Source organism: Lycium ferocissimum, unplaced genomic scaffold (assembly GCF_029784015.1).
Source record: "Lycium ferocissimum isolate CSIRO_LF1 unplaced genomic scaffold, AGI_CSIRO_Lferr_CH_V1 ctg7483, whole genome shotgun sequence".
In the NCBI taxonomy this organism is placed as follows: Eukaryota; Viridiplantae; Streptophyta; class Magnoliopsida; order Solanales; family Solanaceae; genus Lycium; species Lycium ferocissimum.
In genome coordinates this window covers 1-62,125 of record NW_026726801.1, presented here as the reverse complement: position 1 = coordinate 62,125, position 62,125 = coordinate 1, and the positions used below count along the sequence as shown (strand labels likewise).

Below are 62,125 nucleotides of genomic sequence, written 5' to 3'. Positions count from 1 at the left end.
AATCATCGAGTCATGATCGACCCTCCACCTATCATTTTATCTACTAATACTATTATTGTATACGGTAAAAACCGGGTCAACGCATGACCGATGAGGCCGGAGCCAAAGACAGGTCCAGATGGGTACGATCACGTTCAATCATTGCTCCACACTAGGGATGTTGTACCGGACACAGCTAACCCGAACTAAAATAAGCGTGTCCGTTGGTCCGGATAACCAGTTGTGAGGTTACCACGCGTCATAAAACTGTTCCGCCATTTGCGCTGACAACCGTACGGGTGTCAAACCGTACGGATCAGCCTTATCCTTTTTAGGGCTTATTCATAAAGGCTTTTTGTATTGTACTAAGGGCCCATAAGGAAAACTTATAAATAGAGGGCAACCCTCCCCTTTTTTAGGTTAGCTTTTTTCTCAAAACATATCATTGTAACCATCTGAAGTATAAAAGCTCTCTTCAAAGTATTTTGGTCCGGATTCGTATTGTTCATCAACAACTGGTCTAATCCATCTTCATCGTTTAGGCATATTTGGCTCGTATCATCTACTAATATATTTTTTATACACATATATATAAATATAATCATATACACATCCATAGAAGTTTCATACCAACATAAAGGATTAAAGTTCATCCACATATCCTATTTCACCACATACAAATCTAATTGTTACCCGTAATTCGGGGTAAACAGTTTGGCGCCCACCGTGGGGCCTAGGATAATAGTGGTGGTTTAATCTTTGCTATTTCTTTTTTCACCTGCTGATCGAAGAATTGGCGGATTTACACAAAAAACATATGAAATGGCAAGCAGCGGTCACTCCGGTATGTGAACAACAACGAGATAGTAGCTGAAAACGAGAAGAACAGCGGATTACGAAACCCACCTGCATATCCCACGACCCAAATGCTGTCGACTCGAGAGAAGGCCTCAACCGGCAGAATACCGTTAATCAGGAGAATGCCGCCCTTCCGGCCACCAATCCTTTGAATACTCATAACTCAATTACTTTGTCTTGGGCTTAAGGCCGAAAAACAACGAACACTCCGAATGAGATTAACTTACGTGTAATATTTGAAATGTTGCAGGAACAAGGGACTGCCATAGCCGAACAAGGGATTGCCATAGTTCAGCTTTAGAGCAAAGGTGATAAGGTAGAGCCGGCAAGGCCAAAAGGGGTTATCGAACCAAGGCGGGAGGAAGCACGGTTAGTCGAGAGCAACGGATTCAGAGCCGGTTCGTCTACCGAGGTTTTGAAGATGCTCGAGATTTTGGCAAAACGGGTGGATTCAACGGAGAAGAGGGTGGAAACATATAACTCTCGGGTGGACCAGATTCCGGGGGCTCCACCGATTTTGAAAGGGCCGAATTCAAAGAGATATATTCAAAGGCCTTTCTCTTTGAGCGCGGCACCAAAGCTAATCCCGAAGAGGTTTAAGATGCCGGATATTCTAAAATACGATGGTATAATGGACCCGCAGGAACACGTGACTTCGTACACTTGTGCCATAAAAGGCAACGATGTTGAAGAAGATGAAATTGAGTCGGTATTGTTGAAAAAGTTCAGAGAAACACTCTCGAAAGGGGCGTTAACTTGGTATGACCACCTGCCCGAGCATTCTATCACTTCTTTCGAAATGCTCGCAGATGCATTTATTAAAGCTCATGCCGGAGCCAAAAAAGTGCAGGCCAGGAAGGCGGATATCTTTAGAATCGCTCAAAGAGATGATGAACTACTACGTGAGTTTGTGAACTGCTTCCAAAGGGAACGAATAGAACTGGCCCCAGTTTCGGAGGAATGGGCAGCGCAAGCTTTCACCAAGGGACTCAATCCCCGAAGCTCGACTGCCTCATTTAAATTGAAGGAGAACTTGTTGGAGTACGAGGCTGTAACCTGGGCAGATGTCCATAACAGGTACGAATCTAAGATTCGGGTAGAGGATGATCAGCTCGAACTTCCCCCGGGACCCATAAATATGAGCAAAAACTCTGAGAGATCGAGAAAAAATTATGAACCGGAGACAAGACCATCGAGGGAAAGGTACCGACCATATTCTCAATCAGAAAAGCCTAGCTTCAGCTCAGATAAATCGAGAAGTGGCCCCAAGCACTTCTTTAGTAGGGGCGATAAACGAGCTGAGCGCCCGTCAAACAGTCGAGACCTGTTATTTAGAATTGATGCAGGCAGTTCGGCTAGCAATAAAGACATACCGAGGATATCGGAGTACAACTTCAACATCAATACCTCGGACCTTGTCTCAGCTATCAGCCGTATCACGGAGGCTAGGTGGCTAAGGCTATTAAGATCCAAACCGGGTCAATGGGACCCGAACGTGATGTGTGAGTATCATGAGACCCATGGGCACAGAACTGAAGATTGTCATCAATTAAGGGAGGAGGTGGCTCGTTTATTGAACACCTTCGAAAATTTCTGAGTGAACGAGCCAAAAGCCATTACAAAGAAAGGGAGAGTCACAAATGAGCCGAGCCGGTGGAACCTCAACATGTGATCAATATGATAATAGGGAAAACGGATGCACCATGAGGACCGGTGATGAAAAGAACAAAGGTCTCAATTGTGCGAGAAAAATGGACTCGGGACTACGTACCCGAGGGCTCCATCTCCCTCAGTAACGAGGATGCAGAAGGCATCATTCAATCGCACAATGATGCATTGGTAATTTCTATCCTTATTTTTAAATCACAGGTTAAACGTATTTTGATTGACCCAGGTAGTTTAGCTAATATTATCCGATGAAGAGTGGTGGAGCAATTGAAGTTACTGGATCAGATTATCCCGGTAGCTCGGGTACTCAGCGGGTTCAATATGGCAAGTGAGACTACGAAGGGAGAAATTTCTTTACCGGTCAACATAGATGGCACCATACAGCAGACAGTGTTCTACGTCATCGAGGGAGATATGAAGTATAATGCTTTACTCGGTAGACCATGGATTCATAGCATGAGAGCAGTACCATCGACACTACATCAGTTGCTGAAGTTCCCAACCCCGAAAGGGATAAAAACTATCCGAGGCGAACAACCCGCAGCAAGGGAAATGTTCGCGGTCAAGAAAGCACCCCTCTTTCTAAAGAAACTGGATCAAAGAGACGATGAATCAATCAAAGGCAAGGACACCAAATAACAATTAAAGAATACGGGTTCGAAAGTGGAGCAGAAGAAAACGGACTCGGCTGGTAAAGAGGAAAATTTCGGCATGCCTAGATCGTTTGTATTACCGGATGACTCGGATGCAACAAAATATACCGTGGAGGAGCTAGAGCAAATCATTTTGTTCGTACATCTACCAGATGGAAAGGTATACATGGGCACGGGGTTAACCTCGGAGCTCAAGAACAAGTTAATTAAATTTCTTTAAGCTAATTCCGATTGTTTTGCGTGGTCCCATATAGACATGACAGGTGTACCACCAGAAGTAACAACTCATAAGCTCAGCCTCAATAGGAAATTCACCCCGGTGAAGCAAAAAAGGAGACCAATGGCCGAGTCAAAACATGCCTTCGTAAAAGAAGAAGTAACAAAGCTTTTAAAAATAGGCTCTATCCATGAGGTAAAATACCTGGATTGGCTAGCTAACGTAGTTGTAGTGCCAAAGAAAGGTAATAAATTAGAATGTGTGTTGATTATAAAGACCTAAACAAAGCATTCCCGAAGGATTCATTTCTCATGCCTCACATTAATTGAATGATTGATGCGACGGCCGGGCATGAGATGTTGAGTTTCCTCGATGCCTATTCCGGATACAACCAGATCTGGATGAACCCGGAGGACCACGAGAAAACTTCTTTTATTACCCGGTATGGGACTTATTGTTACAATGTCATGCTATTTAGGTTGAAAAATGCTGGAGCAACTTACCAACGCCTAGTTAACGGAATGTTCGAAGAACGAATAGGAAAACAATGGAAGTTTATATTGATGACATGCTAGTCAAGTCCCTGAAAACAGAGGACCATTTAAAACATTTGCAGGATACCTTTGATGTACTTCGCAAACACAACATGAAGCTGAACCCGGAGAAGTGTGCCTTCGGTGTTCGATTGGATAAATTCTTGGGCTTCATAGTGTCGAACCGGGGAATTGAAATCAACCCGGACAAGATCAAATCCATTGAGGATATTGAAGTGGTGAACAATGTCAAGGCAGTACAGAGGCTCACCGGAAGGATAGCAGCTCTGAGCTGTTTCATTTCGAGGTCTTCGAAAAAAAGTCACCGTTTCTTCTCATTACTGAGAAAGAAAAATGAATCTGTCTGGACACCGGAATGCCAAAGGGCTTTACAGGAATTAAAGAGGTACTTATCGAGCCCGCCCCTGCTACACACACTGAAGGCAGACAACAGCTATTTCTACCTTACCGTATCCGAGGTAGCGGTAAGCGGTGTTTTGGTCCGAGAAGAAGTAGGTACGTAATTTTCAATCTATTATGTGAGTAGGACCTTAGGAGATACGGAGACCCGTTATCTGCACCTCGAAAATTTAGCTTTGGCAGTGGTAAGTGCTTCGAGAAAGCTAAAACCTTACTTTCAATGCCATCCCATATGTGTAGTAACTACTTATCCGCTAAAAAATGTTATGCATAAACCGGAGTTATCAGGTAGACTGACCAAATGGGCCGTAGAGATTAGCGGGTATGATATCGAGTATAAGCCTAGAACAACTATTAAATCTCAAATCTTAGCCAATTTTGTGGAAGACTTTACCCCCGCCATGATTCCCGAGGTAGAGAAAGAGCTTTTGTTAACCTCGGAAAAGGCTTCGGGTATTTGGTCTCTACATACAGACGGGGCATCGAACCTGAAAGGTTTCGGGTTGGGCATTGTTCTTAAGGCCCCCGCCAAAGGACATCATTAGACAATCAAACAGAACTATAAAATTGACTAACAATGAAGCCGAGTATGAGGCTATGATTGTAGGTTTGGAATTGTCTCAGAGTCTAGGAGCCGAAGTAATCGAAGCAAAATGCAACTCTCTCTTGGTCGTCAACCGGGTGAATGGCGTTTTAGAGGTCAAGGATGAGCGAATACAAAAATACTTAGAGAAAACTCAGGTGATATTACACCGGTTCAAAGAATGGACCATACAATATGTACCCAGGGAGTAGAACAATAAAGCCGATGCATTGGCCAATTTGGGCTCTTCGGTCGAAGCAGAGGAATTCAACCCCGGTACCGTAGTCCAATTGATGAACTCAGCAGTAGAAAACGGGAAGGCCGAGATAAACACAATGGGTCTAACTTGGGATTGGCGCAGCAGATAAATCGACTACTTGCAAGATGGGAAGCTCCCGAGCGATCTAAAAGAATCACTATCACTCCGGACCAAAGCAGCTCGGTTCTGCTTGGTAGACGACCAATTGTATCGCCAGTCTTTCTTCGGACCTCTGGCCAAATGTTTGGATTCCGGAGAAACAGATTATGTGATGAGAGAAATCCACGAGGGTACCTGCGGCAATCACTCTAGAGCGGAAGCCTTGGTTCGGAAAATCATCAGAGCAGGTTATTACTGGAACCGAATCGAGGAAGATGCAAAAACTTTTGTCCGAAAATGCGATGGTTGCCAAAGGCACGCACCAATGATTCATCAACCCGGAGAGTTGCTGCACCCGGTGCTATCTCCGTGGCCGTTTATGAAATGGGGAATGGATATAGTCGATCCCCTGCCATGGGCCCCAGGTAAGGCTCGTTTCATTTTGTTTATGACTGACTATTTCTCGAAATGGGTTGAAGCGCAGGCTTTTGAAAAGATTAGAGAAAAGGAGGTTATTGATTTCATATGGGACCATATCATTTGCCGTTTTGGCATCTCTGCAGAAATAACCTATGATAATGGCCCTCAGTTCATTGGCAACAAGGTCAATAACTTCCTCGAGGGGTTAAAGATCTAGAAGATTGTGTCTACTCTGTATCACCCGAGTGCAAATGGATAGGCGGAATCCACGAACAAAACCATAATTCAAAATCTGAGGAAACGACTTGAAATGTCAAAACATAAATGGAGGGAAGTGCTACCGGAGGTATTATGGGCTTACAGAACAACGTCAAAATCAAGCACCGGGGAGACACCATTTTCGTTAGTCTACGGGGCTGAAGCTCTAATCTACGTAGAAGTTGGCGAGCCGAGCCTACAATCCCAATACGCCACCGACGGCTTAAACGGGGAAGCTATAGCCATAAAACTTGACCTAACGGACGAACTATGCGAAAATGCGCTGGTCCGTCTAGCGGCTCAAAAACAACGAATGGAAAGATACTACAACCGGAGGGCCAATCTTCGACATTTTCAAGTAGGGGACTTGGTACTTCGAAAAGTTACCTTGAATACCAAGAACCTCGATGATGGGAAATTGGGTCCGAATTGGGAAGGACCATACAAGATAACCGGAGTAACGGGCAAAGGGTCGTACCAACTAGAAACCATAGACGAGCAACAACTACGTAACAACTGGAATGTGGCTCATTTGAAGAAATACTACTGCTAAAAATTAATATCGGGACAGATCCCGAGGCATTAGATTTAGGTCTGAAGACACGTGTTGCACTCTTTTCCTTAGTTCGGTTTTGTCCCAAAAATGGGTTTTCCGATAAGGTTTTTAACGAGGCAATAAGTACAACGTGTTACTTTATCAAAACAGGGCAGAGTGTCCGAAAGCCGAAGGCCTATCATTCACTGGGGACTAAATAGTATTTTCCCGTTCATACTTCACGGATAAACACTAGGGGACTATCATACCCACATCGAGGCTAGAAAAAGAGTTCAGCTCACCGAAGCAAATGAAGAAACGAAGAAACAAAGTCTACTTCGAAATGGTCTTCGAAATTTGTGCTTCCTATTTTTGTGTAAACCCGAACCTTCTGTATTAGGCTTCAATATAAGGACCAAACGATCAAACGAATCGTGTCCGGCTAGTATTTGCTACGGCAAGAACAAAAGGAGTCGGATGAAATCCTGCAATTGTGTATAGACACTTGCAATATGAAGAAATGTTATGAAAAAATACGTCTTGAATATGTCTTTTCATTAGCTACCCTATACCAGGGACTATTGTCGAAATTCAGCATAGGCAAAGAGGTCACATTGAACCGAGCCCAAAATCTTTTAACACCCTCGAATAGGGACTGCCATCATAAGATTGACAAAAGGGCAGGGATTCAAGTGTCCGAACCTAATCTACAAACGGTTGGAAAAGGTTCAAATAACTGAAAGACCTCGACCCAAAATGCCCAAAGTGATTCGGAGACGTCTGAATTCACAAAGCATAAATAAGCCCCGTGGGTGAATCATTCGATAAAATCCTCGGTTAAAAACAAACCGAACGAAATAAAGCCAAATAACCAATGAGTTAAGATAGGATCGATTTTTTTTATTTAAAAAAAAAAAAACTTTTAAGGCAAGTATCGAAAAATATACTCGGATGAAGAAAACAACGGCCAAAAAGGAAATATGCATTTCATAGATAAACCAAAGCTTTACACTTAGATTTTTGCATGATCAAAATCAAAAACAAAATGAAGGCCCGTACAGGCCCAATCTACCCAGTATGATTGGAGCCAGAATCCTCAGAAACAGTCTTCTCGGAGTCGTCGTCGGAGCTGGCATTGAGGGCTTTCTTAGCCTTATCTTCAATAGCTTTGGCTTCAAGTGTCTTCCAAACCCCTTTCTACTTGCTCGAGGGGAACTCGCCGGGATTTCCAACATTCATACTCGATCGAAAGCGTAGTGTGAGCCTCGGCAGCCTCCATATCTTTGAGAGATTCTTCTATATCGGCCTTAGTTTTTTTCAGGTTCTTTTCCAATTCGAACTTGGCCTCAAGTAGAGTGATTCGAACCTGGTTGACGGATTCAAGCTCAGTCTGAAGAAGATCATTGGCCACAGTAGCCTCCTCGAGCTTGCCCTTAAGTTCATCAACGGCGCGAGCCCGAGTCTCGGCTTTCTCCTCTAATACCCTCAGCTTCTCTCTCTCGGTTTCGAGGTTGTGAAATTTTTCTACCGCCTTCTCGGCATCGGCCTTGATCGAGTTAAACTCACCTCGAAGCTGGGCGATAGTTACCTCAAATTCGCCGAGCCTCATAGCAAAATTGGCATTATCTCGGCCAAGGTTTATGTTATCCTGTTCCAGGAGCCGGTTCTTTTCAACCGCATCATCAAGTTCAGCCTTTAAACAGAGGTTATCAGCTTTAGCTGCCTCAAGCTCGGATTGAAGGTTCGGAGGAGGGACTGCCGGACTCAGCTCGTCTTTTTTTTTTCTACAAAAGCAGCTTAAACTTCTCAGTTTCCTGGCTCTAAGCATCGAGCTGACCCTTCAAGTCCTCTACTTCGCGTTGGGCTCAGATAAAGCCCTCATTTATAAGCACAACACTCTGCAAAAGAAAAAGGAGTGAAGTTATATAATTGACTAGCAAAAACGGAGAATCGCACATCAATGCTGTAGAAATGCATAAGAACACTTACCCGATTACCCACACGTATGCCCTCGTTTATAAGACATTACCATGAGAGTCCCTCCATCTTTTCCTTGTCTGAATCTAAAATAAGAGGTCTTAGGTAACTTGCAACCCCCACGAGACGCGATAAAAATCTGCAGTCCTCTGGGATGGTGACTACAGCCGACCTGGTCCTCCTCGGTTCTACGCTCGGGGCTGGGAAAATGATAATAAGTTTTGACCGCGCACCTATTTCAAAGGGATCGTTTAGCAACCCTCGTAGCTCGAGTAATATAAAGATGACCAAAACCCGAGGCATCGGCCGTGGCAGGAGGAGTACCGGCAAGCATATCATCAAGGTTATCCGGTCTCGATGAAGAAGCTTGAGGAGAAGCCGGAACAGCTCTAGCAGTGTCAGCAGTTGGAAGTACCTCAGTCGCAGTGGCTGGGTCGGCACTAGACACCGGGTCGGTTGCCGTGGTAACTTTAACTTCTGGGATCGTTTCAACCTTTTGGGAAGGCTCGGTTTCTAAGGTTGTTTGGGACTTTCTAGGCCTCTTCACCGAAGGTGCCACCTCGTGTGTAACATTACCTGAAATGTCAATAAATTTAATTAACCTTAGAGGAATCTCCGCTTGGACATACTCGGTAACCGGTGGAAAAGGAACTTCATCCTCCACACCTGTAGTCGAGGGTGGAATAGTAGTTTCTTCCTTGGGAACAGAGGCGACGAAGGGATCCACACCAACTCTTCGAAGAATAATGTCGGGCTCGGATTCGTCCCTCAGGGTCCGGATATCGCTCCTCGACCTTTTCTTTTGCTTCTGCCCCTCGGTCGAGGGTTTTCTTTGTCTCTTTTCGGCTGCGGCAATAATCCGAGATGATCCCGCCGTATCAAAGTTAGAAACTGGTATGGCGGGCTCAGCAATTGGTGCGGTTCGTGGCTCCACAGATCCCTTGGGCAAGCCTAAATATCAAAAGAGTTATAAAAAGAAAAGGCAAAACGGGAGGACGTGATGAGTACCGAATCAAGGGGAAGATTACCATGGTTCTGTGCAACCCACCAGCCACGGGACAAGTTTGCCTATGTCCGATCATCGTGAAGGTGTTGGCTAATGATTGCCTCAACCCACTCGGGGAAGTTCTGGACAGCGGTAGGAATCCATGCCTCAGCTAAAATATTGTACAAAGTCAAAAAAAATAAAGAAAGAGGTAAGCGTGAACACATGCGAAGGAAACACGTTTGAGGAACTTACGTCTATTATTCCACTTTTTCGGAAAGGGCATATTTTCGGCCGGAATGATGTCTGCGGTCCTTACCCGAACATAATGTTCCAGCCACCTCGATCTCTATCCTTATTGAGGTTGGAGAGGATTGGGTTTCGGCCTCGTTTTGCGACCTTTATCACGCCTCCCCGAAAAATCCTGGGATAATACAATCGGATAATGTGTGCCAGTGTGCGTGAACTCTTTTTTAGCATTATTTGCTAGTAGACGGAGGCAGGCCACGATCCTCCAGATAATCGGCCCAATTTGGGCTAAGCACACATTGTAGGTCCGACACATTTCGAGAATAACCGGATCGATTGGGGGTTCGAGCTTGAGTGTGAACGGGTATGTATAAATGTACAGAAACCTTTCCTTGTAATCAGGAATAGATTCGTCAGCACCGGGGGAAAATACTTGAACCGGGCGTTTGTCCCATCCGTAGTCGGCTCGAACCCGAGGAAGAAGATCCTATGTAATTGACGAGGGATACCGTCTCACGTCAAAACCCCTATCCGCAATTTGTACTGCCTTCTCAACGGAAAATTCATGGTTATAATTGGGTTTGGCCGGTATTATATCCATGGCGGTTGGCTCCACAAGGGTTTTACCTTTGGGTTTAGAAATAGGCTCGGCACCCGGAGATGAAACCGAGGGTACTTCCTGGGAAGCAGAGTCGGTGTTGGCTGACATTTTTAGTCAATTATGAATTTATGAAGAAGTTGGTATGAAGATTTGAAGGTTTGAAGAAGATTTGAAGATCGAGATGAAGATTTGAAGGCGAAGATGAAGGAATGAGCTTGAAGGTTTGGAGGATTGAAATTTCGGGTTGAAGATATGAAGGTTACGGTTCAAAATAAGATGAAGATTCGAAGAACAAGCAAGTTGAATTTTAACCAAGGAGTTGAAAATTTAGAGAAGTCAAAAGTGACAAGTGAAAGGTAAAAATGCAACTGTAGCTCTTATATAGACAGTTCACCGAGGCAGTTACTGAAGACGACCAATCGAGAGGCGATACGTGTTCGAGAATTAATGAGACGTGACTTGAAGCGACGTGGGTTGAGGCGATTTTCGAGGTTGGCCATTCGGAATTTGACACGTGGCCGAAGTCAGAAGGACTTGACGTTACGATTCCCGCCTATTTTGAAGGTAAGAATGAACTTATGAGACCACCGGTTTGAAACTCTTCCACTTCCTGTCACTCCGGTGAAACTCTAATTCGTAAAGTGCAGGGACTATCTGTATAGGGTAAAAATCGGGTCAACGCATGACCGATGAGGCCGGAGCCAAAGACAGGTCCAAATAGGTACGAGCACGTTCAATCTTTGCTCCACACCGGGGATGTTGTACCCGACACAGCTGGCCTGAACCAAAATAAGCGTGTCTGTTGGTCTGAATTGTCTTAGCTCAGATGAGAGTGTCTGTCGGTCCGGATAACCAGTTGTTAGGTTACCACGCGTCATAAAACTGTTTCGCCATTTGCACTGACAATCGTACAGCTGTCAGACCGTACGAATTAGCCTTATCTTTTTTAGGGTTTATTCATAAAGGCTTTTTGTATTGTACTAAGGGCCCATAAGGAAAACCTATAAATAGAGGGAAAACCTCCCCTTTTTTAGGTTAGGTTTTTTCTCGTAACATATCATTGTAACTACCTGAAGTATAAAAGCTCTCTTCAAAGTATTTTGGTTCGGATTCGTATTGTTCATCAACAACTGGTCTAATTCATCTTCATCGTTTAGGCATATTTGGCTTGTATCATCTATTGATATATTATTTATACACACACACACACACACACACACACACACACACATATATATATATATATATATATATATATATATATATATATATATAAATATAATCATATACACATCCATAGACGTTTCATACCAACTTAAAATATTAAAGTTCATCCATATATCCTATGTCACCACATACAAATCTAATTGTTACTCGTAATTCGGGGTAAATAACTATATGTATCAGATTTCGTCATGCATATCACAGTCCCACACAGCTAGCGCATACTATCACCTTTCTGAAAAAATCAACAATCAAATATAAAGGACACACCTTTCCATCTCTAATTATCCCTCCACCTTTATATATAGCATAACTTTCCAATGTTGGCAAGCGCATAGTCACACCTGTGAGACCTAAGTCTCCAAGTTAGTCCTTATCCTTCTTCCCTGAAAGCCTAATACTAATGCTCCCTCATTGAAAGACTCAAATATCTAGGGTTTCCAATTCCCACAAGCTCTCCAAATTAATCACCAATGATCTATTTTATTTTTATTTTGCACCTGCCGTCCGATATCAAAATTGGAGCCCAACTTTATCCAGATTTGCGCCGTGTAGGGCCTATTCGGGGGAAGCGTTCCCTATAAAGAATTTTCCATACTAGGGCTACAACCCGAGATCCCTAGCTAAGGGAGTAACAACCTATTCACTGCACCACATCCTTTTTGGTACTAATGATCTATTAAGTGAACAAAAAACCACTGACAAGGTCTCATTTACTTCCACCATTCCTTTAGGTATATTCTCCATAACAAACTCCACCTTTAATATGGCTCTTACCCCTGTTCAGCTGCAGATTTAGATTTGATTCAATGTCTTTATAGCTACTAACTTACTTCAACCTTATGCTGGCCCATATATATCCTACCCACTCCTTCACTCAAGCCTTGGGATAAAGTAATCCACCAATCCCAAACCCCTGGATCGAACCTTTCAACCACAACTGCCAATATCCTTATGAAATTCGATACGCACAACCTATTTATCCCTAATCTAATTGCCCATCTGACCACAACTGCCAACATCCTCATGGACTTGTGCCTCGATGGCAGTACGGGGTTGATACGTGATGTCATATTTACTAAGTTCAATTACCCTCTTGGCAAGTCATCCGGAGAGCTCCTATTTGTGAAGGATGTTCCATAAGGGAAAGGTGGTTACAACAGATATTATGTGACATAAAAAGTGTTGAGCTACTTTAATCTGAATCTTAATTCAAGATTTTATGAAGTTTTGATATTTGACAAGCAATATACAAGTGACAATCAGTGTTCAAGAAGGATGGACAACTATGTAAAAAATCATATCCTTAACAGATCTCCATAAGAACAGTGAAGTTGGCAACAAGGGAGCATAACTACTGGAAGAACCAATTCGTTCAGATAAGAATTGGAGATTGTTTGATCTACGCATAAGAAATTGTTCCACGCTCATAACGTAAAAACCTTGGAGATTAAAGATTAAGGCTTAATCTAATTCTACAAGGAACAACTTAATAATTGTATGCCTTTTAGGCAATATACGCTATGCCGATTTTAATTTTTTTTTTAAAAAAAAAAAAAAATTCTACAAGGACCGCAAGTTCAAAACATGGAAACATTATCATAATTGAACACATGAAATTAGGAGAAAGAAGCTGCCGCGTGATTCCAAACCAAGTAAAACTCGGATTGTATAGCCCTAGTGGCCATGAGTTTGATGTTGATGAATATTGACACGTAAATATGGTCAATGCACTTGCTTTTTTATGATACCAAAAGGGGAAAAAATTAGAATAGTTCATGTGTCATTACAGAGCAGTTTGGAATTGAAAGGAAGAAGATGACCAAGTGTATTGAGAAAAAGAGTGCCAAAGAGAAACCCGTCCTGAAGAAAAAGAAAGTTGCACATATTTGAAAACAAGAAAGCTGCATAGATTTAGAAAGGCATGGATTTGAAAATTATTCTGCAATAAGAACCTGGTCCCTTTACTTTCACTGAAGGGATGTTTCGAAGAAGACATATGGATATTATCAAATACTTACACCTAGCCACCTACAGGATTGCAATGAATGAAAGGTAAGACCCCACATAGGCTTAAGTCAGATCACATTTTACTAAGTCAGCCGGATCAATGAAATTAGCCGATTCTTAATAGGAAGATTGTCAACATAGAAGTTGTTCCTTAGAGAGAAGATGCACATGAAGAGCACATGTAGAATTATGAAGCTGGTCGAGTGCACATGAAGAAGTATGAAGTTGCTATGGATTTGTCATCATAAAAAGGAGAATTTATTGAGCGTTTTTGGTCTGAATCTTAATTCAAGATCTTATGAAGTTTTGATCATTGACAAATAATGTGGAAGTGACAATCAGTGGTCAAGAAGGATGGACAAATATGTACATGAACCGGGTCTTTGACAAATCTCCAAAAGGAACTAGTGAAGCTGGCAACAGGAAAGCATAACTGCTGGAAGAACCATGTCCTTCATATAAGAACTGGAGACTATTTGGTCTAAGCACAAAAAGATGTTCCACATGCATAAAAGGAAAACTTGGAGAATTGAGATTTTAATCCAATTCTACAAGGAACACAAGTTCAAGATGTGGAAACATTTCCATAATAGAACACATAAACTTACTTGGTTAGGAGAAGGAAGCCGACACGTGATTCCAAACCAAGTCAAACAAGGATTGATTTCTTGAATTCTTGAACCAAGTCTTGGCTGGATTTGGAGAACTACAAGCGGCTATTTTACTCCTCTATAAAGTATTGCATTGATTATTTTGAGAATACCACAAAAGAGGGATATCTACATGAGTGTCTTTGGGAAGAGAAGAATCAATTACTATAAGGAAGAACTTGTTCCTATCAAGTTATATTCATACAACTCTTGAATTGATTTAGTTAGATTCTTGTGGTCCTTAATTAGAACCTTTTACATTCTTAGTGAATTTGTATTTGGTGTTGATTTTGTGTTGTAAATGACTCCTTAGACTGGTAGAGTCTTTGAAGGAGGTGCCAATAATTAGTGAAGAATTGTTGAGGTTGGGGATATGTGCTGTAGAGGTCAGCTCCTTAGGTGTACAAGAGTTGTAACCTTAAAATTGCTCGAGTTATGGATAGTTTGGGTAAATCCTATTGGAAATAGGACGTGTTTTTTGCCCCTGAAGTCTGGTTTTACGTCGATTTTGGCAGTTTTTTAAATAGTCTAACAATCAAAACAAACATTGTATTTTTGAACTAACAACACAATACAATGGGTAATAACAATCCAAAAAGCTGTAAGGCAAAGTATTCGCAACATTTGCTCTTAAATAATAGGAGTAGTTCATTAAGAAATAGAGACAAAGATCACTGCTAAAAAACTGTCAAAAACCGACGGCCCGCGTCGGTTTTTTCAATGACATCGATGGGTAACCAACCTATTACGGTCCGTCGGTTTACATAGCGTCGCTTTTTGAAAACCGACAGACTGCGTCGCTTACGTGGTCCATCGGTTTTTTATCCAATAATTAAAATTTTTTAAAAAAAATCGACGGACAACGTCGGTTTTTTTAATTTACATTTTTTAAATTTTAAATAAAAACAATATAAATTTTATGAGTGTGTCGGTTTTCTATTTATTTTAAATAAAAAACCGACATAGTGCATCGGTTTTGTGGAAAATTTTCAGAATTAATTTTCAGAAAATCGACGGACTGCTTCGGTTTTCTGGAAAATTTCCTGCATGCAATTGTTGTATTTTTCTGCGGCCTACGAATTTCGCACAAAAACTCGCACCAAAAATCGCAAAAAACTAGCATTAAAATGCTCCAAATCAATTCTAAAAGAGCTACAACACATAAAATCACCCTAAGTAACAATAAAACACATCAAACCACTATCTAAACACATCAAATACGATCTAAATAGACCTTCAAAGTTCAAAAATATTTAAATGTCCAATCAAAAGTACCATTAACTAGTTTTAACATAAGTCCATTATTAAATCGAAACTACTACAACTGATCATTCGGTGTCCGGGCTACGTAATCACCGTCATCATCATCTGCATCATCATCTTAAGGTCGGGGGGGGGGGGGTAGGGGGCACACCAAATGGTCCACATGTAATATGGCTTTTAATTTGTGCGTTGATCGATTCAAGGTTCGCTTTCATGAAGTTACTTTCCTCAACTCTTTTTGCCTCAGTCTCAGCCAATTTCCTATTAAGTTCAGCGATTTGCTACGCCATAGTCGACACAGCACCATCAACTCCCTCGGCTTGTCGAGAAGACCCTTCACCTTGCAATCCTGACCGAAGGAGACTTAAGTTGTTCTTTGGGCCTAGACCGTACGCTCTACCCTTTTGTACTCCCCCAACTGCTCTACACCAAAAATCTATCTCTAATCCCAGTGGAGGACGGGTCGGGTGGTTAGGCTGAGTTTGGCTGTACTGGTCCACATCTTGCATAAATTGTGTCTGTATATTAAAAAATAAAACTTAGTATATAACGAATATATCATAATTAGACTTATATATAATTACTTAAATAATAAAATTATCACTTACATAGGAATCACGAGCCCTGTCCTCAACCTATACGATCTGATCCGACCCATGCTTCTTATTTTTTGTGTGGGTCTTTAGGAATAGCTGATCTTGAATCGGCATCTGTCCCGTAGCTTTTTTCTGCCAAAAAAAAAAAGAGTTAAAGATAGAATTAATAACTCAATAATGATATATTGATTGTAGGTAACTTTAAAAGTATAAAACTACTTACCATTGTCCTAGCCACGTGGCCCGACTTTGCACCCCGCAAAGTGCAAAGAGCCACCTTTCGGGACGCACGGGCACTTTTGCTCGCTTCGTACTTGGCGATAAACTCAGGAGTTCGCCAATATGCCTTAAGTTTCTCCCACTGTTCGTTGTTTAGCCATTGGGGCTTCCTCATACACCTTCTAGCCCTCGAAAACCAATCAGACAACCTTACACTCCCCTTCCTCTCAAAGTTCACAGCAACCCTATCATTGTCCATTGGATCCCATGCACAATACATCTGCAAATCAAATGGCTAATGTTAGATGATTTATATAAAAGTAAATTCAAGTTATGAAATGTATAATAAGATGCATAGTTAAACTCTCTAAACATAGCCTGTCGAGTATCATATGGAATTTCACCCAATGAAGTATAAAACCGATCGCAATAAAGCCTCCAAACAACATCCAACAAGGCTTTTGTAGTTTCGTGATCTGGATAGTACCTGCAGTTAAAAAATTTAGTGCATATAGATTAAGATGAAAAAATCTTTAGGAAAACTTAATAAAAGACAATCTTACCTAGCTCCCTCAGGCACGATGAAAACCCAACCGATCGAATCTATATCTCCCGACTGTAGATCATGATATACTGGTGCCTGTACAGGAACCGGTGTAGGTGTAGGCGCCGGACGAAGATGGGTATGAGACTGGCTGGATGGCAGTGACTCAGGCTCAGAGCTACTATCTCTAAGGCACAAATTGGATACACTGGGAGGTGTACCACCTGGAGAAGGAGAAGGAGATAAAGTGATCGATGTGCTAGGAGATCTGCCACGTGGTGAGCAATACATAGGTGTAGGTATAAAAGTAGGATGGATAAATGATGCCACCTGAAGTGGTGCCGGCTGAAAGACCCACTGACCAGACTGGGCCTCCATAGCAGAGCCAGGCATAAAAAAAGGAGGCGGAGTAGACTGCATATGTAGAGCGGAGGGAATGGACTGGCTCTAGTAGCTGTAGGATCTATAGGTCTCTTATCTTTTTTCTTACTAGTACCTTAACCTCTACCTCTACCTTGATTAATTCCACCTGATGACATCTACATACAAATGAACTAATATAATTACCAAGTACAGAAAGTCAAAAACGTTAGAATAAAAATTTAACAAGTATAGAATTGTGTCATTATCAAGTATAGAATAAACTAACATGCAACTAGTCATCCTCCCACTCATCCTTGCTTGTTTCATTTTCATCAGATAATTCTTCCCCATAGCTTGTTTCAGGTCCATCGGTCGATTCTTCCTTAATATTTTCTATGATAGTTACACCATCTTCATCAACTTCTTCTAATATGTGTTGAGGATGTTCCAGACTATTTTCTAACTCTGTGTCCACCGTTTGATGAACAACTGGTACATTATTTTGATACGCCATATCTAATGCATTATCGACCTCAATCCTCCCCACAAGCTTAGTCTTTATAACCACCCACCAATCAGCCTTATCCCTACGCAAAGGATATGGAGCATAATACACTTGCTTAGCATTTTGTGCAATTATAAAGGATTATAGCGATTCTATTGTCTTGTGTGTTTGACTTCAATTACGTTATGTTGACGATTCACCCTTGTACCTCTTTGGCTTGGATCAAACCACTTGCACCGAAATAATGTTATCTTCTTAGGGTAACCTCGGATACTTAAGTTGTATGATCTCATGCAAAGACACCGTAATAATCAACGATTACACCGCTACCATCAAAGTCGCCTTTAATGCACACTCCACTATTATTCGTCTTCTTATATTGAGAAACTTCTTCGGTTTGAAACTTGTAACCATTAACAATGTACTTTTTCATTGTCTTAACTTCATTGCTTGGTCCAAGAGCTAATTCTTTCACAAATTGGGAATGTTCTCCTGTATGATAAACCTATATACTAAGGAGGAAAATTAAAATTCGATAACTTATATGTGGCCTACATTTAATTGAAATTATGCAATGAACTTCCACACTTACAAAATCTTACAGCCAATGGGAAAACTTCGAATATATGGCTTTATCGCCCTCAAGTTCTACGAAGTAACTGTTCAACATATGCAAGATTTTCATTAGTTTCACCCTTATTAGTTACCCATTTAATTCAATAACATGATTCGACACTCACCGAATATATAGTTGAATTTCAGGGCAACTGAGAAAAACATGTATCACAGCTGATTGCCTCTCCATACTACTCATGGTTCGTTTTGGAGGCTTTTTAGAACCTCGTCCTGGTTGATTAAAGATGGACATTGGTGGGTAGTTAGGATCAACCCCACCCTCATCATTACGTTAGGCCTATTTCTCATACATGACACTTGCTCTCCGAAATAATATGAACAGAAATGCGCTGTTCCCTTTGCAAGATACGCTTTGCAAATAGATCCTTCAATCTTAGATCTCTGCTTAGCCAATTTTTTGCATTTTCCAATGGTCCTGCACATGTTTAATATCAATAAGAACAATAATTAGTTAACAAAATACATTAAAGAAAGAGGTAGTAAGTTTGGTTCCTTACCTCTCGAAAGGATACATCCACCTAGTTTGAACCGGACCTCCAAGGAGTGCCTCTTGTACAAGATGAATGGGAAGATGTTCCATTACATAAAAAAACCAACATGGAAAGATCTTCTCGAGCTCAGTTGTAATGACTGGTATATTCTGTTCCATTCTTTGAAGGTCTTCTACTGTCAAAGTGTTAGGATATAAATCCTTGAAGAACAAACTTATCTCTGTGATTGATTTCCATATTCTTTCCAAAGAGGTGGCTAAATGCAATAGGAATCAAAGTTTCCATGAAAACATGGCAATCATGACTTTTCATACCAATCAATTTTCCTTCATTCATATTAGCACGCTTGTCAAAATTAGACGCATACCCCTCTAGCATCCGCAAATTCATGACCCATTGACAAATCTCCCATTTCTCCTCCAAAGTGAATGAAAAACTAGCCTTGGGCTTGAACACTTTATTATTCGCTAACTCTTGCAATTTCAATTCAGGGCACCTATAATATTCCTTTAGGTCCAATCTAGCTTTTGGGTTATCTTTTGTCTTGCCTTAAACATCCATAACAGTGTTAAACAAATTATCACAGTAATTTTTTTTAATATGCATCACATCAAGATTATGCCATAGAAGATTATCCTTCCAATACGGTAACTCCCAGAATATGCTCTGTTTAGTCCAATTATGTTCAACACCAAAATCAGGTAGTCTATAAGGGGCAACTTCTGTGACCTTAGGCAAGTGACAAAACCTCCCCCAAATTTCCTCTCCTGACAATGTTCGAGGTGGAGGATCATTTTCAATTTTATTCTTTCTAAATGCTTGTTTCATTTTCCTGAATTCGTGATCCATAAGCAAGAACTGATGATGACAATCAAATCATGAATTTTGTGGCCATGTTTTAAAGTGAAAGCTTTTCTATTTTCCATGCAATGAGGACAAGCAAGCTTTCCAGCAGTCATCCAACCAGACAACATCCCATACGCAGGAAAATCGTTAATAGTCCACATCAAAGAACCACGCATATTGAAATTGCTTTTAGTTGATACATCATATATCACTACACCTTCACGCCACAGTTGTTTTAACTCATCAATCAAAGGTTGTAGATAGACATCAATCAAAACTTTTGGATTACGGGGACCAGGGATAACACAATTTAGGAATATGTAGGGACTTGTCATACACATCTTAGGCGGTAGATTATATGGAGTAAAAAAACAGGCCAACAAGAATAGGGTGTAGCCGAAACAGAGTATGGTGTGAAACCATCCGCACACAAACCCAAACGAATGTTTCTTGGTTCACTAGCAAAATCAGAATAAGTTCTGTCAAAATGTTTCCACGCTTCTCCATCCGATGGATGACACATAACACCAGGTTTCCTTCTATTTTCACTGTGCCATCTCATATGAGGCGGCAATGCAAACAACCTCTTTAACCTAGGTATAATAGGTAAATAATGCATCGCCTTAATTGGAACCATCTTCCCACTAGGTGTCCGCTTATAACGCGCATGTCCACATAAGTTACATTCATTTAAATCAGCATCTTGCTTATAGAACAACATACAACCGTTTGGACACAATGAATTCTATCATACGACAATCCTAATTTGGAAACCAATCTCTTTGCTTCATAGTAACTCTTAGGCATGTCGAATTCCGGACTAACTGGTTCCCCTACAAGCTTAATCATTGAGTCCATAGCAGCTTGATATGATCCAATACGATTTGATATTAATCATTCTAACTGCAACAGACAACTTAGAATGCTGTCTCACTACCCAAAGTGGACGACTAGCCTCTTCTAATTCATGATAGAAGCGCATTGCTTCTCATTAGGAGATTCCTCAAAATTTTGCTCAGGTTCAAACCCAGACTGTATGCCAAAAGCATCATTAACCATATCATTAACTCTATCATATTGGACATGACTATATTCGTGCGACACACTACTTTCACCAACAACAATATTATAAAATATACCATTGACCCCATCGTTCTCTCCATGATCAGTCCAAACATAATATTTCTCCTTAAACCCACGACTATATAAATGAACCCTAACCGCTTCCGATTTCAAATACTTCATACACCGGCAACGAGAATATGGACACCTAATTACCCCTTCATTTTGAAAAGGGTGAAGTGACATTGCATGTGTGATAAACCCATCAACATGTTATATCCCGCATTTTGTGCATTCGGGTAATTCAAGGCAATTGCGGGAGGTGGAGTGCAAGCCTACATCTCAACCTTGATTAGCACACAGCAAAGTGATTATAGGAGTTATGGAGGCGGAAATATCGAGGAAGGTTAGGGGCAAAATTGGAAATTTGGAAATGGTTTCATGAATTTCAAGAATTAGTCACAAAGTAATTGGGCTTGGAAAAATCAAAAAAAAAAAAAAGAAAAAAGAAGAAGGCCCAATTTAAAGGGGGTGGCCGGCCAAGGCACCAAGAAAATGGCCCAAGCCCAAGTATTAGATCCATGTGATTAATAAATAAAGGGGCCATTAGTCATCTTCATTTAGAAGATTCAAGAACACAAAAAAATTTTGAGAGCACAAAAAAGGGCCATTCGGCCGAGTATAGAGAAAGAAAAAAAAAAAATTCCAAGCCTTCCAACTTTGATCCAAAAATTGAAATTTTCTTGTATTCCTACTTAGCTCAAAATCCTCTTCAACGTGGTATAATTTTTGGGGCAAGAAAATCACTTTGGTGGCAAGTGAAGAATTTGAAGAAAAGGTAAGAATTCTATCCTTTTATGTTATGGAAGAAGTGTATGTGTTATAATGATTAGAATTGAATGAAAATCATGGAATGGTGATGTGTGTGGTGTGAGCGTGTGGGTGTGTATAAGTGTAGGTGGCCGTGTGATGTTGCTATGGTGAAGGAAAGATGGATTAATTTTATTTAGCTTGTTAATTGTGTCGTTGTGACCTTTGTGATGTAAATAGAGGTTTAACGATTTAAGTTGGCATTTAAATTGGTCGTAAGTTGCTATAGGAAAGTATGTGATTTTAATGTAGTTTTTTTATGTAATTAAGGGAATGGAGGTTCTAAAGTGTGAATGGTTGTTGTCGTTGATGAATTTGGAAGAAGACGATACGACTTTGTAGTTTTGTTGCATTTATAGAAGTTTCGGGTGGAATATGGAGTTGGTAGGATCGTTTGAATATTTTGTAGATCGTTTAAAATGCTTTTGAATTATGTTGCATGATCTTGGATTAGTACTTGAATGTGTGATCAAATATGAATTGAATATAATTGAGACGCCGTTGAAGTTGTGGAAAGAAGTTGCTAATGCTAGTATGCGTTTTGAATCAGTTATGGATATTGTTAGAATAATTGTTGGTATTGTTGTTGATATTGTGGCCGAGTTAAATTCTCGGATTTGTTGTTGTATTTTTGGCTGAGTTGGATTCTCGGGGATGGCGCATTTGCAGGGGAGATGTCGCCCAAATTTCGTAGACAAATATTGAGTTAAGATTGCATTCCTAAAAGGCCTATAGTAATGTTTGGTAACTATGACCATTTGTAGATTTTGAGGAAATCGGGACTTGAGTTTGGACAAAGCGAGAAGGCGAATAAGGTATGTAAAGCTTCACCTTTTGTTCTCTTGGCATGTCCTAGGCATAATAGGTTTTGATACGAGCCTCGGGACGACTCTACTCCCGGAATCCGAGCTTAGATTTGCCCTTTTTCATTCAATGGAATTGAATTGAATACTTTATGTTTTGTTGGAAAAATAGCTTAAACATCTATAACTTTCACAAATGGAACCGAATTACCTTGAGACCTTCATAGGTGGCTCCATAAAGCCTAATGTTCGTAATTTTACGTACGCCACCTCGACTTGACCCGAGGTGGGCCCCCAATTTTCGAGATTTTTCCACGTTGACTTAATTGACTTATTTTGAGCGATATGCAAGTACGACTTTTGACTAAGTTCTGATTATTAAAAAGTGATCGTTTTGACTATTCCATTGAGTTCTATAATATATTTTGCCATGTACAAATGATCCCAAAGGTTTTGTCTTTGACATAATTCGTCGCAACTCCGAAAGGTATGATCTATGGCTATTGTCTGATATCCTTTAAATGATCTATCGTCTGGATGGTTCTTTCGAGTCTTGGCAAACATTGTATGTTTTATATTGCATATGGTTTTCTCACTACTACGCTCGTGCAAGCTTAATATGTCTTTCACCGAGTCCGGGCCGGGTATGTATTCGTGCACGCTTTCATTGCATTATTCACCGAGTCCCTCACTAGAGGGCCGGGTACGCTATATATATATATATATATATATACATATATGATGATATGATGATGTGATGATATGGGGATGGCGGCCAGTATGGCACTTGATGATTCTATTCACCGAGTCCCTCACTGTAGGTCGGGCCGCGTATATGCATATGATTACATGATTACTATACATGATGTTTATATGATTTATTTACCGAGTCCCTCGGCTGGAGGGCCGGGTACGTTATATGTGCATAATGACTTGATGGTATGATATGGATATACATGATATATGATTCGCGAGTGCAAGTTTTTGATTTCCTGATTTCTATACTTAATTCGATATAGTCCAGTTCGGTTATGGTTCTATTTATTGTATTCTGTGCTTTACATACTCAGTACATATTCCGTACCGACCCCTTTTCTTCGGGGGCTGCGTTTCATGCCGCGCAGGTACAAATACTCGATTGGGTGAGCCGCCAGTTTAGGATCCCTACTCAGCTATTTCAGAGAGCTCCCTTGTCCGGAGCCCGGATTTTGGTACCGACTCTTTGTTATGTGTGTATATGTTTATTCAGGGTACGGCGGGGCCCTGTCCCGTCATATGGTTCTGTTCTTACTGTTAGAGGCCTGTAGACATGAACGTGGGTTGTGGGTAGCACTATTCAGTTATGTTGTGTTCTGCATATCCTCAGTCTGTATTTATGGTATATGTATGTATATGTGTACGCAATGTCGTGCCTTTTTGTATGAATAAGTTCCTATTTTGCTTGCTATGCTCTGGGTATTATTGGTAGGTGGGTACGAGTGCCCAGTTCGGGCACTAGTCACGGCCTACGGGGCTGGGTCGTGACACAACACCTTCAACAAATTCATCATGTACACCCACATGATCACTATTATTCATATTATACATCCACATTCGATCCATCTATAAAAATATACCCACAAATTATTAAGGTTATAGAAATATATTATAACTTAAGAATTCTAACTTAAAATATAACTTAAGAAAACACAATCCCAACCAATTCTAACTTTGAATTCTCAATAACAATTCTAACTTTAATAACTTATGGATTCTAACTTTAATATAACTTTTAAAAGCACAATCCCAACTAATTCTAACTTTAATAACTTATGGATTCTAACTTTAATTCTAAAAATTGAAAAGTAAATCTAGTCAAATAAAGTCTATATTTTAGTTTACACTACTAAAAAATCAGCGTTTAGTGACGGAATATTAGCGACAGACCATATTCTGTCTCTAATTAACGACGGATTAGCTACGGATTTCTCATTTTGTCGCAAGAAAAGCAACTAAAATTTTATCTCATTATATAGTGACGGATTAGCAACGAAAACCGAGTTTCGTTACTAATAATTAGCACGAATTTTTGGCGCCTAAATTTCACTACAGATTTAGCAACGAAAGAGGCGCGACAAATTTTATTTTTAATTAGCGACGGATTCGGAACGAAATATCCGTCGCTAGGCCTTTAATTTTTCTAGAAAAAAATATATATTTGCGGAACGGAATATTTTGTCGCAATATTAATTATTAAAAGAAATGAATGTATTATTTAGCGACGAATATAAAAATCGTCGCTATTCCGTCGTTAAATGTAAAAAAAAAAAGATATCTCCTAGCTAGGGTACACATTATTTCATTTCCAAACACAGCAGCCAACACGGATAGAGAGATAGACTGTGCGAAATTGCTAATATAGAGAGAGATCACAACATAGATCAAAATAATGTGAATCTAGGGTTTCGATTGTGTTTTTTTCTTCTTCTACTGCAACTTTTATCTAAAGGAAAGGTATGTTTTGATTTTTCTATGTTTTATGGGCGCTTTTTTCTTTTTTATCTCCTTCTTTGTGTTTTCGACATTAAATCTAAAACGAAATTAAGATATCTGTGTTTTCTTGCTTATTATCTAAAGGACAGAGTGTCTTTAAGTGTTTTTTTGGGCTAAAATCGAAGTTGGGTGTGTTGAAAACTGTTGGGTTTATAATTTATTTGAAGGTTAAGTGTTAGGAATCTCTATTTCGACCAAAATCTGATGAAAATGGAAATTCGACCTTTGTTTGTGCTAAATCTTGTAGGATAATATTATTTGGTGGTTAAAGTTTGTTTTAATTCGTTGCATGTCGAGAAAAAGCTTGAAGAACTCAACATTCTTTATATTCTGTGATTTGAAATCGTGTTAGTGAACTGGGTTTCTTACTCGATTTTTTTTGTTTCGCCTTTGTCATTTTTTTTAACTAAAAGGTGAATGATATTTTCTCGTTTCAATAAGTTATTTCAGCTTGTTCTTCTCTCTTTAGCGATTTCTCATTAGCAAAATGTATCGTTTTGTAGCAAATCTTGCTTCCAAAGCCAGGTAATATTCACATTTTATAACTTGATTTTTACTTAGAAAAATGTATTCTTTATTACTTTTAAGAAATACCCATTTTCTTGTTTTTCTTTTTTTGTGTTAGAAAAATGTAATCTTTATTACTTTTAACAAATACCCATTTTCTTGTTTTGTACGAGTGGCAAGAACCAACACCCAACAAGTGAGTACTATTTTGCAAGATACTTTTTTTTTTTTTTTTGGTATAGACAAGAAGAGCCGTATTTTGGATTGTTCGTTTATAAATGGTTTTTGTTGCGTATTGGTGGAAGGTTAAATTGGAGTAGAAGTTATGCTGCAAAGGATATTAGATTTGGTGTTGAAGCTCGAGCTGCAATGCTTCAAGGTATTGAAGAACTTACTGATGTTGTTAAAGTCACTATGGGTCCAAAGGTGAATTTTTTATCAACCCCATTAGTGAATACACTCTGTTTGTTACATAGATTGTTCATATATTTATATGTAAACAATTCAACCCCATTAGTGAATACACACGTTTGTTACATAGATTGTTCATATATTAAGTGCTTGAGAAAATTGTGCATAACGTGTTGTCCGTAATGTTTACGAGTTTGCGCCATCAAAGCACTGTGCTTTGGTGAAAACAGAAAGCTAATTTGCAAGATCTTTCTATTTTAACTGGAGGCCAAGTGAGAACCGGTTTCCCATCGTGCTCATTATAAGATAGTTGATGTTTGTCTTATCGATACCTAACCAATGTCCGTGGCATATCGCTATACGTGGTAGGTCGTTACAGAAGAGCTTGACCGAGCATTGAAAATATGGACTTCGAGATGCCGGGAACATGTAAAAAGGTATTTTTGCCGCACCATTTGCTCGTAGTTGGTTCTCCTTTTTGTATATTGTTCTCTTTTGAATGTATAAGTGCTTGAGAAAATTGTGCATAATGTGATTTACGCATTGGCGTTTCTAGTTAATCTACGCATGCATTCGTTTTTCTAGGTGGTCAAGTCTCCAAGGATGATACTTGTCATTCTTGATGGTGTCCGGTGAGAAGAAGTCCATAGAGGAACGATGTGAACAGTTTTATCTTGCTTCCTTTTGCTCCCATATGTGTACAAGTACCGCATTTCAAGATGCACTACTACAAAAAGCCTTTAGCGGCAATATATATGTCTTTTTAGCGGCAATAGTAAAGGCCGCTAAAGGTTTTACGGCAATTACTCATTGGCCACTGTTGTTGGCGTCGGCAAAAGGTTTTAGCGACTAATAAACGAAATGCTGGTAAAGACCTCGATAATGGCCGCTAAATATTTACGAGCTTTAGCGGCAATTTTAGTGGCAATTACAAAGGCCACTAAAACTCCCCAAATTTGCTTAGGACATGCATTTTGCGCCTTATATTAGTGCCGCTAAAGGCCAATTTAATTGCTAGTAAAAGAACCTCTTTGGAGACAAATTAATGGCCACTAAAACTATCCATGCATTTACCTTCAATCATCAATTGGTTTTTATTACGGCCGGTGAAAATTCATCGTATTCCAACAATTCTGATATGCATTTACATTAAAAAGTAATAAAAATATTTCATTTTACAAAGCTAATGCACTTCATTAGATCCAAATCAATCAACAACTATTAATACATAATTCCAAAGTGTCAAACACAAAAACAAAAACCTAAACAGTTGAATCTTATAACTATTGTCATTTTCTTGTCACGACCCAGCCCCGTGGGCCGTGACTGGTGTCCTACTTGGACACCCATACGTACCTACCTGACAGATCTGGCATATCAAATAGCTAATCTCGTTTAGACATACATAAATTCATACAGATATAAGATACTGCGCACGAACAAACATACATACATATACAAACTTAAACTCGTACGTGGCCGTTAGTGGCTATTACACGTACAAAGTCGCATATCGCACGTACCTACCCGACAAAGGACAACCCACAACCCACATACATATCTCTGTGCCTCTAACATACGGAATCGTAATCGAAGACGGGACGTGGCCCCGCCGTACCCAAATAGTCATATATACGTAACATACATACAACCGTTAAAATATATACCAAAAATATCACCTCCGATCAAAGGGAGCTCTCCAAACAACAGACTGATAACTTAAACTGGCGGCGTACCGTGCGGCGCGTCTGTACCTGTGGGCATGTAACACAGCCCCCGAAGAACAGGGGGTCAGTACGAAGATGTACCGAGTATGTAAAGCAGAACATAACATACGTAATTATAACAACGAGAATCAGATATGTAAAATCGTAACAGACGGAATTACAGAAATAGAGCGGACAGAATCGGATTCGTAGCGGAGTCAGACTTACAGAATGTACGGACGGAATGATAAGCAGAATCAGACTTACAGAGCGTACAGACAAACTCTCAGACCGAACCAGAATTCAAACGTATGTACGTACGGTAATCGCAGTCCGAATCGTATTTCCGGTAAGTGTGACGTACGAGTCATATTCCAAATCGGACATACGGAACCGTAATGTATAGAATCATGCACGCGAGTCATAATCATATGCGTACGTACATATCGTAAATCGCATCCCAATCACACGCGTACGCATCCCGCCCTTTAGTGGGACGCGTACGAACCCCGCCCTCGTAGTACGGGACGCGGTGGACGTACGAGAATCGATCAAATGCCATCCTCGGCCGCCATCCCCATAATATCACATAATCGATCATATCGTATACGGACAGTATCCCCGCCCGCACATCCGAGGGACGCGGTGAACAATGCAACAGGAGGTGCACGACCGCTAACCCCGGCCCGGCGCGGAAGGGAGTATCGAGACATCCACGAACAGATCCATGAGAAACCATATGCATACGTACCGACATACGTACTTAATAAGACCGAAATAGTTCGGAAAATGTATCAAATCGTAGTAACCGCATTATATCGTAACGAGTGTCCGTAATCGTTCCGGTATATGTCGACTAATATCCAGATTCAGACAGAGGGTCATAATACTCATTAGTTAGCGGACGGAAACATAACTTAGAGTTATTTATGAAAAACGGATGTAAACAACAATTTGAGCTATACCGGAGTTTCGGGTTTTGCGGCCCACCTCGGACCCAACCATAGTAAAATACATAAATCATGGATAATAAACCTTAGGGAGTCGTCCATAACCATCTTAGAGTGTTTCGACTCCATTTATGGAAGTTACATACGTATAGGTCAATTTTAGAAAAATGGTTCAATCTTACCGACGATTTTGCGCTAATTTCAATCTCGAACTGAGAGAAGCAAAAGTGTCATCGAGGCTCGCTGTCAAGCCTGTTAGACTCAGAACATGCCAAAGAAGGATAGGGAAGGCTTTACATACCTGAACTGCACCTTACGCTCCTCAAATCTCAATTCCCGTTTCGTCCAAAACCGCAAATGGTCATTCTTACCAATTACTATTCATGAAAGTTAACATTTCAATCTTTGGGTTATACTTGGCTACCGAAATTTCGCAAGACTTCCCCTACACATATAACATCCCCGAGATTCAACTCGGCTAAAATAATCAACAACAACCCAACAACAACATCAATAATCACAATGAAACACAACATAACATAAATAGTCTTCTTTCTTCATAAAGCAACAACCTCCAAACTAACTTCACGTTTTCAAACTAACATCGATGTTCTCATATTCATTTACTCATTCAAGACCACTACAACATAATTCGGAGGCATATCATTCCATTTTTCACCAAACATACGTAAGGTATACACAATATACAAGTTTCCAACATAAGGCCAAAATTCTCATTTCAACTCCATAATACTAACTCAACCCATTAAACCTTCATTGATGTTATAAGAATCATAACGACACAACTAACATATCAAACAAAGCAATTCATCTTCATTTCAATTTCCTCATGGCTCACGGCCAACATCTACATTTCCCAAGTCATCCGAATTCATTCAACTTTCATTTCCAACATGAATTCCATCATAACCATAACTAGAATACAATACAAAATTCAACTTACCATAGCCATGCACCATACACATGCACACGGCCACAACACAACACACACACTACACGGCTCACACACACAATTACAATTCCATAATTTCCATGCAATTCCACTTATTCTAACATTCATAAACCTTCCATAACATGAAAGAAAACATAAAATTCTTACCTTTTCCAATAACTTCTTCTTGCCAAAACAAGCACTCCCTTGACTTGAAAATTATATCAACTTGTAGAGCACCTTGAGCTCACTAAGAATATGTGAAAACTACAATTTTTGGACCAAGATTGAAGGCTAGAAATTTTTTTCCTTTCTCTCCTTTTTCTTTCTCCTTTCACGGCCGAAGGGCCTTTTTTTTTTTTTTTGTTCTTGGTTTTTCTTTGATTTTTCTTGAAACTTCTTGAAGCCATCCTCCCTTATATTAATCACATGGAAAAATTTAATTTAATTCCATGGACTTAGGCCATGTGTGGCCGGTTGGGCCTCCCTTTGGGCCTTTGTTTTCATTTTTTTTTGGCCCAATTCTTCATGAATCTTAATTTGTAATTTCCGAAACAAATTTCCAAAATTCCAATTTTGCCCTTAGGCCTTCTCCATTATTTCCGCATTCAAGCTTCCATATCCGCCACACACCTACTAAGAAAAATTCAAACATGGCCTTCTTTCTCATAACTCACAATTATTTTGAATTTTCCGATTATGCAAAAAGGCGGGATATAACATTTCTGATAACTAAAACTATTGTCATTTTCTGATAGAATGCTAAAGAGGGAAAAGAGCTTACAACTAAATATAGTGCTCATCAGATTTAAGGGCTTTGTATTTCACTAAAATTAAAGCTACCTTGGTATAAACTCGTGTGCCTTCCTAACTGAGGTTCTTTCACGTAAAGTTGGGGAGTGTAGGATAGATAAGATAAATATAGTTATCATCACCTTGTATTGCCTTTAACTCTTAACTCTAAATTAACTTAGATTCATAGGTAATAAAATTAGATAAAAGAACTGCAACTCTTACCAGATCTTTTTTTTCAGGCATCATGTAACCATCATCAAATTAAAGGAGAGACTATTAGTTCACTTTTTTTTTTTGGATAAGGAGACAATATTATTTTACATTGTTTTTGTCTTGTTATAAAGATTAAAAAAACTGAACTCAAGAAGATCAGCATCAATGACAACAGAGAAGTCATTCTGACTATATTAGTGGGCTTCACTAATTTTATATCTCATATAATATTGTTTGCATGTAGCATGGGTCATTACAAGTATGGGTTCAAAGCAGATCCTTACTGGATACCAACAGTTCATTAATATCATTCAAAATATACTTTAGGTCCTGTTTGTAGATAGAGATTGAACAAAGTACATAGCAAGACTAAATATAAGACCCAATCATGAAGTGCAGAGTACTAGACAACCCAGCTTAAATAGGTCTGGGAGATGAAACTAAAAAAAGAAAGAAATAAGGGGAATATAATTAATGACATTTCAAGTGATGTGTTACCAGAAATGACAAAGATTTCCAAGACAAGCAGGCTTTACCTGGAAATTCTTGTGCGCGTATGTAAGCCTGGGGATCCTTCTTAACACCATTAGCATGAACACTGGTTGGTCCATTTGCAATCTTTTATGTTGGTGAAGAAGTTTCTTGATCACTTTTAGCAAATACGACTTCTTTCTCCAAGATGTAAACCAGCTTCATTCAAAAATAGTTCAAGACCACCGAAAGTTGCTTGTTAGCGGCTAACATTTAATTGTCGGTAGTACATTAGTTAGAGAAGAAACTAGCGGCAATTAGCTACTAGCCACTAAATATTTGCCGTTAAAAGGCTTTTTTGTAGTAGTGATGGGGTGTTGAGCTTATACTTGTGCTCTTTGTATTTGCAGATTAGATCAACCATTGAACTGAGCACATCTGACTATGACAAGGAGAAGTTGCAGGAAAGACTAGCTAAGATTTCAGGTGTCGCTGACTATGACAAGGAATTGTTCCAGGTGATTGCACTCTCATATTTCCCTTGCTAACTGGGAATAACTAAATAGTTAGAGATGAGTAATGTTTTTTTTTCCTTGCAGGTGGTGGCATTGCTCTTCTTTACGCAAAGAAAAGAGTTAGATAAATTAACAACAACCAACTTTGACCAGAAGATTGGTGTATAAATCATTCAGAATGCTCTGAAGGTTTGCTATGCTCTTTAACTCTTGTTAATTAGTCTACAATATAACCCTCGTAAATAGAGTAGATCACAACTTATGCCATGGTTTAACTCATGATTGCGTATACCAGTACATAAAATAGCCTCTAATGCAGGAGTAGAGGGTGGTGTCGTTGTTGGTATAAAACCTTATAAGATGACTTAAATTGGTACTACAATTGACTAAAGTCCAACCAACCAGAATTTGAACTATAACCAATGATAAAAACCAGATTTTGATCATAAAATAACCAAAAAACTGGTGCAATGAAATGATGAAGTATTCCATGGTGAAACCAAAGAACTTTCGAACTGCACTTTGCTATTCTTCCCAGGTGGTCATACTCATATCCATGTATACAAATAATGTCCCAAATTTGTTCCCTTAGTGCATCATTCGGCGATACTATCCTTGCACACCTGCATTTGCTGAACTGCTGCATACTTGATGTTATCATATGAATTGCATGATGTACTAATGTGAAAAAGATGCTACTATTTATTACAAAAACCAGCAGCAGATGCTCTAATTCCATGTACTAGAGTAACCATTAGCGAAACAATATTGTATCACTTCATATCTAAGATGAATAGGATCAGTGGCACAATAAATATGTAGCACTGCATAATTTGAACTCCTAGAATCTCGTTGCGATCATGGCCATATAGTATCCCGCTATATATCCCACCAAAGAATCGTATGAAAGTACAATATTTCCATATCATTTCCTATAAATGTAGGATCAATAGAAAGTAGTATGATATCAATTTTGAAACAAAGCTTGTACCAATTCATTTCCAAGATACTTAGGATCATTAGCACAAACAAGTTTCAAATTTTCTCGAACTTCGATGTTTTTTGCTTGCATGTAGAGATCAAACATGCAAAAAAGAAGAAAGAGTTAGTAATAATTACCACCATGTTCTCCTCTTTAAGGACTTGAACATGATGGTAGTGTTCCCCTCTCCTCTCCACATCAGAAACCTTCTGCCTCCATATGCATTCTAAACAGCTGCTTAGCCTTAGTCTTTCGGCACATATTTGATCATTTATATCCAAGTTGTATGAAACTCTTTTTTGCTGGTCATCCTGAGACTTCAATTCCAACGAAAAATGGATAAATATATCTGCTCCCTTATCTTTGGAATTCATTTCTCTTTTTATTTGGTAAAATTGAATGGTTAGTATTCTTGATGTTTTAATTTCACTACTTATTACAGGAAAGATATCAAGAAATATTACGGGAAAAATCACAGTCTCAGTCTGATATTGATCAATGTGAAGCATATTACGAAGCTGCTGGGGGAACAAGGAAGAGAAGAATATATCGTAGTCCTTCACCCATGCATTAGTTTTTTTATGTTATCTGCTTTTTGCTGGAAAGAACAAAATTATGCACTAACAATACTTGATGGATGTGTGGGTTCTTTTGGTAGTTGATAGCTTGGTGTTGTCAGTGTTTTGGACTAAACGATTAGGATTCCGTTATCTATTTTGAATCTTTTTTATAAATATTATTTTATGTGAATATCAGTTATTTTTAAGGGTATTTATTAATTTGTATTTAGTATGTTACAACAGGTGCATTTAAAAAAACAAAATGGAAGAAAAATATTTGTGACAGATTTGCGACGGATTTTGGTCGTTGCTAGAGGGAAAACAAAGAGGCTACAGGGAAAACAGAAGGCTACAGACTCCGACAAATATTGTATTGTCGCTAAATGCAGGCACAATTAATTCAAATATTTTGCGACGGATTAGCGACAATGGTTTTCGTCGCGAATTTACTAAAACGACGAAATGAAATATGAAATTAGTCACGGAATTCATAACAATAGCAACAAAATGTTCCGTTGCTATAATGTGGAACGGATCTCATACGTCGCTACTCTGTCGCTATATTTGCTACGGATTTTATTTTTCCGTCGCTAATAGGTTAGCAACGCGCAAAATCGTAACAGACGACATTCCGTCGCTAATCTGTCGCAACACATGTTTAGCAACAGATATATGCTGATTAGCGACGGAATACGTCCGTCACTAAACGCTGTTTTTTTAGTAGTGTTAGAGGTTATAGAAATATTATAACTTAACAATTCTAACCTTGAAAAGCACAATCCCAACCACTTCTAACTTTGAATTCTCAATAACAATTCTAACTCTAATAACTTATGGATTCTAACTTTAATATAACTTGAAAAAGCACAATCCCAACCAATTCTAACTAAGCTCACACAAATACATTGACAATGAACATAAAAAATAGCACAATCGCAAGCAAATATATATATATATATATATATATATATATATATATATATATATATATATATATATATATAAAAGTAAGCTAGTCAAATAAGCTTTACATTTTTTCGCAAATTGAACATCAATAATTTAAGAAAGCACAATACCTACCAATTATTTGAATTCTCAATAATAGTTCTAACTTTAATAACTTATGGATTCTAACTTTAATATAACTTTGAAAAGCACAATCCCAACCAATTCTAACTTTGAATTCTCAATAACAATTCTAACTTTAATAACTTATGGATTCTAACTTTAATTCTAAAAATTAAAAAGTAAATCTAGTCAAATAAAGTCTACATTTTAGTTTTGAGGTTATAGAAATATTATAACTTAATAATTCTAACATAACTTAATAATTCTAACCTTGAAAAGCACAACCCCAACTAATTCTAATTTTGAATGCTCAATAACAATTCTAACTTTAATAATTTATGGATTCTAACTTTAATATAACTTTGAAAAGCACAATCCCAACCAATTCTAAAAATTGAAAAGTAAATCTAGTTAAATAAAGTCTACATTTTAGTTTTGAGATTATAGAAATACTATAACTCAACCAATTCTAATTTTGAATGCTCAATAACAATTCTAGTAACTTATGGATTCTAACAAAAAGCACAATCCAACCAAAAAAAAAAAAAACTAGTTAAATAATTAAAGTATACATTTTTTCACATATTCAACATCAATAATATTACAAATAGTGATAACTAAGCTAACACAAATACATTGAAAATGAACATAAAATACAACACAATCTCAAGCTATAAAAAATAAAATAAAATAAAAAGAAAAGAAAAGAAAAGTAAACTAGTTAAATAAAGTTTACATTTTTTCACAAATTCAACACTAATAACATTACAAATGATGTTTAACAAAGCTAAATAGACTAACATTAGGCCTAAAATCTACAAATAAAACTAAAATTGAAAGAATTTTAAAAGCCCTAATTTAAAAGAAACTAACCTCAATTTACTAAGTTAAAAACGGGTCTGGGGTAGGTGGGGGTGGGCTGTGCCGGCGGCGGGGGTGGGCGGACGGGGGTGGGCAACGGGTAGGGTTTTGGAGGAATGGGGGTTTTTTGTTTGGGAAGAAGGAGAAAAAAAGAGTGGAATCGGTTTGGCCATTTTGTTTTAAAAAAAAAAAAAACCGACGGACAAAACCGACCTTGTCAGTCGGTTTTTTTAAAAAGTTGACCAGCATTTGACTAAAAAAAAAAATTAAAAACCGACCCGGTCCGTCAGTTTCCTTAAAAAGACCGTTTATTAATTTTTTTAAAAACAAAATGAATTGTAAATTATTTAAAATATTTTTAAAACTAAAACCGACAAACATCGTCGGTTTTATATTAATTATTAATTTTTTTTTAATAAAACTGACGTGGGACATCTGTTTTAAAAATAAAAAAAAAATTGGCAGAAATATATTTTTAAAATTCTGCCAAAAAAACCGACCTCATCCGTCGGTTTTCTAATTAAAATTTTTTTTAAAAAAATAATTAGAAATGCAAAAATCCGACGCACTGCGTCGGCCTTCCGTCGATTTTTCAAACCGACGCAGTCCGTCGATTTTGACAGTTTTTTAGTAGTGGATGAAACATCGCATAACCTAATTTCCCTAAACATTGGTTAAATGAAACATGTCTCTTCAACAACACAAACATACCTTGTGTAATTTCATAGGTGGGATTTGGGGAGGATAGAGTTTACCTAGGCCTTATCCGTATCTCGCGGAGGTAGGGAGGCTGTTTCCGAAAGACCCTCAGCTCAGAAACACGTTTCTTTAATTTCTTTATGTAAATGTTAAAAAACTCAATTAAAAATTAAAGAAATGTTATCATATCTATAAATTTTTCTTTATTTTTCACTTAATCATGTTATATATAGGCGGTGCATTCACCAAATAGTCCAAATTAAATCTGCTTGTGATTCTCGCCAGTTCGTTAATGTTAATATATGATGCTTCAACAACATACGTGTCAGTGAATATATGTTACCTCCTTGCAGTGCAATCGGGGACCATTTTGACTTAACATGGACATATTTCAACATTTGGGGCTTTTGGGTTGGGGGAGGGGTTGCAGCTGCTATATTCTATTCATCTGTCAATTTTGTTGGGTTTTTTTTTTTTTTTTTTTCCTTATTGCATTGGGACCAGCTTCCTGTACTACATGACTTTAGAACAAGTAGTAAAAATTGACACATGAAATCGACAACAAACTACTAAATAAAAAGGAAAGAAACATTTATTCATAAGGACTATGACCGCGTGTTTTTCCCATTCCCATCTAAAATTTGTTTCTTATTGTTTTTATTTCTGCATTCCCTAGTGATGAAGGCACAAAGCTTAGATATTTGATTGTGATATTTGAGACTCTTGGGGACCTTAGTCATGTTAACGATAGCAGCGTTGTCAGAGGTAAATTTTTGGCTTAATGGATATGCAGCCCCCTAAACTTATTCTTTTTTCCATTTTGACACCTCAATTAATTGTTATTCCTATTGAACCCCTGAACTTATTCTCAAGTGTGTCTATCAAATCCTCTAAATCTGAATGTTATTAGAAGTAAAAAATAAATTGTGGTAATGAAGTTAAAACAATATTTTAGACGTGTGGTAAGCTATTCTCTAGGTCATGGATATGTCGATTTCTGCTAGTTTTGCTCTTTCATTGCCAACTTAATTAAGCGCTTACTCTTTTGTCCCCTTTTAATTGCTGCTAATCTTCGCTAAAAAATGGCATAATTAAATTAGAATATATATTAGCATGTTGCTACATTGAAGATAAAATACTAAGTGAGTCAGATTGTGTGTGATCGACACACTTGAGGACGAGTTCAGGGGTTCATTAGGAATAACACTTAGTTAAGGTGCCAAAATGCATTAATCCTAAATTTTTTACCTCTTAAGATAACGTCTTTTAGACCCAAATTTAGTTTTAAGTGAGGTTTATAATCACGTTAGGATTTCTCAAACACTCCACGTCAACGTTCATTGAAATATACTCCCTCAGGTCCAAAGTAATTGATGATTTAGCCTCTAAGAGTTGGTCTAAATTAATTAAGGTTTTGGTTTATCAAGAAGGTATTTTATTCTTTTTCCAAATTTATCTTTGACCCATTCTTAATTTAATGAACAAATTTAATACTTGTTGTCAAAGCCCCTCTTAATTGAGGGTGTTTTTGTCAATAAACCTCATAATTTTTTAGGACTAAGTGAATCCGTGCCCAAATATAAAACCTCAATTGGATTGGAGGGAGTAATCTATCACAATCTATTCTAAAATAATAGCACTTTGAAAAACGCTTAGGGCCTGTTTGGAAAGCCACCTGGTGGGTAATTGGAATTGGGTAATTACACAATAGTATAATTACAACGATATATTTGTTTGTCATAATGTAATTACAGTGTAATTACAAGCGTGTTGTTTGGTTGCACAAGTGTTTACACAGTTAGTTTAATTTAAAAATAAAATTTAACTATAAAAAATTTAAAATTAATATTTAAAAAATATTTGCCTTTATAAATGATATTAAATTAGTTATTTAATAGCACATTGTTTCTTGATAATGTATTAATTAATAATCATATATTTGTAACTGATATTGTAAAAAATAATTGATACATATTTTTCAAATTAATAATATTTAATTTTAAAACTTAAAAGAAGACTTTTTTTTTGTGAGAATGTCATGGATTGGATGTTTGACAAAAAAATAATATTTATAAATATAATGCCATAACATTATTCAAATGTTTAACGCAAAAGATCCATCAAATGTAAGTGAAAAATAAGTAACATACAATGTGAAAGCAAATAACTTAAAATTGAAAATATAACCTAAATTCAAAATCTTAAAGAAAAAGTTTAACATAATACTCTTATGTCAAATTCCAACATTACATATGTAGGTTCCAACGTAACTTAAGTAAATAATTCAAAAGAAAGGGAAAATATAAGTTTATAACCTCATTCACAAAGAAATGCTACTTTAATAACGTCACTCATTATATGCCAAGTTTGTTAATGACTCATTTTTTCCAATATTAATAGGTGTAATTTAAAAAATTAGAATAATAATACGGTTATGCTAAATGAATAGAATAAAAAAAATAAAAAAAATATGAGCAATTACATAGAACCACAAGAATTAAAGGTTGGGAATGAGAAGAAAGGAAATGAAAAATAAATAATATAAAAAGAAAAATACATTTTAAAAAATAAAAATAATTAAAAGTAAAAATAAAATTAAAATAAGAGAAATAATTTTTTTTTAAAATCAAAAGAAATTAAAATAATAGAAATAAAAAGAGATTAAAATAAACAAAAAAGAAACAAACTAAAAAGTAACCTACCTTAATTACACTCAATTTTTACCTAACTGTGTAATTATTTGGTCAAACAATCATGTCAAACTGTGTATTTATACTCAATTACACCCAATTCCAATTACTTGGGTGGCATTCCAAACAAGCCCTTAGTGTGTGGTATGATGGAAGTTATTTTTCAAGGAATTTATTTTCATGAGAAAGTCATTTTCTAGTATTTTGTTGTCAAACAATATTTTCCATCACGGAATAAAAAGTTGTCTTCCCTCAGTTATGTGTGGAAGTTATTTTCGTTGCAATTATCTTAACTTTTAACTTCATATATCACCTGATTCAACAAATAAGTAGAGTTTTAAGTAAATTACACACAACAGAAAGTTCTTAACTATAGATATTGTTTAATCAGATTACCATAATTATTTGGTTGCCAATTCCCACTCACTAGAAAAAGTTATCTACAATTTTCTTTTAAGTAATTTAATAAAAAACATTTGCAGAGTTACTGCATCAAACTTACCCACCTCCCCTAAATACTTCTTTATAAGGAACAACAGTTTCTCTAGCTTTGAAATTATACTTACATCTCCTAGTAATACCTTCAATTAATTAAATGAACTCAACACTACACATGCTACTTTTCACTTCCCTATTTTAATTAATGTGATATAATTTAATCGCTGTAGAGTTTTAAAAAAAAATTAAAATTTGTAGTCTTAAATATATCACAATATTTGTATGGCAATAAAACTTTTCAAAACATATGGCCTTACATGTGCCATAACATTTTTATCACTATAAAAAATTTCCACTGGGGTAAAATGAGAAATGTAAAGATAATAGTTTTTCACATATAAAAATGTATCATTCTTTTTTAAATATAGTGATAAAGAAAATGGTGTCACAAAAACTACAATGCAGTGGGTAGTAAAATATATTTGTCATTAAAAGAAATTAAGAGCTTTGTGACTCAGTTGTGTAGCCAAGTACTCCTTGCTGCAAGTATCTGCTTTCATTTTAACACATTTCCTCTCATTGGAAGATTCAATTACATCATCCAGTTTAACAACATAAAAAAGAAGACCTTAACCATAGTCAAAGGCATTTTTTTTGGGGGTTTGGGGGGTGGGGGTTGGGGTGGGAGTGGGGGTGGGGGGATACTTGTCACATTTATAATTCTCCATTAGGAGTACTAGTGGGGCGATTTTCATCTGCAAGGAATACAATTCTTATTAGATCACTAAATTGAATTTATAAATAGTAGTATTTAGGCTGGTACATGAAGAAAAGGATGTGAATAAGAAAAATTCTATCGATTAATCCAATTGATATTATTAGTTTGGTAGAAAATCATGTCCTGTTCTCACATTATGTAAGCTAAAGTACGCACCTAAAATACTAATTGCTTAGATTTGATAAGATTTCTCTTCTCAAATAACTTGATTATTACTTGGATACATGCTTCATAAGTCAATACTAAAGGAAAGAACTTATCATTTAAAAAAAAGTAATTTATAGAGAATAAAAAATCGTCTTGAAACTTCCAATCGTTGCCTGGAACATGTTATTGCTCCAGCAAAAAAAAATAATAACGTTATTGTGCTAATTTGATAACCAATAAACGGATTACAAATCAAATCATATTCCAAAAGACGATTCATTACAATAATTAAAGTGGACAGAACAATAATAATGTAATTAAACCGAATGTTAGATTCTAAAGTAGTGACGTTGGGAAATAGTGGATGACAAAGTAGCTAATTGATTAAGTAATATAAATATGTTGTCCAAATTGCCAGTTGGCTTGGTGGTATGATTGAGCTCCACCAACTGTAATGTTATTTATTGTTTTCTATTTCGATTATTATAAGTTGTGTATATGTCTTGTATAACTCATTCAACACTGGAATAAAAAATTCTGCAATTAGATACGAATATATTTTGGCAGGCAAGCTTTTGTTTGGTGGGACAATGATTGGGTTGGGTGTGAGGGTGTATACCATAGCACATCAAGGAAAATGTCAATGTTGTCTCTTCCTTTAACCTAACACTGAGAAGCTTAATTTTCTCTGGTTGCAAAGAATAAGGATAAGAGGATAAACTGCTTTTTATGGCATTTTATACGGCTTTGAACAGTTTATCCTTCTGCCGAGGGTCTACCGGAAACAACCTTTCTACCTCCCAAGGTAGGGGTAAAGTTTGCATATACTCTACCCTCCCCAGATGTGGGATTTCACTAAGTATTTTGTTGTTGTTGTTGCAAAGAATAAGGATAAAAAGATTTGGTCGTGGAATCTGAAACATACATAATGGAATCTCATAATAGAAGTCCTGAAAATGATAGTCTTTATCTCGAATCTCTTGTTTTGTTTAACAAGTTGAATATCTTGATAAGGCTGGATAGATCAAAACTAGTGTGAATGTATGATAAGGCTGGACAGACAAGATTGATTTATTTTTGAATTCAAATGTAAAGATTAGTTAGAATATGTTTTATATAGTTATCTCCTGTACTATAGCATATCTTAGATGTGTGTATAAACACTACAAGTTGTACTCATCAAATCAATGTATTGAACACTACTTTCTCCACATCTTAGGCTTAAGTTTCTCATTGTATCAGATTATTGAAGCTATTCCTGTTGCCACAATACATAATTCAGCAATATAACTCAGTCCAAATGTCCTCCACTTCTTTATCTTTGTACATACTTTTGACCTTTGCACTACTTCATTACATCATGTCCTATAAAACATAAGTCTTCCAATTACCTGAATTAGAATTCTAACCTTGTGTCAGGACCTACGGGCCAAGGGACAATCTCAGGTAGACAGTTTCTATGGGGCGTAGGCCTCCCAAAAGGTAACGGAGGCATGCAAAAGTTTCCTCGAGCCGGACGGAGATTGGCCCTCGAGTGCAAAGGCAGAAGGGAGCGAGACTGCAAGACCCACCCGTTGAGCAGGGACGAAAGTCGGCCTTAGTGTCGAGACCACAAATTATACAAACTTATTCACAAATTATACAAACTTATTCAAGTTATGAGGCTGACATATCTCATAGAGAACAAAGCAAAAGAATTAAGAACTGAAACCAGTGGAGGTAGTGACAAGAGCAGGTGTTGGTGAAGACAGGGCATTACATGATGTATTGCTTAGAAGTTAGATTTCTTGTACAGTGTAAGAAGAAAGTATGTATCTTATTGTTGGATGAAAAACAACCCAGGAAATGTGGAAGTGTCTATAAGAAACCTACCCAAAGGACAGATTTTAGGTAGAAGCATAACTTCAAACTATCAAACTTGTTAACTAAGCTACTAATAGGTAATTGAAGGAATTCAAGAACATGTGTGATGGCCTAGCCGCCATACACAAGCCTGTATACGAAGACAATCAAGTACTCAACTTTTGCTCGAAGTATATAACCTTCATAATTGTTGTGCTGGCCAGCACCCCCACCTTGAACTATTTATTTAATGTCCGCCAAGCATCCCCATCTGGAACTAAGTAGTTAATGTCTTTAGAGGTTTTGATCTGAGAAAAATGATGGAGACTCATAGAAGTTGTAGCACAAAGGACAAGCAATCACGGAGGCAAATGAAACTTCCCACAAGGGAAAGGTAACGTTGAACTGCAGTTCAATTGGAAAACAATTAAAATTAGCTAGGGTATTGTTGATAGAAATCTCTCGAAATTAAAGGAAAGGTATGGATCATCATCATGTCGGATTTGTGGCAGGAACAACCACACTGCACTAAAAAAAATATTGTAAAACGGGCTTCTCATATCAAATACCAGAATACTCACCTCAACCCCACCAACTTTAATAACCGAAATGGAGGAGATAGTGCATTAAATATCGACTCACGAGCAAGAACTCACATAACTAATTTTCCTGGTACTCTTATCTAATTTTAAACCCTTCGAGGGAGTGACAAAATAGTAGTGGGAAATGAAAATGAACTTAATATCAGACACATTAAAATGGGAGTGTATTTGGTTTAAGAATGAATGAAGGACTAATAGTCTCTGAACTTAAAAAGAGAATTTACTGCCAGTAAGCAAATTAGCTAAGAACAATTCATGCACTATTGAATTCTCTAAATCTTCTTTCATTGTAAAACATAAGATGATAGCAAAGCTAGTGGCCAAGGGATCGATCTAATATGAGAAATTTATGCTTTAGAAGACAACAATATACTTGCCTTGACTGCATACTATATACGGGTAAAACCGAGGATACGGATATACTCGGTTTCCCGATGTGAACGTTATGTTCGTCATGCTCGACCAGGATAAGACCGGTTATCGAGGATCGGGCTTCAAGCTCGATCTGGAACGAGACATTAAGGCAGGATGAAGAGGCGGTTAACCACCATGATGAGAAGACCGGAATATCCGCCCTCAGCCGGATATTTCGGCACCAATCCCGGCAATAGCTGTCAACAGATTCTTTTCCTTACTTAGAATTGTACTAGGGTTAGGACTCCTCTGCTATATAAAGAGGAGGCCCCCATTTATTTGGGGAGGTTTTTTCCTTTCCACAAAAAAGAGAGATCGCGTACTAAGCAAGGCAATATAATCATCTGCGTTTATTCATCTTTTCTAAAGTTCCCATTGTTACTCATTGTTCAACATCCGATCATAAGGATTTGACGTCAGTTCTCAGTACCCGAGGCCAGTCATCATTCATCTTGGTCAGATCTATATATTTCATTTTACTTATTCGTTTATCGTGTAATCTAATCTCGTGTTGAATTAAACCACATATCCTTAGCACCGCATACAAATTCAATTGTTATCCATTTTAAGGTTAAACAGTTTTGCGCCCAACGTGGGGAGGAGGATAATAGTAGTGATTCAGTACGAATTCTGATAACACTCGATATTTTATACTTGTTCTTTGAAGTTTGATTTCAGGTCTACCCGACATGTCAGACTCTCATTCTGTCAACTTTCACGCTGAATCAAACCACCATGAGGGGAACGACAAAAGGGTATCCTATAACAACGTACCCCCAGTCGATCCTAACCAGGTCGGATCATCAATAGGCGACATGCCCATCGGCGGGGATAACGGAGCCACGCTGCAATAGCTCCGAAACCAGTTGGACATGGCTATGGCACAGTTGCAAGCCCAGCAGGAGGTTATAGCATAACTGTAAAATCAAAATCGAGCACCCAACGCTGCTCTATCCGAGCAGACCGAGGAAACCAAAGAAAGACACATTGCTGGAAATGACGGGAACAACCTCGGGCAAAATGTTGAGCTGATAAGGATGCTCGAAGAGCTGACAAAATGAGTAGAATCCGGGGAAAAGAAGATAGAGGCAAACGACAAGAAGATGGAGAATTATAACGCAAGGGTCGACCAAATTCCTGGGGCACCTTCGGTGTTGAAGGGACCAGATTCGAAAAAATTCATCCAAATGCCCTTTCCTCCAAGCGCTGCGCCGAAGCCGATCCCGAAGAGGTTTCATATGCCCGATATCCCAAAGTATAACGGGACTACCGACCCAAACGAGCACGTGACTGCATACATATGCGCTATTAAAGGCAATGATCTCGCCGAGGACGAGAGGGAGTCGGTGCTACTTAAAAAGTTCAGGGAAACCCTGTCCAAGAGAGCAATGATATGATATCACAACTTGCCTGAACATTCGATTGACTCATTTGCCATGCTTGCGGATGCTTTTGTCAAAGCTCATGCCGGAGCCATTAAGGTCGAAACCCGAAAATCGGATTTGTTCAACGTTAAGCAGCGAGATGATGAAACCCTCCGCGAGTTTGTGGCCCGATTTCAAATGGAGCGTATGGACTTACCTCCGGTCACTGATGATTGGGTCGTTCAGGCTTTTACTCAGGGGCTCAACTCAAAAGCTCGATTACATCTATGGAGCTAAAGCAAAATCTGGTGGACTACTCGGCAATCGCTTAGGCTGATGTACACAACAGGTATCAATCGGAGATCAGGGTCGAAGATGATAAGATTTTAAGAGCCTCCTCGGTATCATGGCGCCCTCGTAAAGGGAATGATCAATCCAGGAGAACAACAGATCAAAAGTTGAGACCCTCATATGACAGGTATCAGCCTTATCCACCTGATCGAAGGGGTAACGGGCGCAACGTCGAACCGAGTAAGAATGATAGAAGGAGCGATCGAGGCCCAAATAATCGTGGATTGATGAACAAAAATGTTGTCGATAGACCCTCGGGGAATAAAGAAATCCCAAGATTGTCCGAGTATAATTTTTGCGTCCATGTAGCAACCATAGCAGCGGCCGTTATTTGCAATAGGGAGACAAGGCACCCAAGGCCAATCCAGTCCAATCCTGAAAAAAATTATAAAAGCTTGATCTGCAAATACCATCACACCCACGGTCATCGAACCGAAGATTTTCTACAGTTAAGAGAAGAAGTGGCTCGTCTATTTAATTTAGGGCACCTTCGAGAGTTCTTAAGTGAACAAGCCAAAACTCACTTCAAGAACGTGGACGCCAACAAGCAGGATAGGCCGGAAGAGCCTCAGCAAGTGATCCACATGATCATGGGAGGAACGGACGTTCCCCTAGGGACATTAGTGAAACGTACCAAAGTTTCCATAACAAGAGAAAAACGTATTCGGAGTTATGACCGCGATGGTCCCATCTCGTTCAGTGATGAGGACATGGAAGTCATCGTTCAGCCTCATAACGACGCACTCGTAATATCTGTCCTTTTCAATAAATTTAGAATTAAATGTGTGCTGATTGATCCAGGTAGCTCGGCTAATATCATCCAATGGAGAGTCATCGAGCAGCTGGGACTACTAGACTAGATCGTGCTTGCAGTACGAGTCCTCAACGGATTCAACATGGCCTGCGAAACGACCAAGGGTGAGATCACCTTACCGATCAACACGGCCGGAACTACGCGCGGAAAATTTTATGTGATAGGAGATATGGGATACAATGCATTATTGGGAAGACATGGATTCACCTCGTACGAAAGCGGTTCCCTCAACTATGAGAAATTCCCGTTCGCGGTCAAAAGCGTTCATGGTAAGACGGCAGTTCGCGATCGAAGAAGTTGTTACGACGAAAAGATAAAAACGAGGGGAAAATGCAAATAGCAATCACAGATTCCGATCCCGGGGTCCTCGGAAGATCGGGATAGGAACACACCAGATGAAGAGTTAGATTTCGGAGTTCCGAGGTCCTTTGTGGTGCCCGATGATTCAGATGCCACTAAATCCACAGTCGAAGAACTCGAGCAAGTCATACTATTCGTTCATCTGCCGGACAGGAAGGTATATCTGGGCAAGGGGTTAACCTCCGAGCTCACGAAAAAATTTATTGAATTTCTTATAAATAACTCCGATTGCTTTGCCTGGTCCCATTTAGACATGACAGGTATCCCACCGGAAGTGACAGCACACAAATTGAGTCTAGACCCGAGTTTCCCTCCAGTCAAACAAAAGCGAAGGCCACAACCCGAGGTCAAGCATGCGTTCATCAAAGATGAGATATCCAAACTCCTTAAAATAGGATCCGTTCGGGAAGCTAAATACCCGAACTGGTTAGCTAATGTTGTCATGGTGCCCAAAAAGGGGAACAAATTCAGAATGTGTATAAACTATAAAGATTTAAATAAGGCTTGCCTGAAGGATTCATTTCCTTTGCCCAAAGATCGATCGTATGATTGATGCTACGGCTAGTCACGACACATTGAGTTTCCTCGATGCCTACTCCAGGTACAATCAAATACAGATGGACCCGGGGGACTGAGAAAAAACCTCTTTCGTGACTAGATTTGACACATATTGCTATAATGTAATGCCTTTCGGTTTGAAAAATACCGGTGCTACCTATCAGCGGCTAGTCAACCGCATGTTCGAACACCAAATAGGAAAATCAATGGAAGTTTATATAGATGACATGGTTGTTAAGTCCCTGCGAGCAGAGGACCATTTAAAGTATTTGCAGGAAACTTTCGACATATTAAGAAAATACAACATGAAGCTAAACCCGAAAAAGTGTGCCTTCGGCGTCGGTTCGGGTTAGTTTCTCGGATTCATGGTATCGAATCGGGGAATTGAGATCAACCTAGACAAGATAAAGGCAATTGAAGATATCAAAGTAGTAAACAACATCAAAGGGGTGCAAAGGTTGACCGGACGCATAGCCGCCCTGAGCCGATTCATTTCCAGATCCTCGGACAAAAGCCATCGGTTCTTCTCATTGCTAAAGAAAAAGACCAACTTCGCCTGGACCCCCGAGTGTCAGAAGGCCTTGGTTGAACTCAAGAAGCACTTATCGAGCCCACCTTTGCTACACACACCAAAGGCGAATGAGCAGTTGTACCTATACTTGGCGATGTCCGAGATAGCGGTAAGTGGTGTCCTGGTTCGAGAAGAAGAAGGTACGCAATACCCAGTTTACTATATAAGTAGGACCCTAGGTGATGCTGAAACCCGATACCCGCACTTAGAAAAACTTGCATTAGCTTTATTGAGTGCATCTAGAAAGTTAAAACCTTACTTTCAATGCCATCCTATATGTGTCGTAACATCATACCTATTGAGGAATATCATGCATAAACCCGAACTCTCGGGCCGGTTAGCAAAATGGGCTGTCGAGATTAGCGGGTACGATATTGAATATAGACCCCGGACTGCTATTAAATCCCAAATACTAGCAGACTTCGTGGCCGACTTCACGCCGGCCATGATCCCCGAAGTCGATAAAGAACTACTCCTCACTTCGGGAACTAGTTCGGGAGTCTGGACCTTATACACGGACGGTGCTTCCAATATGAAAGGGTCCGGGTTGGGGATCGTTCTCAAACCACAACCTAGTGACATAATAAGATAGTCTATTAGATCTATTCATTTGACTAACAATGAAGCCGAATATGAGGCTATGATTGCAGGTCTAGAACTAGCAAAGAGCTTGGGAGCCGAAATCATTGAGGCTAAATGCGATTCCCTCTTGGTGGTCAACCAATTGAACGGTACATTCGAGGTCAAAGACGACCGAATGCGGAGATATGTAGAAAAACTACAGGTGGTCCTTCGTAGATTCAAGGAATGGACACTCGAACACGTGCCTCGGGACCAAAATAACGAGGCCGATGCTCTGGCAAACCTGGGGTCATCGGTAGAATCGGAAGAGTTTAATTCCGGCACTGTGGTACAGCTAATGAGTTCCATCATCGAGACCGGCCACGCTGAGATAAATTCAACCAGCTTCACTTGGGATTGGAGAAACCAATACATAGACTATCTTCAAACAGGGAAGCTACCACCCGATGCCAAAGACTCGAGGGCCCTTCGAACCAAAGCAGCCAGATTTTGTTTGGTCGACGGTCAGCTATACCGAAGATCGTTTTACGGCCCTTTAGCAAGATGTTTGGGGCCGGGAGAAATCGACTATGCTATGAGGGAAATTCACGAGGGGATTTGTGGAAACCACTCGGGAGCCGACTTACTGGTCCGCAAGCTGATCAGGGTGGGTTACTACTGGAACGAGATGGAGAAAGACACCAAAACCTTCATTTGAAAATGCAACGAATGCCAAAGGCACGCCCCGTCGATACACCAACCGGGGGAAGAGCTTCATCCGGTCCTTTCTCCATGGCCATTCATGAAATGGGGAATGGACATAGTAGGGCCTTTGCCCTGGGCCCCAGGTAAGGCACATTTTATTTTACTTATGACTGATTATTTCTCTAAATGGGTTGAAGCGCAGGCACTTGAAAGGGTCAGGGAAAAGGAAGTCATTGACTTCATTTATGACCATATAATTTGTCGATTTAGGGTACCAGCGGAAATCGCATGTGATAACGGGAAACAGTTCATAGGGAACAAAGTCAGCAAGTTCTTCGAAGAATACAAGATCAAAAAGATCTTGTCCATCCCGTACCACCGGAGCGCTAATGGCCAAACTGAGTCAACAAACAAGATTATACTTTTTTAAAGAAAAGGCTGACCGACTCTAAACACCGATGGAAGGAGATTTTACCCGAGGTCTTATGGGCCTATCGCACTACGGTGAGATCAAGTACCGGGGAAACGCCATTCTCCCTGGTATATGGAACCGAGGCTCTAATACCCGTCGAGGTCGGTGAACCAAGTTTAAGATTTCAACATGCTACTAAAGACTCGAACCTCGAAGCGATGTCTGCTAGTCTGAATCTCGTGGACGAAAAGAGAGAAGCCGCCTACGTCCGGTTAGCAGCTTAAAAGCAAAGGATGCAAAGATATTATAACCAAAGGGCTAACCTTAGGCACTTTCAGATTGGGGACTTGGTCTTGAGGAAGGTCACACTTCACACCAAGAACCTCAACGAAGGAAAATTGGGTCCGAACTGGGAAGGGCCTTACAAAGTCACTAGCATAACTAGGAAAGGATCCTAACCAACTCGAGAATGGAAATGAAGTACAGCTTCCAAACAACTAGAACGTGGCACACCTAAAACGATACTATTGCTAAAGGTACATATAACTTTTTGTTTTCTGTTCTCTTTGATTTAAACATGCAGGCATACATCGAAGTGGACATCGGAAGCAGCACAATAGAAGCCGAGAAGTCATAGACTTAGGACTGAAAGCACGTGCTGCACTCTTTTTCCCTTCGATCGGTTTTGTCCCGAAGTGGGTTTTCCGGCAAGGTTTTTAATGAGGCAGCGCCGTACAGCGTGCTACTAAAATATAGAAGACCGGTCAAGAACCGGGGACTAGAGATTACCTATATCAGCTCAATTGAACCTGAGCTCTCACACTTCGAACTCAAGTACTAGGAGACTATCATACTCGGGGTTAATCGATACCTATGTAAAGCCAAGGCTTGAACGATAGGATTTGATGTAAGGGGACCAAACGATCGATTGAATCGTGTCCAATTAGCTTGTTCTTGCCACGGAAATTATTGTAAATTTATTTCCGTTTCCATCAACAAAAACGAGGAACTTCCTCAAAATATCTAATATTGCATGTTTGCGTGTCACCGAAACCGGACCTCCAAATATATGAAATTCGAAATGCGTTAGCCTAAAAGACTACGATCTAAACAGTTAAATACTATGGTCTAAAAACAATCACGTTGTGCGACTCAGAGACGTCTAAGATCACAAATAAGGCCTTTCGCATATCACACACACTCAAGAACAAGTCAATGTCACTTTAAATTTACATGCTAAGGCAATGGCGCATATCGGACAAACAGTAAACCGAGCCAATGAATATTTGAATTCTTAAACACATCTTCTTATATATAAAGTCAAAGATTTACAGAGGCGCCGATACACGGCTTTGAGTCCAAAAAGAAATATAAGGCCCCTAAGCCTAATCTTCATCCGAGCTTACAGCATCACCCTCGAGGTAGCTATCCGACTCCTCAGGGTCATACACGACCTTCGCTTCTGCTTCAAACTCCTTAGCCTTCTCGAGTAGATCTGTCAAATCTATCTCGGTGGCTTGAATCTCTTCGAGGGTCTCCCTTTGGGATAACACCGCATGTATTCGTCCCGAGTATCGCTAGCCTTCTCAGCAGCGGTCACATCAGCTTTATGCTGAACCAACATACTGTCATAACTCGAAATTTCGCCCAGGGCTTTGTTATGTTTTGACCGCAGATCGGCAATATCCAAGGCAAGGCCATCACGCTCCAACTCGGCCGAAGCGAGTTTTGACCGAAGTTCGGCAGCTTGCTCCGACATCACCCGAAGTTGTTCCTTGAGAGCATCCCGCTCGGTGATAGCAATAGTCATTTTTTCTTTAAAGTTATCAAGCTCGGGTTTGATCTCATCCAGTTCTGCCCTAAGTTGGTCAATCTGAGTAACATAAGCCCAGGCCTGAGAAGGAAACGTTAGCATCGGCTGATAATGGCTTATTATGAACTTTGAAAGCCCTTACTTTCTCTGCTAACCGATCATGCTTCTGTTTGGCCTCGGCAACCTTTTTTCGGGCCGCCACCAGATCCGACTGAAGGATAGAGGGGTCGAAAAAACTCGAGATATACTTTAATTTCTACCCGTAAAGATCCCTGAGTGCATCCGCATCCTGAGTCTTCTTCTCGAGCTCCGCCTTAAGACGGTCCACCCCCATACTAAGTCGGTGAAAGCTTGCATGATGAAGTACAGAGGCCTAAAAAAGGAAGAAAAACAATTGTTAATTGTTCGCTAGTAAGCAAATAAAGTTAAGCGTAAAAACAAAAGAAACAAGATATACCCGGTTCAAAGCATGTTAGGCCTTATTGAAAAGGAAAGATTCGCTGACCTCCGATATTTTCTTCCGATCCTCTTCGGTCACTAGAGGGTACAGATAGCTGGCCACCCCCGACTGGGCCCGACAACATGTTCATATCGGCCGGTACCTTAAACGAGACCTGCCTTTTTCATCTCGAGTCTACGCTGGGGGCCGAAAAAGTTTTCTCCAATCTAGGGCCTGAATTGACACCAAATTGATTGGCCACAGGGATTGGCAAGTTTTCGAATCCCGAATAGCCCGTGGCCGGGATGTCATCTCTGTCAGTCCGATGGCCAAATACCTCTCCTGGTCCTACTGGATCTTTAACCATCTTGCCTTTAGCCGCAGCACCGTCTGATGGAATATCAGCTGCTCGAGGAGGCGAGTCCTGTATGCAAATAATGGTCTCAGCCGAAGCCACAGCCTGAATTGGAAGGACAGAACCTATACCATATAAAGGCGGAATACAAGGTACCTTCAAGCCCGAAGCGAAAGGCGCTGCCCTCGATCCAGCGGTCGTGATAGTATGACACCCCGAATCTCGTGTGGATAGAGGTTCGGTAGCAGCATTTGTGAACACACCGACGTTCGGGACATCTTTGCTCGAGCCCAATGGCTCCTGGTGTGAACTTTCCACCAAAGGTGGAGTGGTTTTAGACGAGCTTTCCAGCTCTTGATTGATATCTTCGTTGGAAGGCCGACGCCTGACCAACGCAGGGACTTCGTCATCAGATTGACTCTTGAGTAAGTCGAGGGCATCGGCATCCAGAACCCGTGCCCGTGCACCTTCGGTGGAGGGCTCCTTGATGATAAGCTTTGGTCTTTTGTTGATCTCGGAAGGAGCACGAGAAGATTCGGAGGACCGCTTTCTCCTCTTCTCGACCTTATCTTCCTCGGTGGCCCCTCCCCCGGTTTGACGCTGAGTAGGAGGTTTCAAGGGTTGGCCCTGGCTGGGAGCCTCGATGCTCGCTTCATCAACCAAAGCCTCCTCATCATCCTGTCCCCGAACTCGGGTTGCCTTTGAAAGACCTGCAAGGGAAGAAGAACGAGTCAAACCTTCCAATCATAAAATAATGCATAAGAAGGCGGAGCAAAACATACCGTGATTCACGGCCTCCCATCGGGACCGGGACAACTTTTGCCAATTGCCATCGGCATAAATAAACTAAGAACAGACCTTCCCGATCCATTCATCGATACTAGGAACCGCATTAAGGGTTCAAGCAATTGCTGTAAGCATATAAACAAAGTCAAGTGGTAGTACAAGCTAGGGGTCAGGAATACGACCAAACTATACCGAAGTGAAAGTTACTTACGGTTTGAGTTCCATTTCTCAAGAAATGGCAACTTGTCTGCAGGGATCAAATCCTCGACTCTGACTCGGACAAATCTTCCCTGCCAGCCTCAGTTCCTATCTTCATCGTGGCTGGAGAAAGGGGATTTTTTGGCCCGTTTGGTGAGTTTAATCATACCTTCTTGAAATACCCAGGGACTATATAGGGGGAGGAGATGATTAACCATGAAAGGAATATTCACGTTCGTAGTAAAGTAACGGAGGACTACAACGATTCTCCAAAATGACGGATGGATTTGACCGAGGCAAATATCATACCGCTTGCAAAAATCCACTATCACGGGATCAAGTGGACTAAACGTAAAAAGGTAGGTATAAACGCTCAAATACCCTTCCACATGGGTCGTTATAGCTTCGGTCTAGTCGGGAATAACGACCTCTATACCCTTCCACCCATAATCTTTTGTGACCTATTCAAGTTTACTCGGGGATATCGTGCACAAATAATCTGATATGTCGCACATTTTGATCCCCTTGTTGAGAAGGCTTCTCAACCTTGAAATCCCTGATGGTCGCGTAATCTTGTGGGATAAAATCCGTCAATACCGGCTCCGATTTTGGGGCCGAGGAGGTCTCGCCGGTCTTCGTTTTTGAAGATTTGCTCATTGTTACGGAAATATGAAGGTATGAAGATTTGTATAAAGGTTTGAAGATAAGATGAAGAACAGATATGAATGTATGAAGGTATGAAGATATGAAGATTTGCGTATTCAAATACACAAAGGTAAAAATTTTCTTGGTAAAAATTAGAAAAGTGAAAAAGTGAAAGAGGAAGGCTTGCTTTTATATAGTGGGGCCGAGACGGTTCGCATTCCGTAACCGTCTTCGCGTCCAACCGGGTCTTGACATGTGCCGATGTCAGAACGATGCGACGGATTTGACCTTGATCTTATCTATCCATGGGAAGCGTACAGGAGAAGGAACCGAATCACGCCTCTAGATCGTCAAGGCATACGTAAACAAACCCGGTCATTTCCGACCCTGTTTCCCGAATAAGTTCCTGAAGCCCCCTTTTTCCTATATCAAAAACCCCGTAGCAGAGGCCCTGATGAGGCCCAGGTCGGGCCTTGGCACCAATACAAGTATGATCAGGTAAGGTTGTCGTTCGACCACAAAGGATGCGGTTCCGAACCGATTACGGTCGAATACAAAGAGTAAAGTATACAAACGTGGCGGTCGATAACAAGGCTTTTCATTTTTAGGTATCCGACAGATCGAAATAACAATTGATCAAATATTGCAAAGGCATATACAAGAGCGCAAGTTCAAACAACGCAAATAGAGTACTCAGTGAAGTACGATAAAAAATTGATCCGCAAAATTCTATTAAGATTGTTCCACTTCGCAAAACCCCGACTTTCTCGGATACATTGGTCCATCAGAAAAGCGAAAAAGGCCTTACTCTACGGCTATAAACTAAAAAGGAAAAGAAAGAAAAATAGTAACACCCCTAACCGGCATAGTAAGCCAAAGGTTGAGAACTCCGGCCTATCCTGTGGGATGTTGCGATGGTACATAACACTGTCTAGATATCCTCAAAACCTTCACCGGAAGCAGATGAACCGGGGATACTCGGTTCCGGCAAATCCTCTTCATCAAGTACTATTGTCAGGGGGGTTTATCAACAGCCATCTCTCTACGGTTCTTCATGATATGACGAGTTCGGACCCGAGAGCCAACCCCCGAATGTCTAACCGGGATGCTTCCAGTCTCTCGACGCCTAGGTATCCTCGGCGGCACCGATGTTTTTCTTCCCCGAGCGACGTCTTCAGCTACGGTTTTTCCCTTCGAAGATTTTCTCGTCGGAAGTCCTGAAAATCAAATACATTGGGTTGAAATACGATACAGAGAAATGAAAGTCAAGCGATCGGATTAAGAGTTACCGTGGCTTTTGCCTTTCCACCCTTCGGGTGCCATTCTCCTCCAAGAACGACCTGAGTTACGGGAAGCTCCTAGAAGGGCAACCACCCATTCAAAGATAGTTATAACAAGCTCAGGTTTAATCGGATTTGGTGATGGGTTTCACATCTTTGGAAAATCGGTGGACGATGGACGATGAAGTTGAGCCGTACGTATCATCACAATCCGATAAGCCACCCCGATCATAATCATCCTCGGGTCAATCGGGCTTTGGTTTCCCCTAGGAAGTAGGTGAACAATCCCCCTCGGATCACCGAGGTATGTATATATGAATAAATGATCAAGGGTGAAGGGAATCCCGGCTATATTAGCCAACATCTCGATGTAGTACACAAGTCTCCAAATCTGTGGAGTGATTTGACCGATGCACATCCGATACCGGCGACACAAGTGCTCGATCAGTCGAGGAACAGGGAGAGAAAACCCGATGGCGATAGGATAGGTGTATGACAACGAGTAACCAATAACATGGTGATTTATTTTTACCCCATTCCCAACAGGGCGAACGTCGACATCTGCGCCTAAGTTGCAGTCTTCCCTGACTACGGTAATGGTGGCATCGTCGATACAGGATTCAAAATTCTCCACCGAATCAAGATGGTGAGAGATTTTGCAGTCGTTTGCGTATTTAAATCCCGATGGAAGGATAATAGATCTACCATTTCTTGAAATCTCTCTTCTGATTCAAAATCGTAGTGTAACATGTATCCTCCCCTATTCCGGTCATGGAATAGATGAAATAAACCAACAAATGGATTGTTGTTTAAGAATGAAATCTTATTGGAACTGTCCATATCTGGTTCATCCTTCAGAACCAAATCACATCCCGGATCTGATGAAATAAGATGAATTGAGACGGTATTAGCAACATGAAACTCTAATTCCTCGTCAGGACCAATGGCCCCTGTTGGCAGCAGAGGCGAAGAATGAGGAGGAGACGGAGACTGATCTTCACCTTGAGTTAGTAATGGAAGAGAATCCATGACCGTGATAAAGACGTAGGGACAAACAATGAGGAATCACAGCCAAAAATCGGGTAAGGATGTGAGTTTGATATGCAACCACAACAAGATTTTGGAGAAACAAGGTTTAGGGTTAGAGAGTAAAAATGCAGGACAAAGGAAAGAAACATGGGCTTTATATAGAGGAGAGTCCAATGGGTTTTGTAGTGGATCGAGGACTCTGACAAGGGGCGGCTTTCCAAGAAAGATTTGGCGGCTAAATAATAATGACCTAGAATCGGGTAGAGTGAAGGGTTGACTAGAAGGTCTTGTCCTAGGTAGATGGGTGCAGCTGCCCAGCTCTATTTGAGTCCATTTCCCGCAGTCAAAATTTCACCTCGGGAAATGGGGGGACTATCTATATACGGGTAAAATCAAAGATACGGATGTGCTCGATTTCTCGATGTGAACGTTATGTTCATCATGCTCGACCAGGATAAGACCGGTTTATCGAGGATAGGGCTCCAAGCTCCATCAGGAACGAGACATTGAGGCAGGATGAATAGGCGATTAACCACTATGATGAGAGGACCAGAATATTCGTCCTCAGCCGGATATTCGGTACCAATCCCGGCAATAGCTGTCAACAGATTCTTTTCCTTACTTAGAATTGTACTTGGATTAGGACTCTTCTACTATATAAAGAGGAGGCCCCCATTTGTTTGCAGAGGGAGAGATCATGTGCTAAGCAAGGAAATATAATCATCTAAGTTCATTCATCTTTTCTAAAGTTCCCATTGTTACTTACTATTTAACATTCAATCATAAGGATTTGACCTCGGTTCTCAGTCCCCGAGGCCGGTCACCATTCATCGTGGTCAGATCTATATATTTCATTTTATTGATTCGTTTGTTGTGTAATCTAATCTCGTATTGAATTAAACCACATATCCTTAGCATCGCGTATAAATTTAATTGTTATCCATTTTAGGTTTAACAAGGTCGAAATTTTGTTCTTTGCTCAAGGTTTAACTTACCATGACCTCTGTCCAGAATTTGAAACAGTGTTATAATTCAATTTTTAAGAAACCCAAATTTTAGTTTGGGGAAGCTGGCATTTTTTTTTTTTTTTTTTGCTTGATGTGTATTGGGTTGTACGATATGAAGTTATTTGGAGTATAAAGATCCTTGAATGATGGTTCTAAGACCCCATTTCACTTGAAATTGACTTTCGTCATCTTCTAATTGGAGGTTAATTAAATAAGATCATGTTGAAAATTCAAAATCCATGTTTTGAATGTCATGGGTATTTGGTTAATTAACTAGAAAAATATAAGACCAAAAATAAAGTAAATTATGAATTACTTAACTCCCTCTTACCCAAAAAATGTACCTTGAATTCAGACCAACCCACTAAGAAGAAACAGAATTTTGACTGAGCAAAATGTATAACTGAAAGCAATATAAATGGAATTTCTGGAGTAACAGAGCAAGAACTTTTAGAATAAGGGAATCAAAGAGTTCGGGCTACGGAAATGGGTTATGGTAAGGATCTGATTTTGATAAATGAGCTGGAATGTTATGTGTGTTAATAAACTCCACGTGTCCCTTTTATTGGTGGGGCCTGATGGTCCGTTAGGCTGAGGGCAAAAATGAACCAAATGTATAACGGTAAGGGTATTTATAGCCCCATACTTAAACGAAGGGCATGTTTAACCCTTTTTTGAAAGTGCAAGGGTAAATATGACCCTTTTCCGTTCACTAAATAATCTCATCATTATTTAGTTCTCATATTACAATTACCATATTTTAATTCTATAGTATAACTTGTTCATAAATCAGACGACAGTTATTTACACTGCAAGTAGTAATATATAGGTAAAAATTAGTTAATCCCTTCATGTTATATATAAGAATTATTCTTACCAATCGTCTGGTGCAGCTTTAACAGCTTTCTCAAAGTAGTTTTGAGCACGAGAGGCATCTTTATGGGATCTCCAAATTAAATCAGCATATAATGAAAGTACATTTCCATCACTTGGATTTGCCAAAACTGCTCTCCCACAATATTCTTCTGCTTTCACAAAGTTTCCACGGACCTGTTTGGTTTTCAATTTACAAAATCAACAACTGTTAGAAACAGAGTACGTGGACATCTCCGCATGCTTTCATTTTGGCAATTTATATAATACTTTACTTCTAAAATCTTTTAAATTATTATAAACCATTTACCAAGTTAAAACCTACGGATAAATCTTTTTATAGTACAAAACCGATATGCACAAATGAAAGGAACTTCTAATCTTCTATGGTCAAGTTACTCAGAATGTACTTCAGCCAAAAACCAAAAAAAAAAAAAAAAAAAAAGGGGACAAAAAGATTTAGTGCACCCTTTATTTCATTTTATACGATACTTGTTTTAGTCCGTTCTACATAAAATAGTATTCTCTCTGTTCCAAATTATGAGATAATTCTTTTTGTTTTTTTGGGATCATTCTCAAGAAAATGACTTTTTCTATATTAGTAACAATTTAATTTTAAAATATTCATTTAACCTTTAATGAGATAATTTATAATCATACAAATGATAAAGACTTAGTATTGATCGCAAGTTTCAAAACTCTTTCTTTAGTTCTTAAATGTTGTGTCCAAACAAACACTATCACATAAATTGGGGCGAAAAGCGTAATATTTTTGTGTATTTGACAACTATTTAACTCTAAATTTTCCATAATATTCTTATAATGGAATTCTCTTATAACCGCAGAATATTGTAATAACATAGATTTATAGGATTACAAGTTCTAAGAATACTTTTGATGTACAACATAATTCTTAAACTTTGTGTTCATTCAAGCACTGCTAACTAAAACACAAGTTTCTGCATCTATGTTGGTAGAAAATAAAGAAATGCAAGTCTATATTAGTACCTCTTTCAAGAATCTTGCATAATTTCCAAGAAGCAGTGAATTCCCAGGATTAGCTTGAATCATCTTTTTGTAATACAAATCAGTACTATCACTCCCATGATTTGAATCCCACTCAAAACCATCACCATTTCCACCATTAGAATCATCACCACCTCCACCACCACATTTCTTTCCTCTACCGTCTCCACCACTTCCACCGCCGTCAACCACCAGCTCTACCGCCCTCGTGTGTTTCTCTTCCTCAACTTCACGCCCCTCACCCGTTTCCAACCGATAATTCGGAAACAACATCAATCCATTATTCAGCCTTACCTGCTGCAGACAGTTATTTCTAACAGTTTAAGTTTTTGGATAATCAGATGTTACATTAAATTTAATATATAGTATCAAAATAGGCAGCAATGGTTTTAGGAAGCTTACTTATACATCCTCTGAGGTGACCTAATAGTAGAAAAAACAATTTCACTAAGTTAACATTATATACAACTTAAATTTGGCATGAGACTTAGGCCACATGGGAGCGGCGTGTTGAAAACATAATTAAACCCCATGCAAAGATGAATCAGGAAAGCACATGAAGGGGTACTATGTCAAAGACATAATTAAGCATATGGAAAAGAATTCTTGCCTGTACGTGAGAGGGGGTACCGAAAACACAATTAAGTAAATAAAAATATGCTCTCTCAAACAGATATGAGATTATCTAACAGTTCATGAACACTACCTTATCTTCTTTCTCCTCTTCATATGTTTCTTCATCAACTGTGATAGGAAGTATGTTGTGCATGGCCATGCAACAAGTACTGCTTGAAGATGATGGTCTATTGAACAGTTTAAGATCAGTCTCAGACAAAGCTCTGGACATCTTTTGTACTGAATCTAGTGATGAGCTTGAGAGTGATGTAGATGATCTTGACAAGTATTTTGGTCCTGGGGATAATTGTGGTAGCCATGAATAATATTGCTTCAATAATGGACTTGAAGAGCTACGAAGAAGCATCATTAATTTAATTATTCTCTTGTTGGTCAGAGAATACTTGAGAATAATTTTATGAGTCTCAGTTCAACCAATTTGGAGCAGAGGTAGCAGAGTTTGTTTGACCTTTTATAGAGGAAGCAATATTTATATTTTGTGTGTGTGTGACAATTTATATTTTAATTAACCCACCTACCCTTGCAATTTTTGTGTTCAAGATGTTAAAGTTATAAAAAAAATTTGCTATAGATAACAATTTTTTTAGTTAAGATAATTAAACATTAAAAACTATTTTGAGTTTCCAAGTACTTATAGTGCCAAAGTTTTAAGTTTCGCATGAACTACTTTTCAAAATGCAGTTTATATACAAATACAACTTTAATTTTCAAATAGTTTTTTTTTTTTTTAAAGTGTCCAAGTACATCCTTTTAACTTGAAAATATTGTCCAAAACGCATACTAATTGGTAGAAATGAAATAGGTAAGGGAAAATAACCTAATAATACTAGTTATGACTCTATATTGCAAAACATAGGTACACTTTTCCTTATTTACAAAATATAACAATAAAATTACAAAATATATCATATCTGACAAATTAAAAGGGCTGCACTTCCTCATTCTCCTTCACGCACAAATCTAGAAAAATTAAAATGCAACCCTTCCCTTCCCTGTTCTCCTTCACCCCATATTTCTTCATCTCTCAACAGCGACTCTTCTTCCCCACCCACTACCTCGCCGCTGACGGTGCAACTCCGACCTAGGCACCAACCATCTTGTGTGAGCAAAGTGTAGTATCTAACATCTTTCCAACTTTTAAATTCGTGCATATTAGGTCTTCAAATATACTTGTTCACTTTAGAAGTTGGAAATAAGTTACCTTCGGTATTTTAGTGAACAAGAATAGAATAGCAGATCTAAAGAACTAATTTTCACCAAGTTTGAAGTTTGAAAAAAGTTGGAAAGTGATTGCTTGTTTACCGATAAAAAATAAAAAAGAGCGGCACATTGAAAGTCTACTCCTCTCTGGTTGTTGGTCTTGTAATTTCAATTTTCTATGTTGTTGAAGTTGATTTTTGGATGTATATTGTATGAAAATTGTATACAGTATTGTTGTAGTTGTATTAAATTTTTAAACCCTAATATGAACTTTACACAAATTTTATACAGTTATAGACATATTTCATACCATTTTTATACAGTTTTCATACATGAAAAATGTCAAAATTCTAAGCCTTGAGCAAGATGTACATATTTCATACAATTTCCATACACAACATTTTGAGCGAAATTTTCAAGACTTCAGCGAGATATACATATTTCATACAGTATTCATACACAAAATATTGAGTGAAATTTTTAAGCCTTGAGTGAGATATATACATCTCATACAGTTTTCATACACAATTTTTTGAGCGAATTTTTCAAGCCTTTTTTCGTATATGTTTTGTAAGAAATCTATTATTATGTTTTGTAAACTAAAAAATATCATCACATTTTCAAATATACTCTATTCTTAATTGTATACGTCATTCTCCCAATAGGTAATCACTCTTAGTGCTGTTATTATTTGAAATATAGTCAGCATTTACAAATATTAAAAATTTAGCCACTTTAAATTTAACCGACCTCCACTTCTACTTTGCACAAGTTATATAATGACAGAGTTGTTGTGATGGCTTATATCTACTCGGCTACGCTTGATTCTTGAAATGACTTAAATTGTACTATAATCATTAAAAAACAGAAGTAATCAATGAACTTGTAATCGGATATGAGTACTCAAAATCGATTTTGACTAGCTTCATTCTGATTCACGAAAATATGATGATAAACATGATTTCTTTACAATTTTTATTCTTTTTAATTTTATAATGTTAATGAGAATTTATGTAAGAGATCCTTTTTTAGTGTTTTAAGAGATCCTTTTTTAGTGTTTTATTTACCCTACGAAAAAGAGGAGAACAATAAAGAACAAACATATCTGAAGCTTGCTCTATCAGGTTAAATAATAAATTTTAAATACATCACAAAAATGGCCATGTTTTAAACAGTCATCCTAAAATTGACAGTGTTCACTTAACCCAACTAATTTGTCGGCATTCCTGTACTTTTTTTTTTTTTTTTCATACGGCCGTTGTTTTATTTTGTGGGACCCATATCCTAAATCGTCATATGAATCTGGACCCACAAATGCAACTTGAATGTACTTTAACGATCCTAATTTGTCTAGTCACGTGACACTTCTCACGTGTCAAAACGAAAACAATAACATACTCAGTGTAATCGGGGAGTCTGGGGAAAGTGGTGTGTAGACAGCCTTACTCCTACCTTGTGAAGGTAGAGACATTATTTCCGATAGATCCTCGGCTCAAGTAAAGCATATAAGAAATCAAGTATGGAAAGCAAAATACAGTAGCGAAAGAGCAAAGCTGAAATAATGGAGAGGAGAACATTAACAACACTATATACTCCCCCCCTCCATTTTTACTTGTTCAGATCATAAGCAAGAGTGGACCTCGGGGTCACCAGATGAAAATTTACTAAATCATATAAGAGATATGCTGAAAAGGAATGAGCCCAAGAAGACAAACTATACAACTATATTGGACAAAACTATACAAGCCGATAGGCCGTCATGAAAAACTATACAGCAAAATATAGGCCGAAGGGGGCCATACCAAGTCTAACTATACCATGACTATCTACAAGCCTCTACTGGAGTATCTGATGTAAAGAGGTCGGGACAGGGCCCCGTCGTACCCATATGTACACGAAAGAATAACATACCAAAAGTACAATAGCAACTCCGGAACAAGAGGAGTGCTCCAAGGTCAGCTGATCAACAGCCTACGAGGGCGGATCACCAAACTGTCTATCTACACTAGCGGGCATAAAACACAGCGCCTCCAGAAAGAGATGTCAGTACAGACAAAGTACTGAGTATGTAAGGTACCAAAGTAACATGAAAGAGACATAAGAAAACATAGGATGAAATAAATGCAACCTATATGTCTGAACTGCCTCTGTGGGCCGGCGATGTACATAAATACTGCGCATGCATATATATATATATATATATATATATAACGCCTGTCAAGCCTCTGTGGGCATCCCATTGTATCATATCGGCCTTTGTGGGCATCATCATCATCATCGTTATCATCATGTGACTAGCTGATCAGGTGGTAGTGCGTATATAACGTCGTCACCTTCCCTATACCCCATACCCCATACTGTCACACCCTTTTTTTCCCACAAAAGTTCAAAAGGGTTTTCAAATCGAAAGTGACCAAAATGTGTTTCCAAAGGGATTATTTCAAAAATAACAAGAGTCGCCACTTGACAATGGGTTTCGGTGTGCCAAGTCACCTTAAAATAGTTATCCCTTTTAAGAACAGTTTTGACTCTAAAACTAATTAGCGACGGAGATTCTGGTTAAGGAATTCTCACATCGAGGGAAGGTGCGAGGCATTTCTCGGCCTCCAGATTTTTAGCACGGTCGCTTTAAT

At 39.0% G+C, this 62,125-nt stretch overlaps 1 protein-coding gene and 1 long non-coding RNA gene across 3 annotated transcripts; one reads left to right on the top strand and one right to left on the bottom strand.

The window, feature by feature from the left end:
• The first annotated feature begins 31,422 nt into the window (after nucleotides 1–31,422).
• LOC132045648 (uncharacterized) lies at nucleotides 31,423–33,183 on the top strand. The gene is made up of 2 exons (XR_009412494.1): nucleotides 31,423–31,617; nucleotides 32,853–33,183. It is a non-coding gene; the product is annotated as an uncharacterized LOC132045648 (long non-coding RNA).
• Nucleotides 33,184–56,600: 23,417 nt separating this feature from the next.
• Nucleotides 56,601–58,739, bottom strand: LOC132045646 (uncharacterized). 2 transcript variants are annotated; one of them, XM_059436227.1, is made up of 3 exons: nucleotides 58,363–58,739; nucleotides 57,639–57,950; nucleotides 56,601–56,807 (listed from the first exon to the last, which is right to left on the bottom strand). In XM_059436227.1, the coding sequence occupies exons 1-3, from the start codon at nucleotides 58,639–58,641 to the stop codon at nucleotides 56,631–56,633; spliced, it is 768 nt and encodes a 255-aa protein (XP_059292210.1). In that variant the 5' UTR covers nucleotides 58,642–58,739; the 3' UTR covers nucleotides 56,601–56,630. The 2 variants fall into 2 exon arrangements, with proteins under 2 accessions (XP_059292210.1, XP_059292209.1); XM_059436226.1 differs by having other exon boundaries at nucleotides 56,602–56,807; nucleotides 57,639–57,953.
• Nucleotides 58,740–62,125: the final 3,386 nt, after the last annotated feature.

What these genes read in the sequence shown, in the direction of transcription:
- LOC132045646 (XM_059436226.1), bottom strand. Translation starts at nt 58,641, where the DNA reads ATGATGCTTCTTCGTAGCTCTTCAAGTCCATTATTGAAGCAATATTAT. An exon ending in AAGAGGAGAAAGAAGATAAG is followed by an intron (nt 57,954 to 58,362) that starts GTAGTGTTCATG and finishes AACTGTCTGCAG; the next exon opens with CAGGTAAGGCTGAATAATGG. An exon ending in ATGCAAGATTCTTGAAAGAG is followed by an intron (nt 56,808 to 57,638) that starts GTACTAATATAG and finishes AAAACCAAACAG; the next exon opens with GTCCGTGGAAACTTTGTGAA.